This window comes from Liolophura sinensis, chromosome 1 (assembly GCF_032854445.1).
Source record: "Liolophura sinensis isolate JHLJ2023 chromosome 1, CUHK_Ljap_v2, whole genome shotgun sequence".
Taxonomy (NCBI): domain Eukaryota; kingdom Metazoa; phylum Mollusca; class Polyplacophora; order Chitonida; family Chitonidae; genus Liolophura; species Liolophura sinensis.
The window spans coordinates 4,321,912-4,394,000 of NC_088295.1; the positions used below are offsets into that span (position 1 = coordinate 4,321,912).

At 42.0% G+C, this 72,089-nt stretch overlaps 2 protein-coding genes across 2 annotated transcripts; one reads left to right on the forward strand and one right to left on the reverse strand.

The window, feature by feature from the left end:
* Positions 1–21,904: 21,904 nt before the first annotated feature.
* LOC135461678 (dynein axonemal light chain 4-like) lies at positions 21,905–24,293 on the reverse strand. The gene is made up of 3 exons (XM_064738870.1): positions 24,141–24,293; positions 23,187–23,270; positions 21,905–22,403 (listed from the first exon to the last, which is right to left on the reverse strand). The coding sequence occupies exons 1-3, from the start codon at positions 24,213–24,215 to the stop codon at positions 22,239–22,241; spliced, it is 324 nt and encodes a 107-aa protein (XP_064594940.1). The 5' UTR covers positions 24,216–24,293; the 3' UTR covers positions 21,905–22,238.
* A 95-nt stretch (positions 24,294–24,388) lies between these two features.
* On the forward strand, positions 24,389–55,877 carry LOC135478080 (telomere length regulation protein TEL2 homolog). The gene is made up of 20 exons (XM_064758354.1): positions 24,389–24,834; positions 25,453–25,659; positions 26,017–26,171; positions 27,420–27,567; positions 29,635–29,737; positions 31,752–31,820; positions 32,113–32,251; positions 33,510–33,646; positions 36,187–36,266; positions 42,714–42,839; positions 43,451–43,539; positions 45,124–45,215; positions 45,598–45,714; positions 46,083–46,154; positions 46,446–46,696; positions 46,903–47,002; positions 47,148–47,212; positions 47,463–47,578; positions 47,808–47,890; positions 54,122–55,877. Exons 1-20 carry the CDS (start codon positions 24,467–24,469, stop codon positions 54,146–54,148), a joined length of 2,544 nt encoding a protein of 847 aa, XP_064614424.1. The 5' UTR covers positions 24,389–24,466; the 3' UTR covers positions 54,149–55,877.
* The last annotated feature ends 16,212 nt before the right edge of the window (positions 55,878–72,089 follow it).

The window sequence follows — 72,089 nt, forward strand, 5'->3', positions numbered from 1 at the left end:
TAGTGTTGATACTGATCGGACAAACAAAAACCAGACTTTAAGGCGTTGATACTGATCGGACAAAAAAAAAGGGAGCCTTTGTCGTGTTGACATTGATCGGAGAAACACAAACCAGTGTATGTCATGTCGATACTGATCGGACAAACATAAACCTGTCTCTGTCGTGTTGATACTGATCGACAAAACACAAAGCAGTGTATGAAGTATTGGTATTGATACGAAAAACATAACAAAACCGAAAAAAAAAGCAAAAAAAAAAAAAAAAAAAAAAGCGCCAGTGTCTATGATGTTGATACTGACAGGACAATCACAAACCAGTCACAGTTATGTAGATAGTGTTCCGACAAGCAAAACCAGTCTCTGTTGAGTCGATACTGATCGAATGAGCACAGAGAAAGCTCTTTGATGTCGATAGTGAATTGACAAACATAAATCGGCCAAACACGAGCCACATCCGTCGTGTCGATGGCGATCAGACAAACGCCAACTGATCAGTCTCTGTGAGTGTACTCAGTTGTAATTGTCAACACTTTAGGAAAAACAGTAAGAAAAATGTAATGGGCTCTCCTATAGCTACACATGCAATTTTATTGCACTCGCTATCATTTCAAGCTAGGGGTCTAGCTGGTTTGTCAAAACCTAGAGTGCTATTTTTTTCTCAGTCGTGTACAGGTTGTGCTGTAAATGGCCTTTGTAGTCTTACAAGAAATATAATTATCGTTGAACAGGTAAAGAGCGGCGTCAACAATGCGGTAGGCCTGAGCGATTGAGTAGGTAAACCACAGGCGGGTGTTAGCCGTGTCGAAAGAGCTGACGACACCTTCCCCTGATGTCTACATTCTCCGTCCTCTCATCTTATCAAGTCATTGACCACACGCTGGATTAATTCAGCAAATTTATAGCTCCATTCCGTGCAGGCTAAGAGCGTAGGGCTGAGGTGACTTTACATCGGCTTGACTTTTCTGAGGCAGAATCTCATGACGTTGAAGCGCTGGCCTCTGCTCCCATTTCGGGTGTGCCTTCTAATTAAGGTGCCCGTATCAAAGAGCTATTTAATCACACCGCGACTGGGATTCGCTCGAAGCTTCTGGGTATATTTGTCGGCTCCTTGTGTGATCAAATTGTGCAGATCGAGTGACGATATAATCACATTTAGGGTCAGCCAATTTATAAGATTGTTTCTATAATTTCGCCTATTAACTATCAGTTACTCGAGATCAACAATCAACTGTTGGATATTGCTTTCCGGTATAATAGAGCTGCCCTTTTCATAGTACACTATGTTAATGTTGTAATAAAACCTTAACTGTGGCGCATCAAGAGTTTATAGGATCGTAAACTTATGTGAGGCGCACGGGTGAAGAGATCATGTGTGTACAGAGCGTACAATGATCAGTATGTGAGAAGTACTCAATGAAGGTAGCTTGTTACTCCAACCTGTCACCCTAATTTATCATTTGACTTGTGACAGGCCTGGTTTTTTTATTTATACTTGGCGACAGTCCTCCGCCAATCTCGGCCCCTCCGGGGTTTCAGCACACCGTGCTTGGTAATTGTGTGAATTCTTATCATGATCGCCGCAATAATAAAAAAATTGTTTTCCGTCAACGGAAAAAAATATATACAGGCTTACGCTGACGAACACATGTACCACATGCAGTGATACAGCTTACAGGGACGGACAGATCTACCACGTGCACTTTACAGGGACGGTCAGATCTACCACATAAAGCCTACACGGGCGGACAGATCTAACAAATCCAGCTTACACTCACGCACAGATGTACCACATACATTTTCTACGCACGGAGAGATCTACCACATACATCTTACACGGACAAGCAGATCTACCACATTCAGCCACATAGCCACATATATCTTGCACAAACAAATAGATCTACCACATACAGCTTCCACGGGCAGTCAGATCTACCACATACGTCAGTACAGCTTACACGGACGGTCAGATCTACCACATACATCTTGCACAGGCGGTCAGATCTACCACATACAGATAACATGGACATACAGATCTTTTACATGCAACTTACACGGACGGACAGTTCTACCATATACAGCCATACAGCTTCCACAGGTCAGGTCTACCACATACAGCTTACACGGACGGAAAGATCTACGACATACAGCAATATAGCTTACACGCACAGACACATCTGCCACATACAGCCACACAGCTTACACGGACGGTCCGATCTACCACATACAGCCTACACAGAAGGACAGATCTATCAAATACAGCTTACACGGACGGACAGATCTACCACATACAGCTTACACGGACGGACAGATCTACCACATACAGCTTACACGGAAGGACAGGTTTACCACATACATCTTACACGGACGATGATATCTACCACATACAGTTTACACTGGCGGTCAGGTCTATCACATACAGCCATACACCTTACACGGACTGTCGGATCTACCACATACAGCCCTACAGCTGACACGGACGGACAGATCTACGACATACAGCTTACACGGAGGGACAGATCCAACACATACAGTCATACAGCTTACACGGACGGACAGATCTACGACATACAGCTTACACGGGCGATCAGATCTGGTTATATATAGAAATACAGCTCACACGGACGAATAGATCTACCACATACAGCTTACACGGGCGGACATATCCACTACGTACAGCCATACAGCTTACAAAGACAGACAGATCTACCACATAGAGCTTACAAGAGAGGACAGATCTGCCATATACAGCTTACACGGGCGGTCAGATGTACCACATACAGCCATACGGCACACACGGACGAACAGATCTATCACACACAGCCATACAGTTTACACGGACGATCAAATCTACGATATACAGCTTACACGGACGGAGAGATCTGCCACATACAGCCATACAGCTGACATGGACGGAGAAATCTATCACACACAGCCATACAGCTTACATGGACGGACAGATCTACCACATACAGCTTCCAATGACGGACAGATCTGCCACATACAGCCATACCGTTTACACGGACGGAGAGTTCTACCACATACCGCAGCCATACTGCTTACAGGGACAGATCTACAACATACAGCTTACACGGACGGAGAGTTCTGCCACATACCGCTGACACTGACGGAGAGTTCTACCACATACAGCTTACACGGACGGAGAGTTCTACCACATACCGCTGACACGGGTGGACAGATCTACCACCTACAGCTTACACACGCGGTCATATCTACCACATACAGCTTTCACAGGCGGTCAACTCTACCACATACAGCTTAAACCGAGGGTCAGATCTACCAGATACAGCTTACACAGATGGAGAGATCTACCACATAAAACCATACAGGTTCCATGGACGGACATATCTACCACATACAGGTTACACGGACGGACAGATCTACCATGTACAGCCATACTGCTTACAGGGATGGACAGATCTACCATGTACAGCCATACTGCTTACAGGGACGGACAGATCTACCACATACTGCTTACATGGACGGACAGATCTACCACATACTGCTTACATGGACGGACATATCTACCACATACAGCTTACACGGACGGACAGATCTACCATGTACTGCCATACTGCTTACAGGGATGGACAGATCTACCATGTACAGCCATACTGCTTACAGGGATGGACAGATCTACCACATACTGCTTACATGGACGGACAGATCGACCACATACAGCTTACACGCACGGAGAGATCTGCCACATACATCTTACGGGGGCGATCAGATCTGCCATACACCTTACACGGGCCGTGAGATCTGTTTATAACTCTGTTCATCTACTCTGCACATTAGCACATTAGCACATTTATACTTCTGTTCATCTTCTCTGTACATCTGCACTTTTATACTTCTGTTCATCTCATCTGCACACCGGCAGTTTTATACTTCTGTTCATTCTCTCTGCACATCGGCAGCTTTATACTTCTGTTCATGTGCTCTTCACGTCAGCAGTTTTATATTCTGCTCGTCTCCTCTGCACATCGGCAGTTTTATACTTCTGCTCATCTCCTCTGCACATCGGCAGTTTTATACTTCTGTTTATCTCCTCTGCACATCAACAGTTTTATACTTCTGTTCATCTCCTCTGCACATCAACAGTTTTATACTTCTGTTCATTCTCTCTGCACATCGGCAGTTTTATACTTCTGTTGATGTGCTCTTCACGTCAGCAGTTTTATATTCTGCTCATCTCCCCTGCACATCGGCAGCTCTATGCTTGTGTTTATCCCCCCTGCACATCGCCAGCCTTATACTTCTGTTCATCTCCTCTCCACATCGGGAGTTTTGTAGTCTGTTCATCTACTGTGCATATCAGCAGTTTTATAGTCTGTTCATCTACTGTGCATATCACAGTTTTATAGTCTGTTCATCTACTGTGCATATCGGCAGTTTTATAGTCTGTTCATCTACTGTGCATATCGACAGTTTTATAGTCTGTTCATCTACTGTGCACATCGGCAGTTTTATAGCCTGTTCATCTACTGTGCATATCGGCAGTTTTATAGTCTGTTCATCTACGGTGCATATCGGCAGTTTTATAATCTGTTCATCTGCTGTGCAAATCGGCAGTTTTATATTCTGTTCATCTACTGTGCATATCGGCAGTTTTATATTCTGTTCATCTACTGTGCATATCAGCAGTTTTATAGTCTGTTCATCTCCTCTGCATATCAGCAGTTTTATAGTCTGTTCATCTCCTCTGCATATCAGCAGTTTTATAGTCTGTTCATCTACTGTGCATATCAGCAGTTTTATAGTCTGTTCATCTACTGTGCATATCAGCAGTTTTATAGTCTGTTCATCTACTGTGCATATCGGCAGTTTTATAGTCTGTTCATTTACTGTGCATATCGGCAGTTTTATAGTCTGTTCATCTACTGTGCATATCGGCAGTTTTATAGTCTGTTCATCTACTGTGCACATCGGCAGTTTTATAGTCTGTTCATCTCCTCTGCATATCAGCAGTTTTATAGTCTGTTCATCTACTGTGCATATCGGCAGTTTTATAGTCTGTTCATCCACTGTGCATATCGGCAGTTTTATAGTCTGTTCATCTACTGTGCATATCGGCAGTTTTATAGTCTGTTCATCTACTGTGCATATCGGCAGTTTTATTGTCTGTTCATCTACTGTGCATATCGGCAGTTTTATAGTCTGTTCATCTACTGTGCACATCGGCAGTTTTATAGTCTGTTCATCTCCTCTGCATATCAGCAGTTTTATAGTCTGTTCATCTACTGTGCATATCGGCAGTTTTATAGTCTGTTCATCTACTGTGCATATCGGCAGTTTTATAGTCTGTTCATCTACTGTGCATATCGGCAGTTTTATAGTCTGTTCATCTACTGTGCATATCGGCAGTTTTATAGTCTGTTCATCTACTGTGCATATCGGCAGTTTTATAGTCTGTTCATCTCCTCTGCATATCAGCAGTTTTATAGTCTGTTCATCTACTGTGCATATCGGCAGTTTTATAATCTGTTCATCTATTGTGCATATCGGCAGTTTTATAGTCTGTTCATCTACTGTGCATATCGGCAGTTTTATAGTCTGTTCATCTACTGTGCACATCGGCAGTTTTATAGTCTGTTCATCTCCTATGCATATCAGCAGTTTTATAGTCTGTTCATCTACTGTGCATATCGGCAGTTTTATAGTCTGTTCATCTACTGTGCATATCGGCAGTTTTATAGTCTGTTCATCTACTGTACATATCAGCAGTTTTATAGTCTGTTCATCTACTGTGCATATCGGCAGTTTTATAGTCTGTTCATCTACTGTGCATATCGGCAGTTGTATAGTCTGTTCATCTACTGTGCATATCGGCAGTTTTATAGTCTGTTCATCTACTGTGCATATCGGCAGTTTTATATTCTGTCCATCTCCTCTGCATATCAGCAGTTTTATAGTCTGTTCATCTACTGTGCATATAGGCAGTTTTATAGACTGTTCATCTACTGTGCATATCGGCAGTTTTATACTTCTGTTCATCTCCTCTGCACATCAACAGTTTTATAGTCTGTTCATCTCCTCTGCATATCAGCAGTTTTTTAGTCTGTTCATCTACTGTGCATATCGGCAGTTTTATAGTCTGTTCATCTCCTCTGCATATCAGCAGTTTTATAGTCTGTTCATCTACTGTGCATATCAACAGTTTCATAGTCTGTTCATCTACTGTGCATATCGGCAGTTTTATAGTCTGTTCATCTCCTCTGCATATCAGCTGTTTTATAGTCTGTTCATCTACTGTGCATATGGGCAGTTTTTTACTTCTGTTCGTGTCCTCTGCACATCGGCAGTTTTACACTTGTGTTCATCTAATCTGCACATTGGCCGTTTTATTGTCTGTTCATCTCCTCTGCTCATCGGCAGTTTTATAGTCTGTTCAACTCCTCTGCAGATTGGCCGTTTTGCACTTGTGTTCATCTCCTCTACACATTGGCAGGTTTATTGTCTGTTCATCTACTGTGCATATCGGCAATTTTATAGTCTGTTCATCTACTGTGCATATCGGCAGTTTTATAGTCTGTTCATCTCCTCTGCATATCAGCTGTTTTATAGTCTGTTCATCTACTGTGCATATCAACAGTTTTATAGTCTGTTCATCTACTGTGCATATCGGCAGTTTTATAGTCTGTTCATCTCCTCTGCATATCAGCAGTTTTATAGTCTGTTCATCTACTGTGCATATCGGCAGTTTTTTTACTTCTGTTCGTGTCCTCTGCACATCGGCAGTTTTACACTTGTGTTCATCTAATCTGCACATTGGCCGTTTTATTGTGTGTTCATCTCCTCTGCACATCGGCAGTTTTATAGTCTGTTCATCTCCTCTGAAGATTGGCCGTTTTACACTTGTGTTCATCTCCTCTACACATTGGCAGGTTTATTGTCTGTTCATTTACTGTGCATATCGGCAGTTTTATAGTCTGTTCATCTACTGTGCATATCGGCAGTTTTATAGTCTGTTCATCTCCTCTGCATATCAGCAGTTTTATAGTCTGTTCATCTCCACTGCATATCAGCAGTTTTATAGTCTGTTCATCTACTGTGCATATCAGCAGTTTTATAGTCTGTTCATCTACTGTGCATATCGGCAGTTTTATAGTCTGTTCATCTCCTCTGCATATCAGCAGTTTTATAATCTGTTCATCTACTGTGCAGATTGGCCGTTTTACACTTGTGTTCATCTCCTCTACACATTGGCAGGTTTATTGTCTGTTCATCTACTGTGCATATCGGCAGTTTTATAGTCTGTTCATCTACTGTGCATATCGGCAGTTGTATAGTCTGTTCATCTACTGTGCATATCGGCAGTTTTATAGTCTGTTCATCTACTGTGCACATCGACAGTTTTATAGTCTCTTCATCTCCTCTGCATATCAGCAGTTTTATAGTCTGTTCATCTACTGTGCATATCGGCAGTTTTATAGTCTGTTCATCTACTGTGCATATCGGCAGTTTTATACTTCTGTTCATCTCCTCTGCACATCAACAGTTTTATAGTCTGTTCATCTCTTCTGCATATCAGCAGTTTTATAGTCTGTTCATCTACTGTGCATATCAGCAGTTTTATAGTCTGTTCATCTACTGTGCATATCGGCAGTTTTATAGTCTGTTCATCTCCTCTGCATATCAGCTGTTTTATAGTCTGTTCATCTACTGTGCATATCGGCAGTTTTTTACTTCTGTTCGTGTCCTCTGCACATCGGCAGTTTTACACTTGTGTTCATCTAATCTGCACATTGGCCGTTTTATTGTGTGTTCATCTCCTCTGCACATCGGCTGTTTTATAGTCTGTTCATCTCCTCTGCAGATTGGCCGTTTTACACTTGTGTTCATCTCCTCTACACATTGGCAGGTTTATTGTCTGTTCATCTACTGTGGATATCGGCAATTTTATAGTCTGTTCATCTACTGTGCATATCGGCAGTTTTATAGTCTGTTCATCTCCTCTGCATATCAGCAGTTTTATAGTCTGTTCATCTACTGTGCATATCAACAGTTTTATAGTCTGTTCATCTACTGTGCATATCGGCAGTTTTATAGTCTGTTCATCTCCTCTGCATATCAGCAGTTTTATAGTCTGTTCATCTACTGTGCATATCGGCAGTTTTATAGTCTGTTCATCTCCTCTGCATATCAGCAGTTTTATAGTCTGTTCATCTACTGTGCATATCAACAGTTTTATAGTCTGTTCATCTACTGTGCATATCGGCAGTTTTATAGTCTGTTCATCTACTGTGCATATCGGCAGTTTTATACTTCTGTTCATCTCCTCTGCACATCAACAGTTTTATAGTCTGTTCATCTCCTCTGCATATCAGCAGTTTTATAGTCTGTTCATCTACTGTGCATATCGGCAGTTTTATAGTCTGTTCATCTACTGTGCATATCGGCAGTTTTATACTTCTGTTCATCTCCTCTGCACATCAACAGTTTTATAGTCTGTTCATCTCCTCTGCATATCAGCAGTTTTTTAGTCTGTTCATCTACTGTGCATATCGGCAGTTTTATAGTCTGTTCATCTCCTCTGCATATCAGCAGTTTTATAGTCTGTTCATCTACTGTGCATATCAGCAGTTTTATAGTCTGTTCATCTACTGTGCATATCGGCAGTTTTATAGTCTGTTCATCTCCTCTGCATATCAGCTGTTTTATAGTCTGTTCATCTACTGTGCATATGGGCAGTTTTTTACTTCTGTTCGTGTCGTCTGCACATCGGCAGTTTTACACTTGTGTTCATCTAATCTGCACATTGGCCGTTTTATTGTCTGTTCATCTCCTCTGCTCATCGGCAGTTTTATAGTCTGTTCATCTCCTCTGCAGATTGGCCGTTTTGCACTTGTGTTCATCTCCTCTACACATTGGCAGGTTTATTGTCTGTTCATCTACTGTGCATATCGGCAATTTTATAGTCTGTTCATCTACTGTGCATATCGGCAGTTTTATAGTCTGTTCATCTCCTCTGCATATCAGCAGTTTTATAGTCTGTTCATCTACTGTGCATATCAACAGTTTTATAGTCTGTTCATCTGCTGTGCATATCGGCAGTTTTATAGTCTGTTCATCTCCTCTGCATATCAGCAGTTTTATAGTCTGTTCATCTACTGTGCATATCGGCAGTTTTTTTACTTCTGTTCGTGTCCTCTGCACATCGGCAGTTTTACACTTGTGTTCATCTAATCTGCACATTGGCCGTTTTATTGTGTGTTCATCTCCTCTGCACATCGGCAGTTTTATAGTCTGTTCATCTCCTCTGCAGATTGGCCGTTTTACACTTGTGTTCATCTCCTCTACACATTGGCAGGTTTATTGTCTGTTCATTTACTGTGCATATCGGCAGTTTTATAGTCTGTTCATCTACTGTGCATATCGGCAGTTTTATAGTCTGTTCATCTCCTCTGCATATCAGCAGTTTTATAGTCTGTTCATCTCCACTGCATATCAGCAGTTTTATAGTCTGTTCATCTACTGTGCATATCAGCAGTTTTATAGTCTGTTCATCTACTGTGCATATCGGCAGTTTTATAGTCTGTTCATCTCCTCTGCATATCAGCAGTTTTATAATCTGTTCATCTACTGTGCAGATTGGCCGTTTTACACTTGTGTTCATCTCCTCTACACATTGGCAGGTTTATTGTCTGTTCATCTACTGTGCATATCGGCAGTTTTATAGTCTGTTCATCTACTGTGCATATCGGCAGTTGTATAGTCTGTTCATCTACTGTGCATATCGGCAGTTTTATAGTCTGTTCATCTACTGTGCACATCGACAGTTTTATAGTCTCTTCATCTCCTCTGCATATCAGCAGTTTTATAGTCTGTTCATCTACTGTGCATATCGGCAGTTTTATAGTCTGTTCATCTACTGTGCATATCGGCAGTTTTATACTTCTGTTCATCTCCTCTGCACATCAACAGTTTTATAGTCTGTTCATCTCTTCTGCATATCAGCAGTTTTATAGTCTGTTCATCTACTGTGCATATCAGCAGTTTTATAGTCTGTTCATCTACTGTGCATATCGGCAGTTTTATAGTCTGTTCATCTCCTCTGCATATCAGCTGTTTTATAGTCTGTTCATCTACTGTGCATATCGGCAGTTTTTTACTTCTGTTCGTGTCCTCTGCACATCGGCAGTTTTACACTTGTGTTCATCTAATCTGCACATTGGCCGTTTTATTGTCTGTTCATCTCCTCTGCACATCGGCTGTTTTATAATCTGTTCATCTCCTCTGCAGATTGGCCGTTTTACACTTGTGTTCATCTCCTCTACACATTGGCAGGTTTATTGTCTGTTCATCTACTGTGCATATCGGCAATTTTATAGTCTGTTCATCTACTGTGCATATCGGCAGTTTTATAGTCTGTTCATCTCCTCTGCATATCAGCAGTTTTATAGTCTGTTCATCTACTGTGCATATCAACAGTTTTATAGTTTGTTCATCTACTGTGCATATCGGCAGTTTTATAGTCTGTTCATCTCCTCTGCATATCAGCAGTTTTATAGTCTGTTCATCTACTGTGCATATCGACAGTTTTTTACTTCTGTTCGTGTCCTCTGCACATCGGCAGTTTTACACTTGTGTTCATCTAATCTGCACATTGGCCGTTTTATTGTGTGTTCATCTCCTCTGCACATCGGCAGTTTTATAGTCTGTTCATCTCCTCTGCAGATTGGCCGTTTTACACTTGTGTTCATCTCCTCTACACATTGGCAGGTTTATTGTCTGTTCATCTACTGTGCATATCAGCAGTTTTATAGTCTGTTCATCTACTGTGCATATCGGCAGTTTTATAGTCTGTTCATCTCCTCTGCATATCAGCAGTTTTATAGTCTGTTCATCTACTGTGCATATCGGCAGTTTTATAGTCTGTTCATCTACTGTGCATATCGGCAGTTTTATAGTCTGTTCATCTACTGTGCATATCGCAGTTTTATACTTCTGTTCATCTCCTCTGCACATCAACAGTTTTATAGTCTGTTCATCTCCTCTGCATATCAGCAGTTTTATAGTCTGTTCATCTACTGTGCATATCAGCAGTTTTATAGTCTGTTCATCTACTGTACATATCAGCAGTTTTATAGTCTGTTCATCTACTGTGCATATCGGCAGTTTTATAGTCTGTTCATCTCCTCTGCATATCAGCAGTTTTATAGTCTGTTCATCTACTGTGCATATCGGCAGTTTTATAGTCTGTTCATCAACTGTACATATCAGCAGTTTTATAGTCTCTTTATCTACTGTGCATATCGGCAGTTTTATAGTCTGTTCATCTATTGTCCATATCGGCAGTTTTATAGTCTGTTCATCTATTGTCCATATCGGCAGTTTTATAGTCCTGTTCATCTACTGTGCATATCAGCAGTATTATAGTCTGTTCATCTACTGTGCATATCGGCAGTTTTATAGTCTGTTCATCTACTGTGCATATCGGCAGTTTTATAGTCTGTTCATCTACTGTGCATATCGGCAGTTTTATAGTCTGTTCATCTACTGTGCATATCAGCAGTTTTATATTCTGTTCATCTACTGTGTATATCGGCAGTTTTATAATCTGTTCATCTCCTCTGCATATCAGCAGTTTTATAGTCTGTTCATCTACTGTGCATATCAGCAGTTTTATAGTCTGTTCATCTCCTCTGCATATCAGCAGTTTTATAGTCTGTTCATCTACTGTGCATATCGGCAGTTTTATAGTCTGTTCATCTCCTCTGCATATCGGCAATTTTATAGTCTGTTCATCTACTGTGCATATCAGCAGTTTTATACTCTGTTCATCTACTGTACATATCAACAGTTTTATAGTCTGTTCATCTACTGTGCATATCAGCAGTTTTATAGTCTGTTCATCTACTGTACATATCGGCAGTTTTATAGTCTGTTCATCTCCTCTGCATATCAGGAGTTTTATAGTCTGTTCATCTACTGTACATATCGGAAGTTTTATAGTCTGTTCATCTCCTCTGCATATCAGCAGTTTTATAGTCTGTTCATCTACTGTGCATATCGGCAGTTTTATAGTCTGTTCATCTATTGTGCGTATCGGCAGTTTTATAGTCTGTTCATCTACTGTGCATATCAGCAGTTTTATAGTCTGTTCATCTACTGTACATATCAGCAGTTTTATAGTCTGTTCATCTATTGTGCATATCGGTAGTTTTATAGTCTGTTCATCTACTGTGCATATCAGCAGTTTTATAGTCTGTTCATCTACTGTACATATCAGCAGTTTTATAGTCTGTTCATCTACTGTGCATATTAGCAGTTTTTATATTCTGTTCATCTACTGTTGCATATCGGCAGTTTATAGTCTGTTCATCTACTGTGCATATCGGCAGTTTTATAGTCTGTTCATCTCCTCTGAATATCGGCAGTTTTATAGTCTGTTCATCTACTGAGCATATCAGCAGTTTTATAGTCCTGTTCATCTACTGTACATATCAGCAGTTTTATAGTCTGTTCATACTCCTCTGCATATCAGCAGTTTTATAGTCTGTTCATCTACTGTGCATATCGGTAGTTTTATATTCTGTTCATCTCCTCTGCATATCAGCAGTTTTATACTTTTTTTCATCTCCTCTGCACATTGGCCGTTTTACACTTGTGTTCATCTCCTCTACACATTGGCAGGTTTATTGTCTGTTAATCTACTCTGCGCATCGGCAGTTTATAGTCTGTTCAATCTACTGTTGCACATCAGCAGTTTTATAGTCTGTTCATCTACTATATACACTGGTGCATTTATATTTCTGTTCATCTCATCTGTTCTCTACATCAGCAATTTAACACTTATGTTCACATACTCTGCCCATCAACAGTTTTATACTTCTGTTCACCACGCTCTATACACTATGTGTATTACACTTCTGGTCATCTCCTCTGTACATCAACAGCTTTATACTTCCGTTCATCTACTCTGCACGTCAGCAATTTTATAGTCTGTTCATCCCCTCTGCATATCAGCAGTTTTATACCAATCTTGATCTCCTCGCACATCAACAGTTTTATACTTCTGTTCATCTACTCTGCACATCAACAGTTTTATACGTCTGTTCATCTACTCTGCACATCGGCAGTTTTATACGTCTGTTCATCTACTCTGCACATCGGCAGTTTTATTACTTCTGTTCATAAACTGAAGGATTCCCCAAAGATCGTAACTTCTGTATCTCCTGGACAGCTTATGTCGACTCTTCACATTCACAATTTATAACTACATTTGTCAGCAGAAACTCGAAAGCCCGCAAAGAAAACTGACATGGAGTGATTTCATTATGAACTGCATGCGTCTGTATATGGTAAATAGTAAGCCTATGTTTACAACGAGCGATTAAAACACCGCAAAGGATTAAATGTTTGGACTGCTGACTAGCAAATGAATCGATATGATTGTATTTGAGTGAGTTGATGTGTGTGTGATTGTGCAGGGAGCAACAAATGAAGCTCACATTGCTAACAACAACACCGCTAAATTTCTAAGCAGTCGTAACGTAACACCCCAGGCTATATGGCGTGTCAGCGTATAACTTAATTTGATATCACTTAGGTCAGAGCGTAACTTTAGGTTAGGTCTATATTACCGTGTTAACAAAACACTCTTGGCATGTCGTACATGTAGCTCTGGCATATCGTGTATGTAGCTTTGACATATCGTATATGTAGCTTTGGCATATCGTATATGTAGCTCTAACATATCCCATATCGTGTAAGTAGCTTTTGCATATCGTGTATGTAGCTCTGGCATTTCGTATATGTAGCTCTGGCATATCGTGTATGTGACTGGCATATCGTGTATGTAGCTTTGGCATATCGTATATGTAGCTCTGGCATTTCGTATATGTAGCTCTGGCATATCGTGTATGTAGCTCTGGCATATCGTGTATGTAGCTTTGGCATATCGTATATGTAGCTCTGACAAATCCCATATCGTGTATGTAGCTTTGGCATATCGTATATGTAGCTCGGGCATATCGTATATGTAGCTCGGGCATATCGTATGTGTAGCTCTGGCATATCGTATATGTAGCTCGGGCATATCGTATATGTAGCTCTGGCATATCGTATATGTAGCTCTGGCATATCGTGTATGTAGCTTTGGCATATCGTATATGTAGCTCTGACATATCCCATATCGTGTATGTAGCTTTGGCATATCGTATATGTAGCTCGGGCATATCGTATATGTAGCTCGGGCATATCGTATGTGTAGCTCTGGCATATCGTATATGTAGCTCTGGCATATCGTATATGTAGCTCTGGCATATCGTATATGTAGCTCGGGCATATCGTATATGTAGCTCGGGCATGTACGTGTACACTCCACTTTCGTATACGCAATTTTGGGCGATTAGACCGAGCTAGGTGTTGGTCGAAACACACTTCAGATCTTGACTTTGCTGATTTGACCCAGCTTAGCATAAATAAAACATCTCCCGGTTGTCTGCTTATTGACATAAATAAACCAGGTACATTACAGAGGTCAAATATACACCGGGTTATCAATTAAATTTATGGACTGTAGTTCAAAGGTAATTAACAGAGCTTCTCAACGTGCACATTCCTCCACCGGCAGTACTTGTTGAAAACCGCAAGAGGCGCCTAGAGTTACTTCCCCTGAAACCGGTCACTCCATCAAACACCAATTCATCAGCCTTTTGCCCGTATATCTCATGATGGCCACAGTGCGCTGTCACTGTCACAGTGGTACATCCGACATGCGGACATAGTACTGTCATAGGAGAACATAACAGACGTAGTGCTGTCACAGGACTACGTAACCGACATAGTACTGCCACAGGGAACATAGCAGACATTATGCTGCCATAGGGGAACAGATCCGAATTAGTCCTATCACAGGGGGATATAACCGATATAGTTCTGCCTTAGGGGCACATAACAGACACAGTACTGTCACAGAGGTACATAACCGACATAGTGCTGTAACAGGAATACATACCGACATAGTGTTGTAATGGGGGGGGGGGGGGGGTATATAACCGATATAGCGCTGTGATAGGAAGATATAACCGACATAGTGTTGTGATAAAGATCTGACAACAACCTGCTGATGGTCGTGGGTTTCCTCGGGCTCTACCCGGTTTCCTCCCATCATACTGTTGGGCGCCATCATATAAGTGAAATATTCTTGAGTACGGCGCAAAACACCAATCAACTAATTAAAAAAAAAATAAAAAGTGCTGTGATCGGGGGATATAACCGACATAGTGCTGCCATAGGGAATATAACCAACATAGTGCTGCCAAATGGGGATATAGCTGACATAGTGCTGCATATGGGGATATATCTGACCTGGTGCTGCCATATGGAGATATAACCGACATAGTGTTGCCATAGGGGGATATAACCGACAGTGCTGCCATATGGGGATATAACCGACATAGTACTGCCACAGGAGGATAAATATGATGTTGTGCTTTCGTAAGGGGAAATAACTGACTTAGTGCTGCCATAGGAAGACATAAATGACATAGTGTTGCCATAGGGAACATAGCCGATATGGTGCCGCCATATGGGGATATAACTGAAACAGTGCTACCATATGGGGATATAACCGACACAGTGCTGCCATATGGGGATATAACCGACATAGTGCTGGCATATGAGGATATAACCAACATAGTGCTGCCATATGGGGATATAACTGACGTAGTGCTGCCGTATGGGAATATAACGGATATAGTGCTGCCATAGGGTATATATGTGTGCTTGGGGTTAAGGGTCGTAGCTAACAATTTTTCAGTCATATGACGACGAGGAGGGATTAGGTGTGTGTTCATACATTGTGTCTTTTTGAGGCAGGGCGAGTCAATGCCGCCCAAGTGACATCCCACCCAGTCACATTATGCTCACACCGACCAACCAGCCATGTTTCCTTGCTCTAACCTCTCAGTGCTGAGCGCCAAGTGAGATAGTAGCACGTAACTGCAAGGCGTGATTTGTACATGCCATATGCAGGGCACTTCGGTATACATATTGCTATTCAAATAAATATATTTTACTATGTATATTTTCTTAAAGGGGGCCTCCGTGGTTAGCACGTCAACGCAGTGCAATGACCTAGGAGCCTTTCGCCAATGTGCGCGCTGTGAGTTCAAGTCCACCTCATGCTGGCTTCTTTTCCTGCCGTGCGTGAGAAGGTCTGTCAGCAACCTGCAGATGGTCTTCCAGCACGCCTGCGGACGGTCTTCGGTTTCCTGCCGCCATAATGCTTGCCGCCGTTGTATAAGTGAAATATTCTTGTGTACGGCATAAAACAATCAAATAAATAAATAAATAAATAAATAAATAAATACTATACCAAAATTGAAACTATCTCTCTTGTAAATTCGAAGTGACAGGAAACCATTTTGGTCTCAGTAGTGAACTGACATAGGGGTACATAACATAGTGCTGTCATATTGGGGTACCGGTACATATAACCGAAGGTATATTGACATAGGGGTACATAACCTACATAGTGCTGTCATATTGGGGTACCGGTACATATAACCGAAGGTATATTGACATAGGGGTACATAACCGACAGAGTGACGTCATATTAGGGTACTGGTACATATAAGTGACAGTGTATTGACATAGGGGTACATAACCTACATAGTGCTGTCATATTGGGGTACCGGTACATATAACCGAATGTGTATTAACATAGGGGTACATAACCTACATAGTGCTCTCATATTGGGGTACCGGTACATATAACCGAAGGTATATTGACATAGGGGTACATAACCTACATAGTGACGTCATATTAGGGTACTGGTACATATAAGCGACAGTGTATTGACATAGGGGTACATAACCCACATGGTGTTGTCACAGGGGAGCATAACCTAGCCCACATAACCTGTTAAAGCGACTGAACACAAGTATTGCCATTGGGCTTTTCGTGATAACTTTCGAAGTACCACTCCGTGAAGATGTAGCTACAGAAACAACCTTACAATAACGGACATACATGTAGGTGCTTAATTAACAGTGTCGTCAACGATAATTTCAAACAATTGCGCCATTAATATAGCTGCTGAGATGTCCATGTCAGGCTCATACATTTATTTAATTTATTGTTTAATTTAGTTATTATGATATTTGATGTTTAACACCATATACTCACGAACTGAATTTTTGACACTGGCCTATACGTTAGCGGTCAGCTTTATGGGTGAAGGAAATCATAGTGGCTGGGGACTATGGAGGTGTCGCCACGTACTGACTAACTTGCTGGAAGAAACCGCAGTGGCCGAGGTGCACCATGGAGCTGTCACCACGTACTAACTAACTTTTTGGAAGAAAAGTGGTTTTCATCGAATATTAGACCGTGCAATTAGGCCACGAGAGATGTCGACGCACAATTAGGCCCGGTTTGAACCCGTGTTTCTTAGATATTGAAAGTATGTATTGTATCTAACCACTTGATCATGACTGTATAGAGCAATACAGAAATTCCCTGTCGAAGACCAGAATCTAAGTAACTTACTGAATAAACACGTCATGGAAGTAGTGTTTTGAGTAGGGAGGTAAATATCAGATTATAATCCGCTCCACAGTTACAGCAAGGCACACTCTCTCAGCTGCAGGGCTGTGAACAGTATATTACTGTAAGTATACTAACATTCCACACCTGTGTTACTGTATCTCCACACTCCACACCTAACACTGCACACCTGTATTACTGTAGGAATCCTAACAATTCACACCTGTAGTACTGTAGGGATCCTATCATACCACACCTGTGTTACTGTTGGGATCCTAACAACCTGTATTACTGTAGGAATTCTAACACTCCACACCTGTATTACTGTAGGGATTCTAACACCCCACACCTCTATTACAGTAGGGATCCTAACAATTCACACCTGTATTACTGTAGGGATCCTAACACTCCACACCTGTGTTACTGTAGGGATCATAACATTCCACACCTGTGTTACTGTTGGGATCTTAAAACGCCACACCTGTGTTACTGTATCTCCACATTCCACACCTAACACTGCACACCTGCATTACTGTAGGGATCCTAACACTCCACACCTGTGTTACTGTAGGAATCCTAACATTCCACACCTGTGTTACTGTAGGGATCCTAACATTCCACACCTGTATTACTGTAGGGATCCTAATATTCCACACCTGTATTACTGTAGGGATCATAACATTCCACACCTGTATTACTGTAAGGATCCTAACACTCCACACCTGTGTTACTGTAGGGATCCTAATATTACACACCTGTATTACTGTAGGGACCCTAATATTCCACACCTGTATTACTGTAGGGACCCTAATATTCCACACCTGTATTACTGTAGGGATCCTAACATTCCACACCTGTATTACTGTAGGAATCCTAACATTCCACACCTGTGTTACTGTAGGGATCCTAACATTCCACACCTGTGTTACTGTAGGGATCCTAACATTCCACACCTGTATTACTGTAGGGACTCTAACATTCCACACCTGTGTTACTGTAGGGACCCTAACATTCCACACCTGTATTACTGTAGGGATCCTAACACTCCACACCTGTGTTACTGTAGGGATCCTAACATTCCACACCTGTGTTACTGTAGGGATCCCAACATTCCACACCTGTGTTACTGTAGGGACCATAACATTCCACATCTGTAATACTGTAGGGATCCTAACACTCCACACCTGTGTTACTGTAGGGATCCTAACATTCCACACCTGTATTACTGTAAGGATCCTAACATTCCGCACCTGTATTACTGTAGGGATCCTAACCTTCCACACCTGTATTACTGTAGGGATCCTAACACTCCACACCTGTCTTACTGTAGGGATCCTAACACTCCACACCTGTATTACTGTAGGGATCCTAACATTCCACACCTGTATTACTGTAGGGACCCTAACATTCCACACCTGTATTACTGTAGGGATCCTAACATTCCACACCTGTAGTACTGTAGGGATCCTAACCTTCCACACCTGTGTTACTGTAGGGATCCTAACACTCCACACCTGTAGTACTGTAGGGATCCTAACATTCCACACCTGTGTTACTGTAGGAATCCTAACATTCCACACCTGTGTTACTGTAGGGATCATAACATTCTACACCTGTGTTACTGTAGGGATCCTAACATTCCACACCTGTGTTACTGTAGGGATCCTAACATTCCACATCTGTGTTACTGTAAGGATCCTAACATTCCACACCTGTATTATTGTAGGGATCCTAACACTCCACACCTGTGTTACTGTAGGGATCCTAACCTTCCACACCTGTATTACTGTAGGGATCCTAACCTTCCACACCTGTGTTACTGTAGGGATCCTAATATTCCACACCTGTGTTACTGTAGGGATCATAACCTTCCACACCTGTATTACTGTAGGGATCCTAACACTCCACACCTGTGTTACTGTAGGGATCCTAATATTCCACACCTGTGTTACTGTAGGAATCCTAACATTCCACACCTGTATTACTGTAGGGATCCTAACATTCCACACCTGTGTTACTGTAGGGATCCTAACATTCCACACCTGTGTTACTGTAGGGACCATAACATTCCACACCTGTAATACTGTAGGGATCCTAACACTCCACACCTGTGTTACTGTAGGGATCCTAACATTCCACACCTGTGTTACTGTAAGGATCCTAACATTCCGCACCTGTATTACTGTAGGGATCCTAACCTTCCACACCTGTATTACTGTAGGGATCCTAACACTCCACACCTGTCTTACTGTAGGGATCCTAACACTCCACACCTGTATTACTGTAGGGATCCTAACATTCCACACCTGTATTACTGTAGGGACCCTAACATTCCACACCTGTATTACTGTAGGGATCCTAATATTCCACACCTGTATTACTGTAGGGATCCTAACACTCCACACCTGTAGTACTGTAGGGATCCTAACATTCCACACCTGTGTTACTGTAGGAATCCTAACATTCCACACCTGTGTTACTGTAGGGATCATAACATTCTACACCTGTGTTACTGTAGGGATCCTAACATTCCACACCTGTGTTACTGTAGGGATCCTAACATTCCACACCTGTGTTACTGTAAGGATCCTAACATTCCACACCTGTATTATTGTAGGGATCCTAACACTCCACACCTGTGTTACTGTAGGGATCCTAACCTTCCACACCTGTGTTACTGTAGGGATCCTAACCTTCCACACCTGTGTTACTGTAGGGATCCTAATATTCCACACCTGTGTTACTGTAGGGACCCTAACATTCCACACCTGTGTTACTGTAGGGATCCTAATATTCCAGACCTGTATTACTGTAGGGACCCTAACATTCCACACCTGTGTTACTGTAGGGATCCTAATATTCCAGACCTGTATTACTGTAAGGATCCTAACACTCCACACCTGTATTACTGTAGGGATCCTAACACTCCACACCTGTGTTACTGTAGGGATCCTAACATTCCACACCTGTATTACTGTAAGGATCCTAACATTCCGCACCTGTAGTACTGTAGGGATCCTAACCTTCCACACCTGTATTACTGTAGGGATCCTAACACTCCACACCTGTCTTACTGTAGGGATCCTAACACTCCACACCTGTATTACTGTAGGGATCCTAACATTCCACACCTGTATTACTGTAGGGATCCTAACATTCCACACCTGTATTACTGTAGGGATCCTAATATTCCACACCTGTATTACTGTAGGGACCCTAACATTCCACACCTGTGTTACTGTAGGGATCCTAATATTCCAGACCTGTATTACTGTAAGGATCCTAACACTCCACACCTGTATTACTGTAGGGATCCTAACACTCCACACCTGTGTTACTGTAGGGATCCTAACATTCCACACCTGTATTACTGTAAGGATCCTAACATTCCGCACCTGTAGTACTGTAGGGATCCTAACCTTCCACACCTGTATTACTGTAGGGATCCTAACACTCCACACCTGTCTTACTGTAGGGATCCTAACACTCCACACCTGTATTACTGTAGGGATCCTAACATTCCACACCTGTATTACTGTAGGGACCCTAACAATCCACACCTGTGTTACTGTAGGGATCCTAACACTCCACACCTGTATTACTGTAGGGACCCTAACATTCCACACCTGTATTACTGTAGGGATCCTAACATTCCACACCTGTATTACTGTAGGGATCCTAACACTCCACACCTGTGTTACTGTAGGGATCATAACATTCCACACCTGTGTTACTGTAGGGATCCTAATATTCCACACCTGTGTTACTGTAGGGATCCTAATATTCCACACCTGTGTTACTGTAGGGATCATAACATTCTACACCTGTGTTACTGTAGGGATCCTAACATTCCACACCTGTATTACTGTAGGGATCCTAACATTCCACACCTGTATTACTGTAGGAATCCTAACATTCCACACCTGTATTACTGTAGGGATCCTAACACTCCACACCTGTGTTACTGTAGGGATCCTAATATTCCACACCTGTATTACTGTAGGGACCCTAACAATCCACACCTGTGTTACTGTAGGGATCCTAACATTCCACACCTGTATTACTGTAAGGATCCTAACACTCCACACCTGTATTACTGTACGCTTTTGTTACCAAATGTGCCGGTTTGTTACCTCGGCTATGCGGACGGACTCACAAAACATGACAGACTGGCATTTTGCGTCAAGGTAAACAAACTTCTAATGCAACATCTAGAGCTTTTTGACATCTGATAGTTATTTTAATGACATCTGATGATAGCAACTGAGTTCAGAAAACTTAATCTGGGAGAGTGGGCTACAGGATGCTTGCAAAACAGCACATTGTGTGCCTTCTGTTTGCTAACTGACTTGTAAGTCTAAAATCATTCACAAGTCTCACATTAAAAAGAATTCATGAATGTTTATTCCACAATAAAAACAATGATAAATTTATTTCTGAACAAAACAGTTCAACAAGAATTAAGAACAGTATATCACTTCGGCATAGCTTGAACCTTGTTAAGAATGCTGTCCAATATGAAGTTATTATACAAACACATTAGATGAAGGCTTTGAAACTTCTAAAATATATTGGGCATATTGCATTTGGTATTAAAGCAATTGTTCACTTTGCATTTCCAGAGTTCGTCTGGCATTAATCACAGCCAGTGTTGTCAGGCCAGGTTCCCACCAGACCCACCATACATGTCACAGTACAACCTTGCAGCAGTCTCACTTAGCTAGGAACATTTCCACACTATAATAGCTGATGTACCCCCAAAGAACATGTACAGTAAGTTTTTAACTTCATGTGTTATCTCAAATCCAAAGCCTTCTCCAACCACAGCATGCCATGAGGCTCCAAACTTCTTGTCCATTGTGTCCTTAATCATTTTGGCTGCAGCCTGAAATAAGATCAGATTTAAATGTGATCATCTATACCTTTAGCATCTATAATTCATATAACATATAACATTAGGACATGTGCTAATTCAGTATATGCTATATGTAAGTAAACGGAAAATACTTTGGGCTTGATTAATCATGTAGGTGTATATTAAACTAAATATACTGACCTATGTCAGATTAAAACAATGTTCTGTAAAAGACTATCTATAGAGGTGGACTAAAGTAAAGTATGGGGTCCCATGTTTGTTAAACACGTGAGTATATGTTATACTCATGCAAACAGTGGCCATAATCACTTCAGCCTATGCAGACTTAGACCTGATGATCTATGCTACATTAAATCTCTGGGTCTTTCGTTTAAAACTTTGGGTCTATTCGAGACCGCAGACATCCAAACATTTCCCATTTTATTCACGCCATCATGCTTGCTAGCTCACACACAGCAGTGAAAACATTGTCTAAATAACATGGGAGTTAATACAAAAGTCTACTTCATGGTCTCATAAGTCCAAAACCAGGTTTGTTGATGTCCACAATTTATATCTTCTGTGCACATTGTCCTGTTGCCTTACATACTATAATTTCTGGTTATTATCAGTTGTACTTCTCTGAATATTGTCCAATGTTGTTCATCTCCCTATACCTCCCTATGGTCATTGTCTGCTTGCCGCTGCCACATACAAGTAAAGTACCCCGATGACAGCAGTTTCAAATGTTGACTTAAATATGTTGTTCTTTGTTTGCTTAAACATTTCCAGGTTTTTCATTTCAATACTCACTTCATTGTTTGAGGCAAATTTTTCACATGCTGTCACACATAACTCCATGGTTTCAGTTTTCATTTCATCATTCATGTCAGAATGCTGTAAAAACATAAATATCTACTGTAGATCTTCATTTTATCTGAGAAATGAGGAATCTGACCAACAATTAAGAAGTAAATCACAAGAAAAACTACAGGTTTACTATTGATTCCGAAATGTATAAATGGTCTTTGATTAATTTACAAACAATTACACTTTTGTACAGTATTTCAGGTTTTACAAAATAAGTGGAGAAACCAACCAGTCTTGATGGAGAGCTTTACTTTCAGGTCACATGTTACATGATTTGACACAGTATGATATCTCCATGTTTTCATGGCTGTGCGAAAAATACCTACCTCTCAACAACAAACAGCATGAGCCTAAGCCACCATAAATTGGCACTGGAGTAAAGCCATATGGCTAAGCCATTGATCCTTGTCAGGCAGAAGGAATGCTGTTATAAGCTGAAGTTTTGAAACAGTCAAATCTCTTACTTGTTCTTGGTCGCATACTCCTTCTGTTACCCACAACATGGCAGGGAAACAGTAGCAGTGCAGAAATCAGCATGCCAACGGGTTAGTGTAATAACACGATGACTTGACATACTGGTTCAAGACTGTTTAATATATATGAAAAGCATTACCCCTTACCTTGCTCGGAGATTTGGCTATTAGTATTTCAAAACAAGAGTCGCTTCGGCCGGTCACTGACGTAGCCATTTGACTTAATTTTACACCTCCACCAAATTCATGGTGGCTTAGGCGATGTCCTAAACATATGCATTTGTTTTAGAAAGGTAGGCAGTTTTCAACCAGCTACAAAGACATGGAGATATAACTCTGGGTCAAGTCTGCTGAATTATGAAGCTCACGATACAACAACAACAGTCAGCTCTGCACAATTGTGAACAAATTGCGAAGAACTTACACGAATCAAAGGATAAGTGTGAACCCTTTTAACGTCTGCATCCACTGCCTTTTTCTCTTCTGTTGCTTCTGCCATATTTCCACGATTTTGTTACCCACTCCAAAGACGCTGGAGGTTATTTTACGATATCTGTGTTCGCGCACCGGGCTTTCCTTAGAAAGCAAGCTACGCGGTAACCACGGAGACGGCGCATGCGGAGGAGCGCAGGTCTCGTTTTAGATTGGTTACCATTTCCGGGTACGAACATGTGCTTCCGGTATCGGGTAAACTTTGAAGAAGTCATCGTCATATTGTTTCTGTCAGATTTTAGGGATTGATCCAGTATTATGGGAGGAGAAATTGAATCACATGCTCGAGTCAGAGCGTATGTTCGGGAGCAATGGAATGCACTGTCTTCGTCGTCGGACGCTGATCAGAAAATAACTATTTTGAGAGACGTAGCCTGTTTATTGCCGACATCAGCAACAAAATCCCATCCAGAGTTCAAAGATACAGAATCGTTCAACAAAGCCAGGGACATTTTCACAAAATATCATTATTCTCGATTTGCGGGAAATTTGCTCGACCTGCTGTCACATGACTGGGTGTCAGATCTTCCTCGAAAGGCTATACGGAATGTGATTGACGAGTTCTATTTGAAGGGCTCCCCCCAGGATGTGTTTCCCATTCTTTGCACAGCGGTGTACACTTCCCCGTGAGTGGAACAGAGCTGTCAGTTCTGCAGCTAATGAACTTTGATATACTTATGCAGTTACACAGTGTATACATTAACATATCCTAGAGGTTATAGTTTATGCCTAAATTGATAATATATCTTGTGGCAGTATTTATAGTTTCGAGCACCCTAGTTTGTCGCAAGGAGCAGGAGATGATAAATAACGTGGAGTTAAATGGGCAAAATTACGATTTTTGCTGATTCCTAAAGTTTCAAGAACTACCAGACATTGAAACTATCACATCTTAACGCTTTGCAAATTACTGTTCCAGAAAGAATGTCTTAGTACCTGAAAGCTATATTTTTCCTAAAATCTTCTTCAATACCTATCTCATCTTGTGTTAAATTTGTTTTGTTTCACCTCCAGTACTGTAGTTACCTAAATTGATAGTGAAGTGATGTTGATTTTCATAGAAAACTGAACTCTAAGCCATGGAAGGTTATGGCATGCAATAATACCCCGACAGCTGAACACAACAGAAATTACAGCAAACATATTGCAAAATTAATAGACAGTACTCATCGGCTGTATTTGTTGAAGCAAATCAGTGACAGACGTCATGTGTTTTTCTCTATACTGTATGTTATTTTTTCCAGGCCAAGCTATAAGCAGAGCAAATCCGTATTTCTTCTTGAGGAGTTCTTTAGACTTGACCTGCTGAAGATGATCTTTCTGAATCAGGTAGAAAAACACTCTGTCAGTACATCTGAGACAGTCAGTCAAGCAGAGATGTGGGATGAGTTAGTGTCTCTCATCTCTTCATTCCCTGATAAAATGGCAAATGCTCTTAAAAAGCAAATTAGGTGAGTTTGAGGGTTAGACAGATTAGCCTTAATATCTTCACATTATAATCTGTTCAACATGTTTACATTTTATTTTGTTCATTAATAATTAAATTGAGTAGCAAAGTTTATTTTGCAATCTTCAAATACAGCTACACCTACAACTGGTATACATAAATGTTACTCGTGTTTTATAATATCTGTCTTACGTCTGTGTTATACTTTATTTCCCATCAATTTTAACAAAACAAATTTAAAAAAAATATGATAATGGTGTTACACATTATACCATACAGCAATAAGAAATGGATTATTTACAACAATTGGAGGAGAAAAAGATACATTTGAACACTCTATTATTTCTGATGTTCATTACAGTCAGGTGTTTATGCCATCCAGTTACATCCGGATAATTAGCACCTGTTTAGTGGAAGGCCTGGAAAAGTGTCACATGCTCTTATTGGAGGGAAAAGATTGTTCTCTGGAGTTCAGTAGCCAGGTTCTGGGGAAGTTATGTCTGTCTGGATATTCGGGTGAGTGTAGTGATAAAGTTCTGAGAAAGGTATGTCTGTTTGGGTTTTCAGAGGAGTTCAGTGATCAAGTGCTGGGGAAACTCAGTCAGTCTGCCTGAGCATTTAGGTGAGTTCATTGATCAAGTCCTTGGAAAAGTCAGTCTGGGTATTCGGGAGAGATCAGTGACCCAGTGCTGTGGAAACTTTGTTTAACTGGGTATTCAGTTGAGTTCAGTGATTAAGTACTGGGGAAATTCTGTCTGTGTGGGTATGTTGAGATCAGTGATCAAGTGCTGGGGAAACTCAGTTTGTCTGGGTATTCGGGAGAGGTCAGTGACCCAGTGCTGGGGAAACTTTGTCTACCTGGGTATTGAGTTGAGTTCAGTGATCAAGTTCTGGGGAAACTCTGTCTGTCTGGGTACTCAGTTGACATCAGTGATCAAGTGCTGAAGAAACTCTGTCTGTTCAGGTATTCAGTTGAGTTCAGTGATCAAGTGCTGGGAAGACTCAGTCATTCTGTTCAGTGATCAAGTACTGGGGAAATTCTGTCTGTGTAGGTATGTTGAGATCAGTGATCAAGTGCTGGGGGAACTCAGTCTGTCTGGGTATTCGGGAGAGATCAGTGACCCAGTGCTGGGGAAACTTTGTCTACCTGGGTATTCAGTTGAATTCATTGATCAAGTGCTGGGGAAACTCTATCTGTCTGAGCATTTAGGTGAGTTCGGTGATCATTGATCAAGTGCTGGAGAAACTCAGTCTGTCTGAGCATTCAGGTGAGTTCGGTAATCAAGAGCTGGGGAAACTGTCTTTCTGAGCATTCAGATGAGTTCAGTGATCAAGTGCTGGAGAAACTTAGTCTGTCTGAGCATTCAGGTGAGTTTGGGGATCAAGTGCTGAGGAAACTCAGTCTGTCTGAGCATTCAGGTGAGTTCATTGATCAAGTGCTGGGGAAACTGTCTGTCTGAGCAATCAGGTGAGTTCAGTGATCAAGTGCTGGGGAAACTCAGTCTGTCTGAGCATTCAGGTGAGTTCAGTGATCAAGTGCTGGGGAAATTCTGTCTGCCTGAGCATTCAGGGGAGTTCAGGTACCTGGCTATGCATGAATTTCGTGACCCAATCCAATTTGTTCAGGACATGAAACACATGGTTGTGGCTCATATATTAATATTAGAAATTAAAAAATGATAATTTTTACTGATTAAATACCATGTAATAGGTTTTGATTCTTGAATTTTGTCAAAAACCAGGTATGTTTTTGTATGTTTACAGAGACTTTGTGGAAACACTTATTGCCATCTCTACTGGTTTTCGTGAGGAGGGATTTTGTGTGGGTTCGTTTGTGTGAGAGGTTAATAACTGGTATACCTGACAGGTGTATGGAATCAGTGATCATTCCAGTGCTGACATCAGTACCTTGGTAAGGGGTGAATTTACCTCTACAGCTTGGTAAGGGGTTACATTTTACCTCTTCAGCTTGATAAGGGTTGAATTTTACCTTTACAGCTTGGTAAGGGTTACATTTTACCTCTTCAGCTTGATAAGGGTTGAATTTTACCTCTACAGCTTGGTAAGGGTTACATTTTACCTCTTCAGCTTGATAAGGGTTGAATTTTACCTCTACAGCTTGGTAAGGGTTACATTTTACCTCTACAGCTTGATAAGGGTTGAGTTTTACCTCTACAGCTTGGTAAGGGTTACATTTTACCTCTACAGCTTGGTAAAGGATGCATTTTACCTCTACAGCTTGTTGAGGGTTACATTTTACCTCTACATCTTGGTAAAAGGGTTACATTTTACCTCTACAGCTTGTTCAGGGATGCATTTTACCTCTACATCTTGGTAAAAGGGATGCATTTTACCTCTACAGCTTGTTGAGGGTTACATTTTACCTCTACATCTTGGTAAAAGGGTTACATTTTACCTCTACAGCTTGTTGAGGGTTACATTTTACCTCTACAGCTTGTTAAGGGTTACATTTTACCTCTACAGCTTGTTGAGGGTTACATTTTACCTCTACGGCTTGTTGAGGGATGCATTTTACCTCTACAGCTTGTTAAGGGTTACATTTTACCTCTACAGCTTGTTGAGGGTTACATTTTACCTCTACAGCTTGGTAAAAGGGTTACATTTTACCTCTACATCTTGGTAAAAGGGTTACATTTTACCTCTACAGCTTGTTGAGGGATGCATTTTACCTCTACAGCTTGTTAAGGGTTACATTTTACCTCTACAGCTTGTTGAGGGTTACATTTTACCTCTACAGCGTGGTAAAAGGGTTACATTTTACCTCTACAGCTTGTTGAGGGATGCATTTTACCTCTACAGCTTGTTAAGGGTTACATTTTACCTCTACAGCTTGTTGAGGGTTACATTTTACCTCTACAGCTTGGTAAGGGTTACATTTTACCTCTGTACCTTGGTAAAAGGGTTACATTTTACCTCTACAGCTTGTTGAGGGTTACATTTTACCTCTACAGCTTGGCAAGAGTTAATAAGGCATATATTTTAATTTCATCACATTTTACCTCTGTACCATGGTAAGGCCTACATGTCACCTCTACACCTGTGCATGTTGTTAAGGGCTCATGTTACACTAGACCTTGGCAAGAAATACATTTTATGGCTACACGTGACATTTTACATCTGCGTCTTGGTGAGAGATGCACATTTCCTGTACACCTTGGTGAGAGATATTCTTTACCTGTACATCTTGGTGAGAGATACACTTTACCTGTACACCTTGGTGAGAGATACACTTTACCCGTACACCTTGGTGACAAATACACTTTACCCATACACCTTGATGAGAGATGCACTTTACCCATACACCTTGGTGACAAATACACTTTACCCGTACACCTTGGTGACAAATACACTTTACCTGTACACCTTAGTGAGAGATACACTTTACCTGTACACCTTGGTGAGGGATACACCTTACCTGTACACCTTGGTGACAGATCCACTTTACCTGAACACCTTGGTGAGAGATAAACCTTACCGGTACACCTTGGTGACAGATACACTTTACCTGTAACTCCATTTTACCTCTATATCTTGGTAACGGCTGCAGCTTTATGTTAGGAAATTTAGAGGAAGCTCCACTTTCCGCTACACGTAAATCTGACTGCCATCGTATGGTGAAAAATTCCTGGGTTGTGTTAGCCCAGCATTAAACACTAATGAAATAAATAGACTAAATTTACCTCTACACCTCAGTGAATGACCAAGGCTTAATTTTTAATGTCAGGATTATTTATTTATCTGTACCGTGTTTATACGCTGTGCTCAAGAAATCACTTGTGTAATGATTGTCATGTTTAAGGTTGAAAGAAAGCGGAGTGCCCTATGAACTACTGACCTTTACCACTTACCTGACTAACCTTCTGACTTAAAGCTGCAGTGAAAACAGTACCTTTAGAATCTGAAACTGTGCTGTTTGCATTGTGTAACTGAACATAACTTTCCTAGATGTTTATTTCAGGTTTGGAATGGTTGAAAGCCTCTTGGGAGACTCTGTCGTTCACAAACATAAACTGCAATACCTGCTGTGTACAAAACTTCTGTTAATGAGATATTTTGAACAGGTGAATCCCATTTTTATGTTCATTTTGTTTCATCAGCATGGCATAGTTAAGAATCAGACAGTATTTTACTTTGAAGATCAGTTTGATTCACCTTACTCAAGCAATGAATGGATGGAAGTTTTATTTACTGAATGAGTCACCAATGCGGTCACTTGGAGTTCAAGTCCAGCTCAAGCTGGCTCCCTCCAGCTGTAGGTGGAAAGCTTCAGCAGCAACCTTCGCATGGTTGTGGGTTTCCTTGTGCTCTCTTTCCTCACACCACCATAATGCTGGTCTCCGTCATAGAAGTGAAATATTCTTGAGTACAGTATAAAACACCAGTCAAATAAATAAATAAGTGCTGAGTTAATGGATTAATTCTGAGGGGATGATGACAATCACTAAGGGAATGAATATAACCATAGAGGGGATGAATATGATACTATTATAAAGGCGATCAATATGATAGTCACTATTATAAAGGGGATGGATATGATGATAATGGAGGGGATGGATATGATACTCACTATTATAAAGGGGATGGATATGATACTCACTATTATAAAGGGATGGATATGATGATAATGAGGGGGGATGGATATGATACTATTATAAAGGGGATGGATATGATGATAATGAACGGGATGGATATGATACTATTATAAAGGAATAGATGAATCTGTTAGACACTGAGGGAATGGATTTGTTAGTCACTGAGGCAGTGGATGTGTTAGTCACTGAAGGAGTTGGTGTGTTGGTCACTGAGGGAGTGTGTGTGTGTGTTGGTCACTGAGGGAGTGTGTGTGTGTTGGTCACTGAGGGAATGGATTTGTTAGTCACTGAGGGAATGGATGTGTTAGTCACTGAGGGAGTATGTGTGTTAGTCACTTAGGGAACTGAGGGAATGGATCTGTTAGTCACTGAGAGATGTTTTAGTCACTGAGGGAATAGATGTGTTGGTCACTGAGAGAGTGGATGTGTTAGTCACTTAGGGAACTGATGTATTGGTCACAGAGAGGGGATGTGTTAGTCACCCAGGGAATGGATCTGTTAGTCACTGAGGGAATAGATATGTCAATAACGGAGAGAGTGGATGTGTTGGTCACTGAGGGAATGGATGTGTTAGTCACTGAGGGAGGGAGCATGTTAGTCTCTGAGGGAATGGATTTGTTAGTCACTGAGGCAGTGGATGTGTTAGTCACTGAGGGAGTTGGTGTGTTGGTCACTGAGGGAATGGATTTATTGGTCACTGAGGGAATGGATCTGTTAGTCACTGAGGGAGTGAGTGTGTTAGTCACTGAGCGAATGGATTTGTTAGTCACTGAGGCAGTGGATGTGTTAGTCACTGAGGGAGTTGGTGTGTTAGTCACTGAGGGAATGGATTTATTGGTCACTGAGGGAATGGATCTGTTAGTCACTGAGGGAGTGAGTGTGTTAGTCACTGAGCGAATGGATTTGTTAGTCACTGAGGCAGTGGATGTGTTAGTCACTGAGGGAGTTGGTGTGTTGGTCACTGAGGGAATGGATTTATTAGTCACTGAGGGAATGGATATGTTAGTCACTGGGGGAGTGTGTGTGTTAGTCACTGAGGGAATGGATGTGTTAGTCACTGAGAGATGTGTTAGTCACTGCGGGAATAGATGTGTTGGTCACTGAGAGATTGGATGTGTTAGTCACTTAGTTGTTTAAACTGTGTGTCCTCGATGACTTGTTAAGCTAAAGTGTTACTCTCCCCGCTGCTACTCAGCCCCTGACCCATATGGTTCAGACTTGTATCAAGCTCTTGTTTGTTGAGCTGTGTATGTCAGAAGGTTTTTCAGATACTGACAAGGCGTGGTGGTTTACTCCAAGCATTCTGCATTCCTCCCTTATACCTCACTGCCATATGTAAGTGACAAATTTGTGAGCCAAGTGTTAAACCCCAATAAAAGTACATGTATGTTGAACGTGAGTGAATAAAGCCATTAGTCACAGATTGCACTGCATCAAGATTAGAGTTTACAACATATTATCATGGCTGTTTTTCGTTTTGCAGACACTTCTGCTCCAGAATGTGCTTGGATACTTGGCCTCCTCTCACACAAGGAAACCTTTGTTCAAATCTGTAAGTTGTGGTGAAATCAAAACAGTGGTGATTCTCTACACCGTAAAGAGCGGAACCTGTTTTAGACATAATACAGGTAGACAGGAGTAGGTTTATTGTGTTTATTTTCCTCCATGTCTGCTATCCCTTAATCTCAAGGACATGAGTTGTCTATATCATAAATTGTATACTGTAGTAAGGAGCTACAAGTGGTCTAGTTGAATAATTGCAATAATTACCTTGTCACTTGTGTAGAACTGTGTTTGCCGCGAGGGATTATACAATGTGCCCACCTTGTTGTGTCTGTTGTCAGTGTATGATCCGTGTACTGCAAGTCTGGGTGGATGGCAGTGCCATAAAGCGCACCTCATACCAGCAGCATTACTACCTGTCCAAGGCCCTCTTGATCTGTCTGTCGTTTGTAAAGGAGGGAGAGCAAAATGATTATCAAGGTAACAGTGGGGTCAGTATAGGGTCATTTTATATGGGCGTATTTGTACACTACTAGTAAGAAAAACTGTGCATGCCTTATTAGCAGTTGGTTACTGCCAAACTTTAACCTGATAGTTTGTAGGTTATGTATTTCATCAGAATAATTATCTCTTTGTTACTAAAAATTCGGAGACTTCAGGTTAACCACCTGCTGTTTGTTACCTGACAGAGTCTCTGGGTATACATGTGTGGGTGTACAGATGTAGTCCAGTCTAACCACCTGCTGTTTGTTACCTGACAGAGTCTCTGGGTATACATGTGTGGGTGTACAGATGTAGTCCAGTCTAACCACCTGCTGTTTGTTACCTGACAGAGTGTCTGGGGTATACTGATGAGGGGTGTACAGATGTAGTCCAGTCTAACCACCTGCTGTTTGTTACCTGACAGAGTCTCTGGGTATACATGTGTGGGTGTACAGATGTAGTCCAGTCTAACCACCTGCTGTTTGTTACCTGACAGAGTCTCTGGGTATACATGTGTGGGTGTACAGATATAGTTCAGTCTTACCACCTGTTGTTTGTTACCTGACAGAGTGTCTGGGGTATACTGATGAGGGTATACAGGTATAGTCCAGTCTAACCACCTGTTGTTTGTTACCTGACAGAGTGTCTAGGGTATACTGATGAGGGTATACAGGTATAGTCCAGTCTAACCACCTGTTGTTTGTTACCTGACAGAGTGTCTGGGTATACTGATGAGGGTATACAGGTATTGTCCAGTCTAACCACCTGTTGTTTGTTACCTGACAGAATGTCTAGGGTATACTGATGAGGGTATACAGGTATTGTCCAGTCTAACCACCTGTTGTTTGTTACCTGACAGAGTGTCTGGGTATACTGATGAGGGTATACAGGTATTATCCAGTCTAACCACCTGTTGTTTGTTACCTGACAGAATGTCTAGGGTATACTGATGAGGGTATACAGGTATTGTCCAGTCTAACCACCTGTTGTTTGTTACCTGACAGAGTGTCTAGGGTATACTGATGATGGTGTACAGGTATAGTCCAGTCTAACCACCTGTTGTTTGTTACCTGACACCTGTTGAACCACCTGTTGTTTGTTACCTGACAGTGTGTCTGGGGTATACTGATGAGGGTATACAGGTATTGTCCAGTCTAACCACCTGTTGTTTGTTACCTGACAGAGTGTCTGGGTATACTGATGAGGGTATACAGGTATTGTCCAGTCTAACCACCTGTTGTTTGTTACCTGACAGAGTGTCTGGGTATACTGATGAGGGGTATGCAGTCTCATCTGGGTAGTTCTGACCCTAAGATTCGCTCCCTGGGGATGGTAGTGGCAGAGAGCTTGACCAGAACCCTGCAGCCTCATGGACCACAACTGACATTTGAGGTAATCACAAGGTTTTGTTACCATTGTCTATACATTGTGGTGCACGTATGTGTTATTGTAATGTGTATGTGTTGTCATGTGCCTATGTTTTTGTCATGTGTGGATATATTGTTGTCATGTGGATATGTGTTATTGTCATGTGGATATGTGTTGTTGTCATGTGCGTATGTGTTGTTGTCATGTGCGTATATGTTGTTGTCTTGTGTGTGTGTGTTGTTGTCATGTGGGTATGTGTTATTGTGATGGGGGTATGTCTTGTTGTCCTGTGTGTATGTGTTATTGTGATGTGTTTATGTGTTATTGTCATGTGTGTGTGTGTTATTGTCACGTGTGTAGGTGTTATTGTCACGTGGGTATGTGTTATTGTCATGTGCGTATGTGTTATTGTCATGTGCGTATGTGTTGTTGTCTTGTGTGTATGTGTTATTGTCATGTGGGTATGTGTTATTCTCATGTGTGTATGTGTAATTGTTCTGTGTGTATGTGTTATTGTCATGTGGATATGTGTTATTGTCATGTGTGTGTGTGTTATTGTCATGTGTGTATTTGTTGTTGTCGTGTGTAAGTGTTGTTGTCATGTGGATATGTGTTATTGTGATGTGGGTATGTCTTGTTGTCATGTGCGTATGTCTTGTTGTCTTGTGTGTATGTGTTATTGTCACGTGGGTATGTGTTATTGTCATGTGCGTATGTGTTGTTGTCTTGTGTGTATGTGTTATTGTCATGTGGGTATGTGTTATTCTCATGTGTGTATGTGTAATTGTTCTGTGTGTATGTGTTATTGTCATGTGGATATGTGTTATTGTCATGTGTGTGTGTGTTATTGTCACGTGTGTAGGTGTTATTGTCATGTGTGTATTTGTTATTGTCGTGTGTAAGTGTTGTTGTCATGTGCGCATGTTTTGTTGTCTTGTGTGTGTGTGTTGTTGTCATGTGGGTATGTGTTATTCTCATGTGTGTATGTGTAATTGTTCTGTGTGTGTGTGTTATTGTCACGTGTGTGTGTGTTATTGTCATGTGTGTGTGTGTTATTGTCACGTGTGTAGGTGTTATTGTCATGTGTGTATTTGTTGTTGTCTTGTGTGTATGTGTTATTGTCACGTGTGTGTGTGTTATTGTCATGTGTGTGTGTGTTATTGTCACGTGTGTAGGTGTTATTGTCATGTGTGTATTTGTTGTTGTCGTGTGTAGGTGTTATTGTCATGTGTGTATTTGTTCTTGTCGTGTGTAAGTGTTGTTGTCATGTGCGCATGTTTTGTTGTCTTGTGTGTATGTGTTATTGTCATGTGGATATGTGTTATTGTCATGTGTGTGTGTGTTATTGTCACGTGTGTAGGTGTTATTGTCATGTGTGTATTTGTTATTGTCGTGTGTAAGTGTTGTTGTCATGTGCGCATGTTTTGTTGTCTTGTGTGTGTGTGTTGTTGTCATGTGGGTATGTGTTATTCTCATGTGTGTATGTGTAATTGTTCTGTGTGTGTGTGTTATTGTCACGTGTGTGTGTGTTATTGTCATGTGTGTGTGTGTTATTGTCACGTGTGTAGGTGTTATTGTCATGTGTGTATTTGTTGTTGTCTTGTGTGTATGTGTTATTGTCACGTGTGTGTGTGTTATTGTCATGTGTGTGTGTGTTATTGTCACGTGTGTAGGTGTTATTGTCATGTGTGTATTTGTTGTTGTCGTGTGTAGGTGTTATTGTCATGTGTGTATTTGTTCTTGTCGTGTGTAAGTGTTGTTGTCATGTGCGCATGTTTTGTTGTCTTGTGTGTATGTGTTATTGTCATGTGGATATGTGTTATTGTCATGTGTGTGTGTGTTATTGTCACGTGTGTAGGTGTTATTGTCATGTGTGTATTTGTTGTTGTCGTGTGTAAGTGTTGTTGTCATGTGCGCATGTTTTGTTGTCTTGTGTGGATGTGTTAATGTAGTGTAGGCTATTCTTGAACACCTCGTGAACACACCAGTCAGATTAAAAAAAATACACCAGCCATTTTGGGTTTCTTGTTGAAAACACGGGTAACTGCAGCTCGGCCTACACATCCGTCCACCGGAAGTAGGTTAGAGTGAAAGGTCTGCGGCCTGGTGATGCCCCATTTTGATCTGATCATATGTGTTATGGGTTATCATTTCTTTTAGTTCTTTTGTCATGATTTATTTATTTATTTGATTGGTGTTTTACGCCGTACTCAAGAATATTTCACGTATACGACTGCGGCCAACATTATGGTGGGAGGAAACCGGACAGAGCCCAGGGGAAACCCATGACCATCCGCAGGTTGCTGACAGACCTTCCCACTATTACGACTGGAGAGGAAGCCAGCATGAGCTGGACTTGAACTCACAGCGACCGCATTGGTGAGAGACTGCTGGGTCATTACGCTGTGCTAGCACGCTAACCAACTGAGCCTTTTGACAAGAGGCTGACACGATCCGTGCAGTGATATGAAGACATGATGTTATTTAGACGTTTAAATAAGTTTATTTACTAATAAAAGTAAGAGGAGGAGTTACATTTATCATGCAATGTTGTGTTTGCTCAGGTGGACAAAGATGAGAGTTCCGCACAATTGATCTCCCTGCTCGTCCCCCCTGAGGATCCACATACACAACAAGCTCACAGGTATTTCTGGCACGATCCCCTTAACCCATATCCGCCCAAGTACGGCGTACGCCGTACGTGTTTTGAAAGCTGAATATGCTCAGATACGGGGTATTCCGTATCATCATTTAGGTCACGCTTTTCTTGGCTGGGGAATCCCCGTAGCATTGATGTGACGTCAGATCTGCTTCAGTGGGCTTCCGTTGTAGTTGCAGTCTTGTGTTTTGCGATTTTGAAGAAATTTACATCGATTGTTCAGTAAAATTAGTGGACAGTGCAGGCAGGGCGTGGCAGGTTTTGTTTACACACGTGTTTACCCTGTGCGGACTGAGCATCTCGCGCTGTTGGAGGTGATTTTTGTGAGTAAAAATGGCAGAAGACACGGATTCTTCGGATGATAACATTCCTCTCGGCATTGTTCGTGGCATTCAAAGGAAAAACGAGAGACTTGCCCAAGCTATCAACAGTGGAGGAGATATATCGCAGCTCTTTAGTGATGATTCTGAAAGTGAAATTGAGTTTGATTCTGATGTGTCAGACGTCTATGTGCCGCATAGTTTTGGTGACAACGGAGATGTCAACACCAGTAGGCCTAGGCCTAGATCAACTACTAGCAATGGTAATGTTGCTGATGGTAGTGATAATGACAGTGACACTGACTTTGGCGATGTAGATCTACATGATAATTCAGTCAGAGTTCGTTCTCTTGGCATACCGGAACAGCCGATAAACTAATCAAAGAATAATATAATTGATCACTCAATACATCAATCCATGAGTGTGAATGAAATCCTGGGTTCAAAAGTTACTTTATTTGATATGATCTGTGGCCCCATCTGCATAGAATAACATCTTGGTATTTTCAAATGTGTCCAATTACATGTCATACCATGTTTGCAAAAATTGATTTGAGCCATGATATTTGATGAGAATATCCCCAAAATAAATCAATTTACCTGGACAGAGTGATTGATAGTCTGTAATTTTATTTTATTGTGTTTATGGACATGTTACATGGTTACTGTACATTGAAATGGAGCTGTAACACTTCTGGATATTCTAACTTGTGTAGTGACGTTATATTTCAAAACAACACACCTGTAATTAATTCTCACCTGTTACCTTATACTGTGGCTAAGTAAGTTGTGATGTCTGTCTCTGTGTACTACACCAATACCTCTACAATATCCAGGAAAGAAATCATTTTATAGCTTTATTTCTGATTTTATGGGTGCAGATAAACCTACAACTCCACTGTTGTGATAAATTTACCCCCACTATTCTTAGTTTTCACAGGTACGGTAACCATGGCAACAGCAAAAATGTTATGTAATAAATCATTCCATGTTGTAGGACAGTTATTAGGCTTTCTAACAGTATATAACTTGACATAGTTCCTTTCAAACCAAATGTGTAGAATCTACATTTTCTGTTCACTGTGCAGAAAACAATAGTTATTTTTCTATAGGACTGGGCAGATTCAGCTTTATTTACTAAAAATGGCTTGGGCGGATATGGGTTAAGGTATTATTATTACAGTCATTTATTCCACTTAGTTGTTTGATTGCCACTATTTTACAGTGCATTGAAAACTATTTCACTCAAATGATGATTGCATTCTGGTTAATGGGTTGGAGGATATCAGGTTTATACAATATGGCAGCCAGGTTTATGGGTTGGAGGATACCAGGCTTATACAATATGCCAGTCAGGTTAATAGGTTGGAGGATATCAGGTTTATACAATATGGCAGTCAAGTTAGTAGGTTCGAGGATATCAGGTTTATACAATATGGAAGCCAGGCAGATACCAGGCTTATAGAATTTGGTGGTCAGGTTTATAGGTTGGAGGATACCAGGCCTATACAATATGGCAGTCAGGTTTATGGGTTGGAGGATATCAGGTTTATACAATATGGCAGCCAGGTTTATGGGTTGGAGGATACCAGGCTTATACAATATGGCAGCCAGATTTATGGGTTGGAGGATACCAGGCTTATACAATATGGCAGTCAGGTTTATGGGTTGGAGGATATCAGGTTTATACAATATGGCAGCCAGGTTTATGGGTTGGAGGATACCAGGCTTATACAATATGGCAGCCAGATTTATGGGTTGGAGGATACCAGGCTTATACAATATGGCAGTCAGGTTTATGGGTTGGAGGGTACCAGGCTTATACAATATGGCAGTCAGGTTTATGGGTTGGAGGATACCAGGCTTATACAATATGGCAGTCAGGTTTATGGGTTGGAGGATACCAGGCTTATACAATTTGGTGGTCAGGTTAATGGATTGGAGGATATCAGGTATACAATATGGCAGTCAGGTTTATGGTTGGAGGATATCAGGGTTATACAATATGGCAGTCAGGTTTATGGGTTGGAGGATACCAGGCTTATACAATATGGCAGCCAGGTTAATGGATTGGAGGATATCAGGTATACAATATGGCAGTCAGGTTTATGGGTTGGAGGATACTAGGCTTATACAATATGGCAGTCAGGTTTATGGTTTGGAGGATACCAGGCTTATACAATATGGCAGCCAGGTTTATGGGTTGGAGGATACCAGGTTTATACAATATGGCAGTCAGGTTAATGGGTTGGAGGATACCAGGTTTATACAATATGGCAGTCAGGTTAATGGGTTGGAGGATACCAGGCTTATACAATATGGCAGTCAGGCTTATGGGTTGGAGGATACCAGGCTTATACAACAATATGGCAGTCAGGTTAATGGATTGGAGGATACCAGGCTTATACAATTTGGTGGTCAGGTTTATAGGTTGGAGGATACCAAGCTTATACAATATGGCAGTCAGGTTTATGGGTTGGAGGATACCAGGTTTATACAATATGGCAGTCAGGTTAATGGGTTGGAGGATACCAGCTTATACAATATGGCAGCCAGGTTTATGGGTTGGAGGATACCAGGCTTATACAATATGGCAGTCAGGTTTATGGATTGGAGGATACCAGGCTTATACAATTTGGTGGTCAGGTTTATAGGTTGGAGGATACCAGGCTTATACAATATGGCAGTCAGGTTTATGGGTTGGAGGATACCAGGTTTATACAATATGGCAGTCAGGTTAATGGATTGGAGGATACCAGGCTTATAGAGTATGGCAGCCAGGTTTATGGGTTGGAGGATACCAGGCTTAAACAATATGGCAGTCAGGCTTATGGGTTGGAGGATACCAGGTTTATACAACAATATGGCAGTCAGGTTAATGGATTGGAGGATATCAGGTATACAATATGGCAGTCAGGTTTATGGGTTGGAGGATATCAGGGTTATACAATATGGCAGTCAGGTTTATGGGTTGGAGGATACCAGGCTTATACAATATGGCAGTCAGGTTTATGGGTTGGAGGATACCAGGCTTATACAGTATGGCAGCCAGGTTAATAGGTTGGAGGATACCAGGCTTATACAATTTGGTGGTCAGGTTTATAGGTTGGAGGATACCAAGCTTATACAATATGGCAGTCAGGTTTATGGGTTGGAGGATACCAGGCTTAATACAATATGGCAGTCAGGTTTATGGGTTGGAGGATACCAGGCTTATACAATTTGGTGGTCAGGTTAATGGATTGGAGGATATCAGGTATACAATATGGCAGTCAGGTTTATGGGTTGGAGGATATCAGGGTTATACAATATGGCAGTCAGGTTTATGGGTTGGAGGATACCAGGCTTATACAATATGGCAGCCAGGTTAATGGATTGGAGGATATCAGGTATACAATATGGCAGTCAGGTTTATGGGTTGGAGGATACTAGGCTTATACAATATGGCAGTCAGGTTTATGGTTTGGAGGATACCAGGCTTATACAATATGGCAGCCAGGTTTATGGGTTGGAGGATACCAGGTTTATACAATATGGCAGTCAGGTTAATGGGTTGGAGGATACCAGGTTTATACAATATGGCAGTCAGGTTAATGGGTTGGAGGATACCAGGCTTATACAATATGGCAGTCAGGCTTATGGGTTGGAGGATACCAGGCTTATACAACAATATGGCAGTCAGGTTAATGGATTGGAGGATACCAGGCTTATACAATTTGGTGGTCAGGTTTATAGGTTGGAGGATACCAAGCTTATACAATATGGCAGTCAGGTTTATGGGTTGGAGGATACCAGGTTTATACAATATGGCAGTCAGGTTAATGGGTTGGAGGATACCAGGCTTATACAATATGGCAGCCAGGTTTATGGGTTGGAGGATACCAGGCTTATACAATATGGCAGTCAGGTTTATGGATTGGAGGATACCAGGCTTATACAATTTGGTGGTCAGGTTTATAGGTTGGAGGATACCAGGCTTATACAATATGGCAGTCAGGTTTATGGGTTGGAGGATACCAGGTTTATACAATATGGCAGTCAGGTTAATGGATTGGAGGATACCAGGCTTATACAGTATGGCAGCCAGGTTTATGGGTTGGAGGATACCAGGCTTAAACAATATGGCAGTCAGGCTTATGGGTTGGAGGATACCAGGTTTATACAACAATATGGCAGTCAGGTTAATGGATTGGAGGATATCAGGTATACAATATGGCAGTCAGGTTTATGGGTTGGAGGATATCAGGGTTATACAATATGGCAGTCAGGTTTATGGGTTGGAGGATACCAGGCTTATACAATATGGCAGTCAGGTTTATGGGTTGGAGGATACCAGGCTTATACAGTATGGCAGCCAGGTTAATAGGTTGGAGGATACCAGGCTTATACAATATGGCAGTCAGGTTTATGGGTTGGAGGATACCAGGTTTATACAATATGGCAGCCAGGTTTATGGGTTGGAGGATACCAGGCTTATACAATATGGCAGCCAGGTTTATGGGTTGGAGGATACCAAGCTTATACAATATGCCGGTCAGGTTAATAGGTTGGAGGATATCAGGCTTATACAATATGGCAGTCAGGTTTATGGGTTGGAGGATACCAGGCGTATACAATATGGCAGCCAGGTTTATGGGTTGGAGGATACCAGGCTTATACAATATGGCAGCCAGGTTAATGGGTTGGAGGATACCAGGCTTATACAATATGGCAGTCAGGTTAATGGGTTGGAGGATACCAGGCTTATACAATATGCCAGTCAGGTTTATGGGTTGGAGGATACCAGGCTTATACAATATGGCAGTCAGGTTTATGGGTTTCAGGATACCAGGCTTATACAATATGGCAGTCAGATTTATGGGTTGGAGGATACCAGGCTTATACAATATGGCAGCCAGGTTCATGGGTTGGAGGATACCAGGCTTATACAATATGGCAGTCAGGCTTATGGGTTGGAGGATATCAGGTTTATGCAATATGGCAGTCAGGTTTATGGGTTGGAGGATACCAGGTTTATACAATATGGCAGTCAGGTTAATAGGTTGGAGGACATCAGGTTTATGCAATATGGCAGTCAGGTTAATAGGCTGGAGGATACCAGGCTTACACAGTATGGCAGTCAGGTTTATGGGTTGGAGGATACCAGGCTTATAAGATATGGCAGTCAAGTTTATAGGTGGAGGATACCAGGTTTTATACAATATGGCAGTCAGGTTAATGGGTTGGAGGATACCAGGTTTATACAATATGGCAGTCAGGTTAATGGGTTGGAGGATACCAGGCTTATACAATATGGCAGTCAGGCTTATGGGTTGGAGGATACCAGGCTTATACAACAATATGGCAGTCAGGTTAATGGATTGGAGGATACCAGGCTTATACAATTTGGTGGTCAGGTTTATAGGTTGGAGGATACCAAGCTTATACAATATGGCAGTCAGGTTTATGGGTTGGAGGATACCAGGTTTATACAATATGGCAGTCAGGTTTATGGGTTGGAGGATACCAGGCTTATACAATATGGCAGCCAGGTTAATGGGTTGGAGGATACCAGGCTTATACAATAGGCAGTCAGGTTAATGGGTTGGAGGATACCAGGCTTATACAATATGCCAGTCAGGTTTATGGGTTGGAGGATACCAGGCTTATACAATATGGCAGTCAGGTTTATGGTTGGAGGATACCAGGCTTATACAATATGGCAGTCAGATTTATGGGTTGGAGGATACCAGGCTTATACAATATGGCAGCCAGGTTCATGGGTTGGAGGATACCAGGCTTATACAATATGGCAGTCAGGCTTATGGGTTGGAGGATATCAGGTTTATGCAATATGGCAGTCAGGTTTATGGGTTGGAGGATACCAGGTTTATACAATATGGCAGTCAGGTTAATAGGTTGGAGGACATCAGGTTTATGCAATATGGCAGTCAGGTTAATAGGCTGGAGGATACCAGGCTTACACAGTATGGCAGTCAGGTTTATGGGTTGGAGGATACCAGGCTTATAAGATATGGCAGTCAAGTTTATAGGTGGAGGATACCAGGTTTATACAATATGGCAGTCAAGTTTCACCTTGTTGATCACTTGTAGCCGTCATGGACTGTTACAGGAATATGTCAGGCCTGTCACTTGCTGCGGGTGACCATAGGGGTGAGGTGAACTCTGGTGATGAGGTACGGGGGAGCAAGCTACAGGTTACCACACAGCCAGACTTTAAAGAAGAGGAGCTTGACAGGTAGAGTTAATTATGTCTCCCCAACTTACATTGTTGGGTGGGAAAACATAGGCCAGTTGTGTTTGTGCTGTCCATCGTCTGGTGTTTGGTGCCTGAGAGATGTCTGAAAGATACTTTCAAAACTGTTTGAAAGAACTTGACAAAATTTTGGATTCAAACATAATTTTGGTGCTTGACTGTGTGTCTGTTTGTCTGTTTGTCTTGATATTACTTGTCTATCTCTGAACCTGCTTGATGGAATTTAATGAAATTGGATTTCTTTCTTATGAGGACCTTTGATTAGACTTCTGAACATGGCTGTCCATCTTTTTGGCATTTGACAATTTTTTTAGCCATTTAATGGAATTGCCACAGTACTGTACATTGTGAAGCTTTTCAATGGAAATGGACATATTTGTCATTCCTGCTAGCTTCAGACTACTAGCTCCTCCTCTTCTTCGACCCTGTTTCCACACAGGACTAACTTTTTCTGTTGTTTTTCTAGTTAATTTTAATTAATTTTTACTTATGAGTATGTTTAATAACTTAAATAACATAAATCAATTTAGTGTAGAAGACATATACATGTGGGTTTATTCAATCAGTCTAAACTGGTATTATATTATTTTAAGTGATGATGACTTTCAACCCTATGACTTATCAGATGACATCAAGGTTACAGAGGTCATGACCCCTCACTACATCCGGGACTGCATGGAAGGTGAGCATGTCAGTAGATATGGTAGGGGTGTTAGAAACTGAAAGTGAAATACACTGCACGTACTGGGTCAAAGAATGACCAACACCAGGTCTACACCACCTATACATAGTTTTTGTAGTGATATCATATCTGCTGTGAGCCAATCGTCAGCACACTCTTTTATCACATGACTAGAGTACTGGAGATGAAAGCTAAGCGAGTTTAACCCAGGAGAGATAGGCAGTGAAGACGATTTTAGCGTATAAGATGAAAATGAAGTTTTAGTTAAGATATTCTTTCTGGAAAAGTAATCAGAATGTGTCTTGTCTTCAGGTATGACCTGTAGGACTTAATAAGCATTTTGCCCATTTAGCTTCTTGTTATTTTTCATCTCCTGCCCCTTAGCGAGGAACCCAGATGCTCAAAACTATGAATGTTGCACATGTTGAGAGTGTTGATAATCCTCAGACAAGTACAGTGTGTGTCCTAACCTGGTGGTGATGGTAATCAGACCTGATAACGCCTGTTCTTGACGGGCCATTCATAGATCTGTCCCAAGGTGTGGCATTTGAAAGACTCCATCTGTACAGATGGAGTCTTGACTTTGTGGTCTGCATAAGGAGAAAGGTGCAGACTGGTCTCAGCATTCTGTGTCTGAGTGAGCTGTCATGTACATGGTGAAGTGGTGAGCTGTCATGTATATGGTGAACTGGTGAGCTGTTATGCATATGGTGAGCTGTCATGTATATGGTGAGCTGTCATGTACATGTGTATATGGTGAACTGGTGAGCTGTCATGTATATGGTGACCTGGTGAGCTGTCATGTATATGGTGACCTGGTGAGCTGTCATGTATATGGTGACCTGGTGAGCTGTCATGCATATGGTGAGCTGTCATGTATATGGTGAGCTGTCATGTACATGTGTATATGGTGAAGTGGTGAGCTGTCATGTATATGGTGAACTGGTGAGCTGTCATGTATATGGTGACCTGGTGAGCTGTCATGTATATTTTGACCTGGTGAGCTGTCATGTATATTTTGACCTGGTGAGCTGTCATGTATATGGTGACCTGGTGAGCTGTCATGTATATGGTGACCTGGTGAGCTGTCATGCATATGGTGAACGTGTCAGATTTCTTGTGTCAGTGGTGAAAATATACTGTTAATGGTGCTGTTAATGGAGGATAAATGTGACACCAGTAGTGTTTGTGTATCAGTGTAATTACCACATGTTGTTATTTTGTTATATTTTTCACACTGCCTTGTGGAAGCTGAGGTATTCTGTACATCTGTATTATATTTCCACACAGACTTGTTCTTCAGTTGCATGTTCTTGTTTTTATTTTGAACAATGCAACCATGTTATTACCTGAGCTGAACATGTTATACAGTTCTGAAGTACAATTAAACTGTACAATTCTTTCTGTGTATGTAAGCCTGTTTATTGTGTTAACAATATATTCCTGACAATGTCGAAATAGTGCATCCGAAAATAGAGTTGCAAAAGAAAGAAAAAATAACTTCAGTTCTTTGCGAAAATGTTTTGTTCATGTACGTCAACCATCTACAGTAGCCCAGGCGGTAAATGTGTGTTCATATGGCAGGTCTAATAAAGCCGGAGAGCCCTGATCAGACAGAGGCATGCTTGAGAGCAGCGGGGCAGCTGATCAGAACCAACCCTGATGGGCTGACTGAGGTACAGTATACCCTCCTACACAGGGGCAATTCTCACGGAGCCAGGGATCTTCCACAGCTATGTCTGCATTATTACTGGTTCATGTCAACCAAGCAGCAAAGTGATAAAACTAAGTTTATTTATTATATGATGAGAGTTTTACGGCGTACTCCAGAAAATTTCACTTATATGACGACAGCCATGGTGGGAGGAAACCAGTTGGAGGGGAAACCCACGACCAGTAGAATGAAATTAGCATAACTCTGTTAACACAAGCTAGATTGATGTGAAAAAAAAAGTCATCTGTAGAATCAGTAATCATAGGTTTATAATTCCAGATAGCAGTGAAATAGGTATAGATATCGATGGAGCTCAATCCAAGGTGTTTCCTTGCTACTTACAGATATCAGTAGAATTCATGAAGATTCTTCTTCACCTGTCAGATGAGGAGTCCATACCAGAGTTCTCTGCCCTTAGGTTCCAGGCGATGGTGGCTCTTACCACATGTTGCCCTGCTCAGGTGAGAGTGATGAGGCAGAAACTAAAACAGCCCTTATGATGATTGATTACCTGTGTGAGAATTGTATAGATTTAGGCAACATTAAACAACTATGCCATAAAGAAGGATAAAGCGTACCTTGAGCACAGACCTCCTGGTACGTGTAAATGTACAAATTCGTACATTTTGCATCCTACATGTATCTGATAATGGTGAAGTAAAAAAATCCTTGGACCCAGATCCAGATCATTAAAGAATGTAATAGATTTTAGCTTGTCCCAAACAGACATGTACGTGCATGTGTGCACATGTGTTAAAGCATGCCTCTCTTACAGTTATGTGAATTTATACTTTTCTGTTTTTGCCTCCATGTCACCTGTATGGTGCAGGTAGCTGAGTACCTGACTGGAGAGTTTTATGGGGAGAATTACAATCTGAGGCAGAGGTTAGACATCCTTGAGGTATGTCACCACACACCCTGGCTTTGTCTGGCTTTGTCTGGCCTGAGTGTTACAATTATAACAATAAGCAAAATGTACAGATAAGAGTAATGTGAGTGAGGAGATCATGGGTCTTTGAGTCATACATAGAGACCACTCATCAAGGTGTTATTTGACACGATCAGAAGCGTAAACTCTGAACTCCAAAAATATTGTGTGCATGCTTTCCTAGTGTGAAGTCTAGCCTTCTTCAAGCTCATCGTCGCCTTGCATTGAGCTGTCAGCTCTACATTTGGCTCTACCTGTGTACAGGTGTTGTCCAGAGCTGCTCAGGATCTGGCCTCTCCAGTTAAGCAGGGGGAGAGTGACAGACCCAAGGCTGTCCAGCAGGTCAGCGAGCTGTCGTCCCCAGAGTCCTGGCAAGATGTGGTCAGAAAACGCATTGAACAGAAGACACGGAGGTTTGCCAAAGGGTCTAGTCAACCGAAGCCAGTTTCTGTGGCTAATAAATTTGCACCAGTTGCAGGTCTCTTCTTCTTTCCACTGTTATTGCAGTATGACAGGTGAGTTCAGTGAGAATTGACTTTTTACGATGGAATTTTTTTTTTACCTACATGCCCATTGTTCCAGCTGGACAAGACATTGAGTTATCCCTTCCTGTAGATTAGTATTCTAGCATGCATCAGATGGGCATGTAACTTATTTTAGAATGAACTGTCACTGGGATAGAATATCAGGTACCTAATCTGTTTACTTTACTTTGTTTCAGGAAGCAGAACACACTGGACCTGTTAGGGAGAGACAGCCTGGTCCTGAGTCGGCTGGTTTACACTCTGGGCGTAGTGATACATGCAGCTGTCCACACTCCTGTAAGTAGTTCTTCTTGCCTGTAGCTGTGCACATTACATGGCTTTAATTATAATTGTCCTTTCATGGATAGTAAAAAATTTGTTTCTGTGATAACGTGACAACGGCCATGTTAATTTACATGCCTACTTTGATCTCTGACTTTAGATAGTCCGTCAGATGGGAGCAACTGGACTAGAATTCATCTGGGCTCTCCGTTACCATGGTGACGGGTGAGTGTGGTTATATTGTTTTGTGAAAAGTAAAGAGATGTTTGGTTTTAAGGTAGATTTGTGTGTTTGGGTATAATGTACAGTTTGTGTTCTCTCTGTATTTCCCTTGATATTTGATCAGAGATGATTTACATGCACCACTCACAGTCATATACTTCTGGTTTCAGAGCACCAGTAACATTATGATGTTTTTCTTTTGCTGGATCACCAAGGGATGACGATTTATAATAAAATATAGCCTCTGTTTCAGGTCTGTGCGTCTGTCTGTACTGTTTACCTGTGCTATGTTATTCCTGTCTGTTCCTGCCAACTTCCTTGTCAACGAACTTCAGCAGGAGGTCACAGAGGTCAAACACTGGCTCCAAGGTAGCGCTTGTCATTGTCTGGTAACTTTTCAAGTTGGAGAATGTTTATCTGGTTGGCTTTCTTATGTTGAAAACTGGACCAATTCCCCCCGGTTTAGAACACGAGAAGGTTTGCCATTTTGATCCCTTTTTAAGAGTTAATTTTTATGATGTCATAAATCATTTTTTTAGCAAATGTTAATAAAAATGCCAAATGTCGTAATCATAACTTTTCTGCATTTGTGTGACAGATGTGGCTGAGACTGATGTGAACACAGAGTGCAGGAAGCTGGCTCTCCAGGCCTTGATCCTGCTGGATGCTGCTCTCACACAGGTAGGTGCAGAAATTCATCTAGTTACTTGAACTTTTCCATTTTCTTTGTCATCTCACCCTGCACTTGTTCATGTCTTCTTTTCTCTCCCAAATCTACCTTGTCTTCTTCTTCATTTCCATCTCTCATCTGTACTCTGCCTCTCCATCTTCTCTGCTCACTCTCCTCTCTCATCTGTACTCTACCTACTCCATTTTGTCTGCTCATCCTCCTCTCTCATCTGTACTCTGCCTCCTCCATCTTGTCTGCTTGTCCTCCTCTCTCATCTGTACTCTGCCTCCTCCATCTTGTCTGCTCGTCCTCTTCTCTCATCTGTACTCTGCCTCTTCCATCTTCCATCTTCTCTGCTCACTCTCCTCTCTCATCTGTACTCTACCTACTCCATTTTGTCTGCTCATCCTCCTCTCTCATCTGTACTCTGCCTCCTCCATCTTGTCTGCTCGTCCTCCTCTCTCATCTGTACTCTGCCTCTCCATCTTCTCTGCTCACTTTCCTCTCTCATCTGTACTCTACCTACTCCATTTTGTCTGCTCGTCCTCCTCTCTCATCTGTACTCTGCCTCTTCCATCTTCTCTGCTCGTCCTCCTCTCTCATCTGTACTCTGCCTCCTCCATCTTGTCTGCTCATCCTCCTCTCTCATCTGTACTCTGCCTCCTCCATCTTGTCTGCTCGTCCTCCTCTCTCATCTGTACTCTGCCTCCTCCATCTTGTCTGCTCGTCCTCCTCTCTCATCTGTACTCTGCCTCTTCCATCTTCCATGCTCACTCTCCTCTCTCATTTGTACTCTGCCTACTCCATTTTGTCTGTTCTTCCTCCTCTCTCATCTGTACTCTGCCTACTCCATCTTGTCTGCTCGTCCTCCTCTCTCATCTGTACTCTGCCTCCTCCATCTTGTCTGCTCGTCCTCCTCTCTCAGCTGTACTCTGCCTCTTCCATCTTCCATCTTCTCTGCTCACTCTCCTCTCTCATCTGTACTCTGCCTTCTCCATCTTGTCTGCTCATCCTCCTCTTTCATCTGTACTCTGCCTCCTCCATCTTGTCTGCTCGTCCTCCTCTCTCATCTGTACTCTGCCTCTTCCATCTTCCATCTTCCATGCTCACTCTCCTCTCTCATTTGTACTCTGCCTACTCCATTTTGTCTGTTCTTCCTCCTCTCTCATCTGTACTCTGCCTACTCCATCTTGTCTGCTCGTCCTCCTCTCTCATCTGTACTCTGCCTCCTCCGTCTTGTCTGCTCGTCCTCCTCTCTCAGCTGTACTCTGCCTCTTCCATCTTCTCTGCTCACTCTCCTGTCTCATCTGTACTCTGCCTTCTCCATCTTGTCTGCTCATCCTCCTCTTTCATCTGTACTCTGCCTCTTCCATCTTCTCTGCTCATCTGTACTCTGCCTCTTCCATCTTCTCTGCTCATTCTCCTCTCTCATCTGTACTCTGCCTTCTCCATTTTGTCTGCTCACTCTCCTCTCTCATCTCTACTCTGCCTTCTCCATCTTGTCTGCTCATCCTCCTCTCTGTACTCTGCCACTTCCATGTCCTTCTTCCATCCTTTCTCATCTGTACATGTGCAGTATGCCTTGTCCATGTCCTCTCTCATTCTCCTCTCTGTACTCTGCCACTTCCATGTCCTCCTTCCATCCTTTCTCATCTGTACATGTGCACTATGCCTTGTCCATGTCCTCTCTCATTCTCCTCTCTGTACTCTGCCACTTCCATGCCCTCCTTCCATCCTTTCTCATCTGTACATGTGCACTATGCCTCTTCCATGTCCTCTCTCATTCTCCTCTCTGTACTCTGTCATTTCCATGTCCTCCTTCCATCCTCTCTCATTTGTACATGTGCACTATGCCTTGTCCATGTCCTCTCTCATTCTCCTCTCTGTACTCTGCCACTTCCATGTCCTCCTTCCATCCTCTCTCATCTGTACATGTGCAGTATGCCTTGTCCATGTCCTCTCTCATTCTCCTCTCTGTACTCTGCCACTTCCATGTCCTCCTTCCATCCTTTCTCATCTGTACATGTGCACTATGCCTTGTCCATGTCCTCTCTCATTCTCCTCTCTGTACTCTGCCACTTCCATGCCCTCCTTCCATCCTTTCTCATCTGTACATGTGCAGTATGCCTCTTCCATGTCCTCTCTCATTCTCCTCTCTGTACTCTGTCATTTCCATGTCCTCCTTCCATCCTCTCTCATCTGTACATGTGCACTATGTCTCTTCCATGTCCTCTCTCATTCTCCTCTCTGTACTCTGCCACTTCCATGTCCTCCTTCCATCCTCTCTCATCTGTACATTTGCACTATGCCACTTCCATGTCCTCTCTCATTCTCCTCTCTGCACTCTGCCACTTCCATGTCCTCCTTCCATCCTTTCTCATCTGTACATGTGCACTATGCCTTGTCCATGTCCTCTCTCATTCTCCTCTCTGTACTCTGCCACTTCCATGCCCTCCTTCCATCCTTTCTCATCTGTACATGTGCACTATGCCTCTTCCATGTCCTCTCTCATTCTCCTCTCTGTACTCTGTCATTTCCATGTCCTCCTTCCATCCTCTCTCATTTGTACATGTGCACTATGCCTTGTCCATGTCCTCTCTCATTCTCCTCTCTGTACTCTGCCACTTCCATGTCCTCCTTCCATCCTCTCTCATCTGTACATGTGCAGTATGCCTTGTCCATGTCCTCTCTCATTCTCCTCTCTGTACTCTGCCACTTCCATGTCCTCCTTCCATCCTTTCTCATCTGTACATGTGCACTATGCCTTGTCCATGTCCTCTCTCATTCTCCTCTCTGTACTCTGCCACTTCCATGCCCTCCTTCCATCCTTTCTCATCTGTACATGTGCAGTATGCCTCTTCCATGTCCTCTCTCATTCTCCTCTCTGTACTCTGTCATTTCCATGTCCTCCTTCCATCCTCTCTCATCTGTACATGTGCACTATGTCTCTTCCATGTCCTCTCTCATTCTCCTCTCTGTACTCTGCCACTTCCATGTCCTCCTTCCATCCTCTCTCATCTGTACATTTGCACTATGCCACTTCCATGTCCTCTCTCATTCTCCTCTCTGCACTCTGCCACTTCCATGTCCTCCTTCCATCCTTTCTCATCTGTACATGTGCACTATGCCTTGTCCATGTCCTCTCTCATTCTCCTCTCTGTACTCTGCCACTTCCATGCCCTCCTTCCATCCTTTCTCATCTGTACATGTGCACTATGCCTCTTCCATGTCCTCTCTCATTCTCCTCTCTGTACTCTGTCAATTCCATGTCCTCCTTCCATCCTCTCTCATCTGTACATGTGCACTATGCCTCTTCCATGTCCTCTCTCATTCTCCTTTCTGTACTCTGCCACTTCCATGTCCTCCTTCCATCCTCTCTCATCTGTACATGTGCAGTATGCCTCTTCCATGTCCTCTCTCATTCTCCTCTCTGTACTCTGCCACTTCCATGTCCTCCTTCCATCCTTTCTCATCTGTACATGTGCACTATGCCTTGTCCATGTCCTCTCTCATTCTCCTTTCTGTACTCTGTCACTTCCATGTCCTCCTTCCATCCTTTCTCATCTGTACATGTGCAGTATGCCTTGTCCATGTCCTCTCTCATTCTCCTTTCTGTACTCTGCCACTTCCATGTCCTTCTTCCATCCTCTCTCATCTGTACATGTGCACTATGCCTTGTCCATGTCCTCTCTCATTTTCCTCTCTGTACTCTGCCACTTCCATGTCCTCCTTCCACCCTCTCTCATCTGTACATGTGCGCTATGCCTCTTCCATATCCTCTCTCATTCTCCTTTCTGTACTCTGCCACTTCCATGTCCTCCTTCCACCCTCTCTCATTTGTACATGTGCACTATGCCTCTTCCATGTCCTCTCTCATTCTCCTTTCTGTGCTCTGTCATTTCCATGTCCTCCTTCCATCCTCTCTCATTTGTACATGTGCACTATGCCTTGTCCATGTCCTCTCTCATTCTCCTCTTTGTACTCTGCCACTTCCATGTCCTCCTTCACTCCCCCTCTCTCATCTGTACATGTGCACTATGTCTCTTTCATGTCCTCTCTCATTCTCCTTTCTGTGCTCTGCCACTTCCATGTCCTCCTTCCATCCTCTCTCATTTGTACATGTGCACTATGCCTTGTCCATGTCCTCTCTCATTCTCCTCTTTGTACTCTGCCACTTCCATGTCCTCCTTCACTCCCCCTCTCTCATCTGTACATGTGCACTATGTCTCTTTCATGTCCTCTCTCATTCTCCTCTCTGTACTCTGCCACTTCCATGTCCTCCTTCCATCCTCTCTCATCTGTACATGTGCCTCTTCCATGTCCTCTCTCATTCTCCTCTCTGTACTCTGTCATTTCCATGTCCTCCTTCCATCCTCTCTCATTTGTACATGTGCGCTATGCCTCTTCCATGTCCTCTCATTCTCCTTTCTGTGCTCTGCCACTTCCATGTCCTCCTTCACTCCCCCTCTCTCATCTGTACATGTGCACTATGTCTCTTTCATGTCCTCTCTCATTCTCCTCTCTGTACTCTGCCACTTCCATGTTCTCCTTCCATCCTCTCTCATCTGTACATGTGCACTATGCCTTGTCCATGTCCTCTCTCATTCTCCTCTCTGTACTCTGCCACTTCCATGTCCTCCTTCCATCCTCTCTCATCTGTACATGTGCACTATGTCTCTTTCATGTCCTCTCTCATTCTCCTTTCTGTACTCTTCCACTTCCATGTCCTCCTTCCATCCTCTCTCATCTGTACATGTGCACTAGGCCTCTTCCATGTCCTCTCTCATTCTCCTCTCTGTACTCTGCCACTTCCATGTCCTCCTTCCATCCTCTCTCATCTGTACATGTGCACTATGCCTCTTCCATGTCCTCTCTCATTCTCCTCTCTGTACTCTGTCATTTCCATGTCCTCCTTCCATCCTCTCTCATTTGTACATGTGCAGTATGCCTTGTCCATGTCCTCTCTCATTCTCCTCTCTGTACTCTGCCACTTCCATGTCCTCCTTCCATCCTCTCTCATCTGTACATGTGCACTATGCCTCTTCCATGTCCTCTCTCATTCTCCTCTCTGTACTCTGTCATTTCCATGTCCTCCTTCCATCCTCTCTCATTTATACATGTGCAGTATGCCTCTTCCATGTCCTCTCTCATTCTCCTCTCTGTACTCTGCCACTTCCATGTCCTCCTTCCATCCTCTCTTATCTGTACATGTGCAGTATGCCTTGTCCATGTCCTCTCTCATTCTCCTCTCTGTACTCTGCCACTTCCATGTCCTCCTTCCATCCTCTCTCATCTGTACATGTGCAGTATGCCTTGTCCATGTTTTCTCTCATTGTCCTCTTTGTACTCTGCCACTTCCATGTCCTCCTTCCATCCTCTCTCATCTGTACATGTGCACTATGCCTCTTCCATGTTTTCTCTCATCCTCCTCTTTGTACTCTGCCACTTCCATGTCCTCCTTCCATCCTCTCTCATCTGTACATGTGCACTATGTCTCTTCCATGTCCTCTCTCATTTTCCTCTCTGTACTCTGCCACTTCCATGTTCTCCTTCCATCCTCTCTCATTTGTACATGTGCACTATGCCTTGTCCATGTTCTCTCTCATTCTCCTCTCTGTACTCTGTCACTTCCATGTCCTCCTTCCATCCTCTCTCATTTGTACATGTGCAGTATGCCTCTTCCATGTCCTCTCTCATTCTCCTCTCTGTACTCTGCCACTTTCATGTCCTCCTTCCATCCTCTCTCATTTGTACATGTGCACTATGCCTTGTCCATGTCCTCTCACATTCTCCTTTCTGTACTCTGCCACTTCCATGTCCTCCTTCCACCCTCTCTCATTTGTACATGTGCGCCATGCCTCTTCCATGTCCTCTCTCATTCTCCTTTCTGTGCTCTGCCACTTCCATGTCCTCCTTCCACCCTCTCTCATCTGTACATGTGCACTATGTCTCTTCCATGTCCTCTTTCATTCTCCTCTCTGTACTCTGCCACTTCCATGTCCTCCTTCACTCCCCCTCTCTCATCTGTACATGTGCACTATGTCTCTTCCATGTCCTCTCTCATTCTCCTCTCTGTACTCTATCACTTTCCTGTCCTCTCATCCTCCTCTCTCATCTGTAATTTGCCTCTTCCATCTTTCCTCCCCACTTATCTGCCTTTTGCTCTCTTAAATGTTTACTGATAATATTAGGTGATGAGGTTTACAAGTACAGATCTTCACTCATGTATTTTTCTGTTCCAGGAGTTTCAATCAGCAACAATATCTTGAGTTACCTCCCTTAGACCATAGATGACGGGTACATTCTTATTAGAAAGGATCGTGTCAGTGCTTACCTCCCCTTTACTGTCAATGAATCCTGGCCGCCTTGGCCGTGATACCAGATGAAGACTGGCATGGTGAGAGTGTGTTTCATGCACAGATATGTCTGCCTTAACAGACAGTCTGGTGTGGTGCAGAGGTTGAGTGTAACTGGTACACATGTCTGTGGTAACAGACAGTCTGGTGTCTGGTGTGATGCACAGGTTGAGTGTAACTGGTACATATGTCTGTGGTAACAGACAGTCTGGTGTGGTGCACAGGTTGAGTGTAACTTGTACATATGTCTGTGGTAAGACAGTCTGGTGTCTGGTGTGGTGCACAGGTTGAGCGTCTGATCTAACAGACACAAATACCTGTTTCATGAGACGTCCACGTATTTGGTCCAGCTGTCTGGTGTGAAGAGAGGAAACTAGTGGAATCGTCTGTAATTCTCAGGTTTACAAAATCTCACTGCTCATTTCTAACACGTATTTTGAGAAATAAAGACATTCTGAATTTCATTTAAAATATTTTTGTTTTCATACTGGTTGTGGAGTCACAGTGCTCCAGAGTACATAAAGGTCATGTTTTTGTTTTCATACTGGTTGTGGAGTCACAATGCTCCAGAGTACATAAAGGTCATGTTTTTGTTTTCATACTGGTTGTGGAGTCACAATGCTCCAGAGTACATAAAGGTCATGTTTTTGTTTTCATACTGCTTGTGGAGTCACAATGCTCCAGAGTACATAAAGGTCATGTTTTTGTTTTCATACTGCTTGTGGAGTCACAATGCTCCAGAGTACATAAAGGTCATGTTTTTGTTTTCATACTGGTTGTGGAGTCACAATGCTCCAGAGTACATAAAGGTCATGTTTTTGTTTTCATACTGCTTGTGGAGTCACAATGCTCCAGAGTACATAAAGGTCATGTTTTGTTTTCATACTGCTTGTGGAGTCACAATGCTCCAGAGTACATAAAGGTCATGTTTTTGTTTTCATACTGCTTGTGGAGTCACAATGCTCCAGAGTACATAAAGGTCATGTTTTTGTTTTCATACTGGTTGTGGAGTCACAATGCTCCAGAGTACATAAAGGTCATGTTTTTGTTTTCATACTGCTTGTGGAGTCACAGTGCTCCAGAGTACATAAAGGTCATGTTTTTGTTTTCATACTGCTTGTGGAGTCACAATGCTCCAGAGTACATAAAGGTCATGTTTTTTTTTTTGGAGGTTTTGTCTTAAGTTTGATACAGGATAAAGTTTTGGGACGTGTTTGTATGGGTTTTTTTCAACGCTTTAAAGAGAGCAGTTTGGTCACAAATTCCACTTACGTACGAGTTATTATTTCTGTCAGTAAAGAAGCCTGTGTTTGTGTACCTGTCACATAGGGGTGTGTTTTTAGAATTAATTTTGTATAGCTGTTAATGAGCCACTTAAAGAACATTATCTGTTTTGTGATAGTGAAGGTATATTTTTTTTGATCCTTGTTTAACACCGTGCTCATGAATTTTTCACATGTTCAGTTGCAGTCTGATGTAATTTGTGGGTCAACTGTTCACTAGCATATGAAGTCTACATGACTGTGCCACCAATGTTAAACAGGAGCTGATCACTAGCATAAAGCTACATGATTGTGCCACCAATGTTTAACAGGAACTGATCACTAACATATGAAAGCTGCATGATTGTGCCACCAATGTTAAACAGGAACTGATCACTATCATATGAAGGCTACATGATTGTGCCACCAATGTTAAACAGGAGCTGATCACTAACATATGAATGATACATGATTGTGCCACCAATGTTAAACAGGAACTGATCACTAACATATGAAAGCTACATGATTGTGCCACCAATGTTAAACAGGAGCTGATCACTAGCATATGAAAGCTACATGATTGTGCCACCAATGTTAAACAGGAACTGATCACTAACATATGAAGGCTACATGATTGTAACACCAATGTTAAACAGGAGCTGATCACTAACATTTGAAGGCTACATGATTGTGCCACCAATGTTAAACAGGAACTGATCACTAGCATTTGAAGGCTACATGATTGTGCCACCAATGTCAAACAGGAACTGATCGCTAGCATATGAAAGCTACATGATTGTGCCACCAATGTTAAACAGGAGCTGATCACTAGCATAAAGCTACATGATTGTGCCACCAATGTTAAACAGGAGCTGATCACTAACATATGAAGGCTACATGATTGTGCCACCAATGTTAAACAGGAACTGATCACTAACATATGAAGGCTACATGATTGTGCCACCAATGTTAAAAAGGAACTGATCGCTAGCATATGAAAGCTACATGATTGTGCCACCAATGTTAAACAGGAGCTGATCACTAACACTTGAAGGCTACATGATTGTGCCACCAATGTTAAACAGGAACTGATCGCTAGCATATGAAAGCTACATGATTGTGCCACCAATGTTAAACAGGAGCTGATCACTAACATATGAAAGCTACATGATTGTGCCACCAATGTTAAACAGGAACTGATCACTAACATATGAAGGCTACATGATTGTGCCACCAATGTTAATCAGGAACTGATCACTAACATATAAAAGCTACATGATTGTGCCACCAATGTTAAACAGGAGCTGATCACTAGCATAAAGCTACACAATTGCCACCAATGTTAAACAGGAGCTGATCACTAACATATGAAGGCTACATGATTGTGCCACCAATGTTAAACAGGAACTGATCACTAGCATAAAGCTACATGATTGTGCCACCAAAGTTAAACAGGAGCTGATCACTATCATATGAAGGCTACATAATTGTGCCACCAATGTTAAACAGGAACTGATCACTATCATATGAAGGCTACATGATTGTGCCACCAATGTTAAACAGGAACTGATCACTATCATATGAAGGCTACATGTTTGTGCCACCAATGTTAAACAGGAACTGATTACTATCATATGAAGGCTACATGATTGTGCCACCAATGTTAAACAGGAGCTGATCACTATCATATGAAGGCTACATGATTGTGCCACCAATGTTAAACAGGAACTGATTACTAGCATATGAAGGCTACATGATTGTGCCACCAATGTTAAACAGGAGCTGATCACTATCATATGAAGGCTACATGATTGTGCCACCAATGTTAAACAGGAGCTGATCACTATCATATGAAGGCTACATGATTGTGCCACCAATGTTAAACAGGAGCTGATCACTAACATATGAAAGCTACATGATTGTGCCACCAGTGTTAAACAGGAACTGATCACTAGCATAAAGCTACATGATTGTGCCACCAATGTTAAACAGGAGCTGATCACTATCATATGAAGGCTACATGATTGTGCCTCCAATGTTAAACAGGAACTGATCACTAGCATATGAAAGCTACATGATTGTGCCGCCAATGTTAAACAGAAACTGGTCACTATCATATGAAAGCTACATGATTGTGCCGCCAATGTTAAACAGGAGCTGATCACCAGCATATGAAAGCTACATGATTGTGCCACCAATGTTTAACAGAAACTGATCACTAACCTATGAAAGCTACATGATTGTGCCACCAATGTTAAACAGGAGCTGATCACCAGCATATGAAGGCTACATGATTGTGCCACCAATGTTAAACAGGAGCTGATCACTAGCATATGAAAGCTACACGATTGTGCCGCCAATGTGAAACAGGAGCTGATCACCAGCATATGAAAGCTACATGATTGTGCCACCAATGTTAATCAGGAACTGATCACTAACATATGAAAGCTACATGATTGTGCCAATAAGGTTAAACAGGAGCTGATCACCAGCACATGAAGGCTACATGATTGTGCCACCAATGTTAGACAGGAGCTGTTTACTAACATATGAAAGCAACATGATTGTGCCACCAATGTTAAACAGAAACTGATCACTAGCATATGAAAACTGCTCACATTGTATGGAAAGTAGAGCCTGTATTATGTTGGCTTTATCACTGCGGACCAAATGTCTTTGTGGTTGATATTTCTCATGTACATCCATACAACTTTCACTACAATCCATACACTCTTTGTGCACTGAATGTAATGTTAAACTTCTTCTTTTCTGAAAATATAACTTGACCCATTCATCCATCTCAATGCTAAAATTAAAGTGTCAGTATGTAAGAATAGTGATTGCAGATGAGAGAGGGGGTATTTTTGCAGTTCAGTCTGTTTTAATACAGTTTTTTGTCAGGTTTATGGAGAGTCATCTGTCAGTGTTGCCAGCTCCCTGAAGGCCCTATCAGTTACCCGCGTACGTAAAATGATGCAGATGATGCACGGTGATGCAGAAGATAATCACATTACTGTAACTGATATATCGTTTATGACAGTTGCAAAATTTAATTAAGTCATAACTGATGAACAATTTATGAAGCTAGCAGTAATCAGAACTGCATATTATAGAAAACAAATGGTATGACAGAGTGAGTGAACCCATGGCAGTGAGACAGCATGATATTGTGAGCTAGTGAAGTGCACCCTGTGGTCATGTGTGTTATGCTTGGTCAAGGTCATTCTACCTGGCCTTGACAAGATCTCATTTAAGAATGTGCCCTCTAGAACCATGGCTTGAAGGTAAAGTAAAAAAAAAAAAACAGGTAAAGGTGATATGTCCATGGGATACAACATTTCATTAATAAGAAAATAGGAATGGCTATGTTTTCCCTTTGTAATAGTACACCTGTTAATTTGTGAGAAGTCATATCATTTTGTGACCATTGCTGCTCTTATTTATTATGGTGACCACTAGTATACGACCAATTAACATTTTTGCTCCCACAAGGCATACTCTCATTTGTACTTCATTTATTTCAAATACAATTCAGCATGATTTCAGCCCAAGGGCAGGGCAAGACTTAAAGTCACCATTATTTAACGGTAATGTAGATCTGATCAGTAACCATGTTTAGGCTGAAAGTGGCAAATAAATAACTACGGTTCCAGTAAATGGTATTCTTGGAAGCATGAACTGATATAGGATACTTTTTATTCATACTGTGAAGTTTCGAAACATAGTTATTTTAGCATTGCCGAAACCAGTTTGTGTTTTACTCTTGTTACTCTGTTTATTTTTTGTTTTATTATGGCCTAATTATTTTTGCATTAAGGTTACATTGGATTGGATGTAAACTGTTGGCTCACAGATTGATTGTTTTGCTATATTTGTTCCCACAACTTGATACCGTTACATGTCTCTTTCTTAATCTGAGTTACTGCTGATCTTCATGGTAACAAGTTGTAACATGCTTTTGGACAGACATGGTATTTGTTACAGAGAGTATTTTTTGAGGATGAGAACACTTTCAATGTATATCAGTAACTAAGACATTTCAATTACCAGAGCATTTGCTTGGTAAACGGTAGTCTGGGTTTTTTTCTGACTGGAGTCATACATAACACTTTAAAGAGGGTGTACTGAACATTATTGGTCAAAAAAAAAAAAAAAAGATCCATATTCCCTGATCAAATCCAATTTTCTGTATTTATCAAGAATAGCTTGAATCATTGCCTGTCACCAAATATCAGACCCTCACCTGAACTATCTACAGGGTTTCACCAAATATCAGACCTGCACCTGAACTTTCTACAGGGTTTGACTAATTATCAGACTCTCACCTGAACTATCTACCGGGTTTCACCAATATCATACCCTCACTTGAACTAAGTCATAATGCTACTTGCATTATAAATTTAAGAACTTTTTTACCGATGTGAAAAGATAACAGGTGCACAGAAGAGGTTAATATTTTATAAAAAGGTAATTATTCCAAAATTTTAAAAATTTGATTGGATTTGTGGTGATCTATTTTTTGCCAAAAACGTCAGGTACAGTACAATGGTCATCTTTTTCAACGGTCATCTACCTTGCTTGGCACACTGTATAAGAAGAATGGACCGAGTAGGACCTAATGTTAAAAGTAACAGTAACCTGCAAACAATGACAGAAATATTTACTGTTAGCTCCATCGGTAGTTAAACAATTGGATGATACAGTATGCATGTGCAGGTATTTTATTAGTTATCATTCCTTGTATTGATAGTATTAAATTTTGCTAGGGTTTCACAAAATTGTGGTTTTGTCGTATTTTTGTAATATTTGGATGTGTAATGATGGTTTTGTTTTCAATAACACAAAGTAATTTAGGTGTATACATTGGTATTTTATTGTTGATGTTCACGATTTTTCAAGGACTGTTTCCTGTTCCGATAGACCGTTCACTCACTGCCGCAAGTCTGCATCGAGTGCGATATCAGTGTCGCTATCCGTTGCACCCAACTGTGTGCTTAACGGACAGGTGTAAACGTGAGAACTTGAGCGGACGTTGCAGTGTTGTAAACTCTCTGAACAACCTGACAGACTGAAACTTTGGGTGATCTGCGATCAGACTATGGTCTGATGGTGAAATGTGAACGGCCTCCCACATCTTCGCTGATACCGGTTCACACTTTGTTACAAACTCACTCTATCAGTCGGTACAGTTTGACAGTCCCAGTCGATCTCTGTCTGTACGGGATAGAGCAGTGATGGCTAGGGCTGAGGTAAACTTTGGCTGACATTTACGAGCGGAGATCGTGTGTTAGAGCGGCCCTACCCACACGGTTGTATACAGACAACACCCGGTCGATCCCATCAGAGATAAACGCCCTGCATGCAGAAAGAATAAAGGCTCTTCCTCCATCCTGTCAACTCGTCGGCCAACAGCATTCCATCATAATATGTATGTCCTGGGCCCTGTTTCACAAAGATGTCGTACATGTACGATATCGTACGACAACTGTAAGATAAAAAAATACTCCGCCTTGTGGAACTGGGCGCAGTTTCTCAAATACAGAATTACCTGCCTATACGACACTCTTGTGCTTGGCTTTTAATTAGATTTGTTTTCAAGCAAATGTAATATTTTCCTTGGCATTCTGCCGTAATAGTTCAATCTAGTCATACTGCAGTGATTAAAAAAAAAAGATATTTGTGAACAAAATGTAATATTTTACACATACATGACACTGAAAACATCTAGACCTTACATTAGTGAGCTTCCTTCTCAATCAGAACAGAGCAAGTTTATGGTTGAAGTCCTCTTATTGCACAGTTATTACACTGGCAGGAGGTGTTCTTGGCGTTCACACTGAGCCATTCTTCTAGCACATTCATGGAAAATGGTATTTTTGAAATATACTTCTTTCTTATTTCATAATGAATAACCATAGTTAAAGTAACGACGAAATACTGTATGCCTGTTTTTATCATCATGTTAGAAGCAGTTGTGTGTGTTAAAATCTGTTATATTATAGACTAGTTGATATGCCATTGGATTTATTTATTTATTTGATTGGTGTTTTTCGCCGTACTCAAGAATATTTCACTTATACTACGGCAGCCAGTATTATAATGGAGGAAACCGGGTAGAGCCAGGGGGTAATCCACGACCATCCCGCAGGTTTCTGCCAGATATTCCCACGTACAGCCATTAGAGACATGCTCTCAGATCTGGCGTTACATTCAGCATCACTTGACACTGTCACATGGCACACATACACACACATGCGCATTAACCGTACAGTATATACACACTCCAGTTTATCGTCTCCAGTAAATTATCTCCGGTTATTTAGCACTGAGTTGGTTATCTCATAGGGTTAGTAGCCAATATTTACGATCTGCCGTTTTTCCGTGTTCTTTCCGCTGACAAACTGCTTGGCCGGGGGTTTTGTGGAAGACGGAAAGCTCGTTAGGGATTTGACTGACAACCTGATTGAAATCTAACGGCCTATAAAAAGCGAAACAAAAACCGATGGAGACATTTCTGGAATGGTTACGTGGAGTAATCGGTCTACATTATCAGAGTCACTGGAGGTTATTGAGCTATATGATGGGCGGGTGTGTGGCTTGGGGAGCTCTACGGGGACACCTGCTTCACATCCGTCACATACACCTCTCAAAATCGCCCTGTAACTCATTTACTTTAACTCTTGACTTTCATTAACCCAGCCTCCTGGTTCAGTCTGGGTGTATAACATTGATCACCCCTTCCCCGACTTTCACTCTGAACTCTGCGCTCTGTGGCCTCATCCTCTTCTAGCTAACTACAAAGAGGATCAGCCACGCCTACTGCCCGATCCTGCCTGTCTTCTACATCTTATTGGCTGCAGAAGTCTACGCGCCGCCAGTCCTGGCTTCTTACAGTCTGAGGCTTCCTTGTATGTCTGCCAGAGTTCCTTTTGAACAATCCTTGCTATACTGGTTACATAATCCGACTTGCCGATATTCTCATGTTTAGCTGTACTGTAGTGAATTTATCACAACATACTAATTTCATATTTGCTGATTTCATATTATTTTGTTTGGTTTTTACTTGAAGAATCAGGGATGTGGTAGTGTATCTTAAAAAAACGTCGTGCATGTAGAAATGTTTTGAAAATAGCTGCCTACACGTTATTTTCTCTGAACGTGTCATGCAGTTCCTGTATGTGATTTTATAAGCGTCTAGCGATGTTACACGCACATCGACAGCCAACTCCGGAAGTATGAAACGTTCGAATTCACACACACGTGCCAGTTTAAAAGTTTATAGGAAAATAAATGCATTCGCTTGCGGAATTATGATAGCAAGAGAGTTTCTGAACTGTTGTTGGATTGGACTGGAATCGAATTAAGACCTTTCTTCTTGTATAGCATGAAGCTTAACACTGAATATGACTAGTGTGAGGCTTCCAGATGTCAAGTGCGACGCTTGACGATGAATATAGCCGTCTAAAGCGCGGAATAAGACAAAACATTGATGATTTTGGTGCACGTTTTACATTGTCCAAAGGGTAAACATCGTTTCATGTAGTCCAGTTACAGGTAGAATTATGTGGCTACATTTCAGATTACAAATCATTCCTATCTACGTCGTATCTAATCCCATTTATTTGTAAATTTGATGAAAAACACAAAAAACACCATACAGTGAAAATTAGGACATAGAAAATAAAGTGTTGGATCTGTCAGCGCCTGTTAAGGCCCAGGTATAGCCTTGGGCCTTGTCAGGGGATGGACTGCACACGGAGACCGTACAAAAACAACAGTTACACAAATTTCTTTTTTCACTCAGTTTGAAATTATGTATTAGCCGATGGCCATGGCTGTATTTGACAGGAGTAAAATTAGCTTGACAAATAAACAGTTTAGCGCCGCAGAGAAGGATATGGATTGGTATAGACACGTACATGTGCCTGTATTAGTACGTCTTCTATGATCTAACATACATGCAGACAATGGTATACCATTTCTATATGTGGTTTTGTTGACACTCTGGACAAACTATATCCAGATAGACACACATCAGGCACCACACTCTACAAAAGATAACCATCGTGTTTATGACTCAAGGTTCTATATCCACAAAGTATATATCCATGACTGTCACTCGAGATACCCCCCGGGTACCACCCATAACAACGGCAGGTTTGGTTCCAGCTACAGTCGCCTTCGATCTGTTCTTGCCATGTTCGCTGTTTTCTCCATTGCCAAATCCAGCCTTGTGAGCTCAGATATGAGCTGGCGTTGTGAGCTCAGGTATGAGCTGGCGTTGTGAGCTCAGGTATGAGCTGGCGTTGTGAGCTCAGGTATGAGCTGGCGTTGTGAGCTCAGGTATGAGCTGGCGTTGTGAGCTCAGGTATGAGCTAGCGTCGTACCTGCCGAATAATGATATCCGTTTTACCTCTGTGGAGTTAGTGTGGCTTAAACAATATGAATCATTCTACAAGTACAAAAATAACAGAGGAGAAACTTTCCCGTGTTGAAATCCAGCGGATACCACTTTTTATCGAGAAAGTTTGTAAGTGATAGTAGTTGTTACGGATTACTGCATGTGTATGGGTTCATCTCTCCCCCATGACACTCGCTGTTATCTCTGTCACTCTTCTTACGCATTTGCTTCTCCAGTTTTCCAGCATGTCCTGATGTACGATCACGTGGCAGTCTGCTCCAGCCGAGTGGTTTGTCGGGGATATCATCAGGTAACACAATTCAGACAGCTGAGACATGATATCACTCGAAGAAATAAACTCTTCAGTTATATGAACAAGCATCTCATTCTTCGTCCATTTAACGGTAGCTGATCTGACGCTGTTTGGTGGCTGGTCATCCGTGGACGGCTGATCTTGGCTCCTGTGTACGTCTGTTTCTCACCTCTTCTATCAACAGGCTACCCACACCTATCATTATTGTCATGGATGGACAGCCTCCAAGGCCCGCGTTTTCCCGTCGTTGTTCTGCATCACTAGGAACTTTTCGCTCAAATGCGCAACCACTGCAACGGTTCTAATCCAACAGGTCTTGTCACTCCCGTAGACGGCTTGGTCCAACAATTTTCTGTTATGTCCGTCTCAGGCGAGTGTCGGTGATGGCTCATTAGCTAGTGTCACTTCACTCGCGAACATACCTCTCAATTAACGCCACCCGAGGCTTGTCATCGAGAAGACGTGTGTGTCGACCGCCAAAACCAGGAACACAACCAGATCGCTACTGATGTGTGGCGTCTCTTCACTTACACCAACAGATTTGTTCCGCTTACGGAGTTTTCCTGCCTCTTGAACCTCTTCAACGTTTTTACACCTGTTTAAGCACCGAGACACATTTGTGGGTCATCTTGCTAATTCACAGTTCAACAACCTGTCTACAAAAGGAGTATTTGCACTGAAAACCACCTCTTACATCCCTAAAATCCCCTGGGAAGTAACCAGAATGGAGTATGCTCTGAGTAGTCCCTAACCCATCTGGGAAGTAAGCAGAATGGAGTATGCTCTGAGCAGTCCCTAAACTATCTGGGAAGTAACCAGAACGCAGTATGCTCTCGGCAGTCCACAAACCATCTGGGAAGTAACCAGAACAGAGTATGCACTGAACAGTCCCTAAACCATCTGGGAAGTAACCAGAACGGAGTATGCTCTGAGCAGTCCCTAAACCATCTGGGAAGTAACCAGAATGGAGCATGCTCTGAGTAGTCCCTAACCCATCTGGGAAGTAACCAGAATGGAGTATGCTCTGAGCAGTCCCTAAACTATCTGGGAAGTAACCAGAACGGAGTGTATACTAAGCAGTCCCTAACCCATCTGGGAAGTAACCAGAACGGAGTATGCTCTCGGCAGTCCACAAGCCATCTGGGAAGTATCCAGAACAGAGTATGCACTGAGCAGTCCCTAAACCATCTGGGAAGTAACCAGAACGGAGTATGCTCTGGGCAGTCCGCAAACCATCTGGGAAGTAACCAGAACAGAGTATGCTCTGAGTAGTCCCTAAACCATCTGGGAAGTAACCAGAACGGAGTATGCTCTGAGTAGTCTATCCGATATGGGAAGTAACCAGAACGGAGTATGCTCTGAGCAGTCCCTAAACCATCTGGGAAGTAACCAGAATGGAGTATGCTCTGAGTAGTCCCTAAACAATCTGGGAAGTAACCAGAATGGAGTATGCTCTGAGTAGTCCCTAAACCATCTGGGAAGTAAACAGAACGGAGTATGCTCTGAGTAGTCCCTAAACCATCTGGGAAGTAACCAGAACGGAGTATGCTCTGAGCAGTCCCTAAACCATCTGGGAAGTAACCAGAATGGAGTATGCTCTGAGTAGTCCCTAAACCATCTGGGAAGTAACCAGAATGGAGTATGCTCTGAGCAGTCCCTAAACCATCTGGGAAGTAACCAGAACGGAGTATGCTCTAAGCAGTCCCTAAACCATCTGGGAAGTAACCAGAATGGAGTATGCTCTGACCAGTCCTTAAATAATCTGGGAAGTAACCAGAATGGAGTATGCTCTGAGCAGTCCTTAAACCATCTGGGAAGTAACCAGAATGGAGTATGCTCTGAGTAGTCCCTAAACCATCTGGGAAGTAACCAGAATGGAGTATGCTCTGAGCAGTCCCTAAACCATCTGGGAAGTAACCAGAATGGAGTATGCTCTGAGTAGTCCCTAAACCATCTGGGAAGTAACCAGAATGGAGTATGCTCTAAGCAGTCCCTAAACCATCTGGGAAGTAACCAGAATGGAGTAGTATGCTCTGAGTAGTCTATCCGATCTGGGCAGTAACCAGAAACAATCTGGGAAGTAACCAGAATGGAGTATGCTCTGAGCAGTCCCTAAACCATCTGGGAAGTAACCAGAATGGAGTATGCTCTGAGTAGTCCCTAAACCATCTGGGAAGTAACCAGAACTGAGTATGCTCTGAGCAGTCCCTAAACCATCTGGGAAGTAACCAGAATGGAGTATGCTCTGAGTAGTCCCTAAACCATCTGGGAAGTAACCAGAATGGAGTATGCTCTGAGCAGTCCCTAAACCATCTGGGAAGTAACCAGAACAGAGTATGCTCTGAGTAGTCCCTAAACCATCTGGGAAGTAACCAGAATGGAGTATGCTCTGAGTAGTCCCTAAACCATCTGGGAAGTAACCAGAATGGAGTAGTATGCTCTGAGTAGTCTATCCGATCTGGGCAGTAACCAGAAACCATCTGGGAAGTAACCAGAACGGAGTATGCTCTGAGCAGTCCCTAAACCATCTGGGAAGTAACCAGAATGGAGTATGCTCTGAGCAGTCCCTAAACCATCTGGGAAGTAACCAGAATGGAGTATGCTCTGAGTAGTCCCTAAACAATCTGGGAAGTAACCAGAATGGAGTATGCTCTGAGTAGTCCCTAAACCATCTGGGAAGTAACCAGAACTGAGTATGCTCTGAGCAGTCCCTAAACCATCTGGGAAGTAACCAGAATGGAGTATGCTCTGAGCAGTCCCTAAACCATCTGGGAAGTAACCAGAACGGAGTATGCTCTGAGTGGTCCCTAAACCATCTGGGAAGTAACCAGAACAGAGTATGCTCTGAGTAGTCCCTAAACAATCTGAGAAGTAACCAGAATGGAGTATGCTCTGAGCAGTCCCTAAACCATCTGGGAAGTAACCAGAATGGAGTATGCTCTGAGTGGTCCCTGAACCACCTGGGAAGTAACCAGAATGGAGTATGCTCTGAGCAGTCCCTAAACCATCTGGGAAGTAACCAGAATGGAGTATGCTCTGAGCAGTCCCTAAACCATCTGGGAAGTAACCAGAACGGAGTATGCTCTGAGCAGTCCCTAAACCATCTGGGAAGTAACCAGAATGGAGTATGCTCTGAGCAGTCCCTAAACCATCTGGGAAATAACCAGAATGGAGTATGCTCTGAGTGGTCCCTAAACCATCTGGGAAGTAACCAGAATGGAGTATGCTCTGAGTAGTCTATAAACCATCTGGGAAGTAACCAGAATGGAGTATGCTCTGAGTAGTCTCTAAACCGTCTGGGAAGTAACCAGAACGGAGTATGCTCTGAGTGGTCCCTAAACCATCTGGGAAGTAACCAGAATGGAGTAGTATGCTCTGAGTAGTCTATCCGATCTGGGCAGTAACCAGAAACCATCTGGGAAGTAACCAGAACGGAGTATGCTCTTAGCAGTCCCTAAACCATCTGGGAAGTAACCAGAATGGAGTATGCTCTGAGCAGTCCCTAAACCATCTGGGAAGTAACCAAAATGGAGTATGCCCTGAGTAGTCCCTAAACAATCTGGGAAGTAACCAGAATGGAGTATGCTCTGAGTAGTCCCTAAACCATCTGGGAAGTAACCAGAACTGAGTATGCTCTGAGCAGTCCCTAAACCATCTGGGAAGTAACCAGAATGGAGTATGCTCTGAGTAGTCCCTAAACTATCTGGGAAGTAACCAGAATGGAGTATGCTCTAAGCAGTCCCTAAACCATCTGGGAAGTAACCAGAATGGAGTATGCTCTGAGCAGTCCTTATATCATCTGGGAAGTAACCAGAATGGAGTATGCTCTGAGCAGTCCCTAAACCATCTGGGAAGTAACCAGAATGGAGTATGCTCTGAGCAGTCCCTAAACCATCTGGGAAGTAACCAGAACAGAGTATGCTCTGAGTAGTCCCTAAACCATCTGGGGAGTAACCAGAATGGAGTATGCTCTGAGCAGTCCCTAAACCATCTGGGAAGTAACCAGAATGGAGTATGCTCTGAGTGGTCCCTAAACCATCTGGGAAGTAACCAGAATGGAGTATGCTCTGAGCAGCCCCTAAACCATCTGGGAAGTAACCAGAATGGAGTATGCTCTGAGCAGCCCCTAAACCATCTGGGAAGTAACCAGAACAGAGTATGCTCTGAGTAGTCCCTAAACCATCTGGGAAGTAACCAGAATGGAGTATGCTCTGAGCAGTCCCTAAACCATCTGGGAAGTAACCAGAATGGAGTATGCTCTGAGTGGTCCCTAAACCATCTGGGAAGTAACCAGAATGGAGTATGCTCTGAGCAGTCCCTAAACCATCTGGGAAGTAACCAGAACAGAGTATTCCTCTGAGCAATCCCAATTCCACCTGAAAAGTCCAGTATGAGCTGAAAGATTGTGAGCACTTTTAGTATCTTGAGTATATGCTGAAATTTCTGACCTTTTTCTGAATTTTCTGTGTAATCATAGTCACTTCTCAAAAATAGGGGAAATTCTTTTATCAATAAAGGTAAGAAAGTCCTACTGTATCATGTGACTTATCAAAAAGGTAATCATTTTTTGATTTGCCTCTGTTCTGTTATTTGATTTCCGTGTTCTTTTAACATTCTTTAAACAAGCCGAAGTTTATACTCGTGCGCCTGTGTGTTTCTTCAGTTATGTCGTCAATAAACATTGATCTTCTGTGTTTCATGTACCTACAATATAATTAAGAGGTACAGCATAGAGAGTAACACCAGAGCCTGATAGCTGGCAAATGGTCAAACATAAACTGTGAAATACCGCTGCAGCACAGAGAGTAAAATCAGAGCAGCAAGGACAGTGTGATAGCTGGCAACTTGTCACACGAAACCTGTGAAATACGGCCGCTTATCGATTTACCTGAGTCACTGTTTTATTCTAACTGTTCATGTAAATAGTAGCCATTTACACGCTCCCTATGTGTACGGAGGTATGTGTACAGGTGATCTGAAAATTGCTTAGTTATATAAGCGACCAAGTGATAGAGACTGGAAGTAAAAGACGGAAAACTAAGGAGAATTGAAATAAGCACTTCATTATGTCAACATTTGTATTGTACTTAACAAAAGCGAAACGAATGTGTGAGTAAATAAATTTGTGTGATTTGGTTTGTGATGGCAATATATGGACTACACGCTAAGAACGGAAATATTCTCTGTTGATAACTCGATATAGTCTTCTTTATGTCCTTTGTTGACGTACACACCAATTCTTTAGATGTTTTGCTTACAAAATTCTCGAGTGCTTTATTACTCTATGTAGGCTTTATTCGTGTGGGTCATAGTGTGTGTCTATGGCTCATATTTCTATAGCTTTGACAAGGTCTGTTACAATTCTAAACGCGCCTCCAGCATGTGCGTGTTCGGGTATAACTCGGTGTTGGAATAAACGAAGCACAATAAACTCGCTAGTTTTTATTAGTCCCCTCTATCTCTGGCATTTTTACTAAAATTTTCCCACCATTTTAGGTTTTAATGTAAACAGGAAGTTTTGCTTCCTGCTGAGAGCGTAACAAATGTGAGGATAAAAGCTACCTGAACTGGGAGTTAAGGGAGCGGGGAGGGGAGGTGGGCGTATCGGGTAACTGGACTAGTGAGTGTCGGAATGCACAACATAATGTACGCAATGGCCACAAAACAGGGCTTGATATTATAAAAGTCAACAGAAAAACCTAACAATTATGTTTACCAGATATGCTTAAGTAGTACGCATGGTTCAGTGTTTTCTTGAAACAAACTTCAACGAGAGTCAGTTAGTCATTATCAAAGTTAGAAGCTGTTCTTCATGTGGTTTTTGCATTTCAGTTTTTGGTCAGTTTTTGTGTAAAACTTTTATTTCTTAAAAACCTTCGGATGCTTGTGGGTTCCTCCAGGATTTACCCTTTTTGCTCCCTCTATGATGAAAGACTCCGTCGCACAAGTGAAATATTTTTGAGTAACTACGACGTAAAGTTCCAATAAAATAAATGCAAAAAAAGTAAATTTTGAGGATAATTGTAAATACGGCTCTTCTAACGGCGTGTTCTGTTAACAGTAATACATCTCCTGTAATGACGTGTTCTGTTAGCAGTAATACGCCTCCTGTAATGACGTCTTCTATTAGCAGTGATACTTAACTCCTGTAATGGCGTGTTCTGCTAACAGTAATAAGTCTCCTGTGATGACGTATTCTGATAACAGTGATACGTCTCCTGTCATGGCGTGTTCTGTTAACAGTGATACGTCTCTTGTAATGGAGTGTTCTGTTAACAATGATGCGTCTCCTGTCATGGCGTGTTCTGTTAACAGTGATACGTCTCTTGTAATGACGTGTTCTGTTAACAGTAATACTTCTTTTCTAATGGCGTGTTCTGTTAACAGGGGTACCACTCCTCTAATGGATTGTATTGTTAACAGTTGTGCCATTCCTCCAATGGCATGTATTGTTATCAATGTTACCACTCCTCTAAAAGTATGTGGTGTTAACAGTGGTATCACTCCTCTAATGGCATGTAGTTTTAACAGTGGTACCACTCCTCTATTTGCATGTACATTCAACACTGGCACCACTCATCTAATGTCATATACTGTTAACAGGCCCACCACCCCTCTAATGGCATATACTGTTAACAGAGGTACCACTCCTCTAATGGCATATACTGTTAACAGAGGTACCACTCCTCTAATGGCATATACTGTTAACAGAGGTACCACTCCTCTAATGGCATATACTGTTAACAGGGGTACCACTCCCCTAATGGCATATTCTGTTAACAGGCGTACCACTCCTCTAATGGTATATACTGTTAACAGGTGTACCACTCCTCTTATGGCATATTCTGTTAACAGGTGTACCACTCATCTAATGGCATATACTGTTAACAGGGGTACCACTCCTGTAATGCCATATACTGTTAACAGGGGTACCACTCCTGTAATGCCATATACTGTTAACAGGGGTACCACTCCTGTAATGCCATATACTGTTAACAGGGGTACCACTCCTGTAATGCCATATACTGTAACAACTTGTAACACTGTATGGTAGACAAGGTTTATGTCACGGCGTATTACTGATGGTATATAGAACAGTTTGCTGTTACCTTGGTTTGTCTCTTGTATATTGCGTTCAGTAGTCTTGACGCTAGTACAGGTGACACGTTGTATATATACGCAGTTATACCTTTACAGGTAAATTGTCCAAACCGATATGTTTATGTTTGTGTATAATGGCCTGACCGAACAGGTTGAAGACTGCAATTAGACTGTGTCATAGAGAGGATCGGGTTACCGTATGGATTACTACCAGTGGAAACATTCTGCCTCGTGTGACACCTGGGTAAGGAGGGGAAGGGAGGGCAGTTGTGCATAGACGTCAGGTGAAAAGCCTGATGGGAATAAGAGATCGTCCAGGTCTCGGGGTGACGGGAGAGGAAGGGGAGGGGGCCGGGAATGCAGGCACGGTCCTGTTTTTGTGGGCATGCATGCGTCTACAAAATTAGATGCAGGTGATCACAAAATTAAAGTAAATCAATGGTTTGGGCGTTGTTCAAAGACTTCCTTGTCACGGAGATAAGGCTTGTTTAGAGAGGTGTCACTAAGGATTGATGTGCGCTGAGTAATAGTGTAAGATTATACCGGCGTCACAGGTATGAAGGTGTGTACATCAACCTAACTGACGGGGCCCATGCCCAACCAACATCAGGTGACCGTCATGTTATGTTAATCGCTGTAATAACAACCTTCATTGCATAGGTATATACATACAATACACTTAAAATATCCCACGGAACCAAAAAGTACACGCACATAAATATTTGACTCAAGTTATTTTTACATGTCTCTGGAATGCACAAATAGCAAAATCACTAC

What these genes read in the sequence shown, in the direction of transcription:
- LOC135461678 (XM_064738870.1), bottom strand. Translation starts at nt 24,215, where the DNA reads ATGGCAGAAGCAACAGAAGAGAAAAAGGCAGTGGATGCAGACGTTAAA. An exon ending in ACACTTATCCTTTGATTCGT is followed by an intron (nt 23,271 to 24,140) that starts GTAAGTTCTTCG and finishes ATGTTTTTACAG; the next exon opens with CATTCTGACATGAATGATGA. An exon ending in AATTTGCCTCAAACAATGAA is followed by an intron (nt 22,404 to 23,186) that starts GTGAGTATTGAA and finishes ATCTTATTTCAG; the next exon opens with GCTGCAGCCAAAATGATTAA.
- LOC135478080 (XM_064758354.1), top strand. Translation starts at nt 24,467, where the DNA reads ATGGGAGGAGAAATTGAATCACATGCTCGAGTCAGAGCGTATGTTCGG. An exon ending in GGAAACCTTTGTTCAAATCT is followed by an intron (nt 31,821 to 32,112) that starts GTAAGTTGTGGT and finishes GTCTGTTGTCAG; the next exon opens with TGTATGATCCGTGTACTGCA. An exon ending in CTCCGTTACCATGGTGACGG is followed by an intron (nt 47,213 to 47,462) that starts GTGAGTGTGGTT and finishes CCTCTGTTTCAG; the next exon opens with GTCTGTGCGTCTGTCTGTAC.